Source organism: Eucalyptus grandis, chromosome 4, assembly GCF_016545825.1.
Source record: "Eucalyptus grandis isolate ANBG69807.140 chromosome 4, ASM1654582v1, whole genome shotgun sequence".
Lineage (NCBI taxonomy): Eukaryota > Viridiplantae > Streptophyta > Magnoliopsida > Myrtales > Myrtaceae > Eucalyptus > Eucalyptus grandis.
The window spans coordinates 24013439-24085527 of NC_052615.1; the positions used below are offsets into that span (position 1 = coordinate 24013439).

General features: G+C 38.2%; 1 protein-coding gene, 1 long non-coding RNA gene and 1 other non-coding gene across 3 annotated transcripts; 2 read left to right on the top strand and 1 right to left on the bottom strand.

The window, feature by feature from the left end:
- Positions 1-5506: 5506 nt before the first annotated feature.
- LOC104442849 (very-long-chain aldehyde decarbonylase GL1-4) lies at positions 5507-12543 on the top strand. Its single transcript, XM_010056230.2, is given in 8 exon segments — positions 5507-5566; positions 6400-6623; positions 7450-7682; positions 8532-8751; positions 10156-10534; positions 10643-10750; positions 11428-11628; positions 12358-12543. Coding segments are annotated over 8 exon segments (1611 nt in total).
- A 9263-nt stretch (positions 12544-21806) lies between these two features.
- On the top strand, positions 21807-24191 carry LOC120292784. Its single transcript, XR_005550387.1, has 2 exons — positions 21807-22626; positions 23916-24191. It is a non-coding gene; the product is annotated as an uncharacterized LOC120292784 (long non-coding RNA).
- Positions 24192-28832: 4641 nt separating this feature from the next.
- On the bottom strand, positions 28833-28939 carry LOC120293038. Its single transcript, XR_005550697.1, has one exon. It is a non-coding gene; the product is annotated as a small nucleolar RNA R71 (small nucleolar RNA).
- Between the last annotated feature and the right edge of the window lie 43150 nt (positions 28940-72089).

Consider the following 72089-nt stretch of genomic DNA (forward strand, 5'->3'; position numbering starts at 1 on the left):
AGCATATTTTTCTTGATAAATAAAAGTTCATTCCTTCAATTGTTTTACTTGAAGACCAAGAAAGAATGTTAACTCTCCCATCATACTCATTTCAAACTCATCCTGCATAGACTTAGAAAATTTCTTGCATAGACTTTCATTAGAGAATCCAAAAATAATATCATCCACATATATTTGAACAAGTAAAAAACTTTTGTTTTCCTTTTTGATAAATAAAGTAGTATCTACTTTACCTTTGACAAAACCATTATGTATTAAGAACTTACTTAGTCTGTCGTACCAAGCTCGAGGTGCTTGCTTTAAACCATACAAGGCCTTTTCGGTCGAAAGACGAGTGCGGCTTCTTTGGGTCTTCAAACCACAGTGGTTGTTCCACATAAACTTCCTCATGGATAAATCCATTTAGGAAGGCACTTTTGACGTCCATTTGGAATAACTTGAAATTTTTATAACAAGAAAATGCAAGTAATAGTCGAATAACTTCTAACCTTGCTACTGGTGCGTAAGTCTCATCATAGTCTATTCCTTCTTCTTACGTATATCCCTTGGCCACGAGTCTTGCTTTGTTTCGTACGACTCTTCCTTTCTCATTCATCTTGTTCCTGAACACCCATTTAGCTCCAATAACAGTTTTACCTTTTGGTTTAGATGTCAATTCCCAGACATCATTAATGTTGAACTATCTGAGCTCTTCTTGCATAGCTTCAATCCAGCTTTCATTAGATAAAGCTTCTTCTATCTTTGGTTCAATTTCAAAAATGAGAGCCACAAAGACACTAGACTCTTCACGCCTTTTGGATCTGGTGCGAATTCCTTCATTAATTTCGCCGATAATGAGATCTTTGGGATGGTGGACTTATGCTTCCAGATTCTTGGTTGATTTGTCTGCAGTTGATGATCTCTTTCTTTATTTGAATCTTCACAAACAGCTTGATCTTTGGTCTTCAGTAGTCGAGATGCTTCTTGAGTTGTAAGCTTTGGAGGGTGCAGGTAGGTTCAAACTCTTCATGATGAGTCTGGACTGGATTCATCTTGCGTAGAGTCTTGAAATTTGACATTCATTGACTCCTCCACGGATCGCTCTTCTTGTTATAGACTCGTAGGCTTTGCTTGATGTAGAATATCCAAGGAAGATGCCTTCATCGATCTTTCTTCAAACTTACCAACTCGATCTTTTGCATTTTTCAATATAAAGCATTTGCAACCGAACACATGAAAGTATGAAACAATAGACTTCTTACCTTTGAATAACTCATAAGGGTTTTCTCTAGAATAGGTCTTAAGAAGACTCTATTGATGATATAGCATGCTGTTGAAACAGCTTCAGCCCAAAATTGTGAAGAAATCTTACTTTCAATTAAAAGAGTTTTAGCCATTTCTTGAAGAGATCTATTCTTTCTTTCCACAACTCCATTTTGCTGAGGAGTATATGGAGAGGAGAACACATGCTTAAAGCCAGATTCATCACAAAATTTTGTAAAATCTTGATTTTCAAATTCACCTCCATGATCTGTTCTTATACTTGAGATAACACATCCTTTTTCATTTTGAACCTTTTTAGCAAATTTTTCAAAATACGTGAAGGTTTCGGACTTACTTGCAAGGAAATATACCCAAGTAAAGCGGGAGTAATCGTCCCACAATTACTAGGCAATATTTCTTACCTCCAATGCTACGGGTTACGGTTGGTTCGAAGATATTCATATGCAGCAAGCGTAGTACATGATTAGTAGAGACATGATTTATTGGCTTAAATGAATTTCTTACCTGCTTTCCCGAGAATACATGGAGTGCATGGATCGATCTTTTGGTATGGTAATTTGGGTAGACCTCGAACAAGCTGCTTTGATTAGATTTTGGCTAATTGCTTCATGTTGACATGACCAAGCTTTCTATGCCATAAGCTTGCTTCGTCTTGAATTGAGATTAGGCATTGCGATTCATTTGGTTTCACATCCAGAAGATAGATATTTCCATGTCTTTGACCCATGAAAGACGAGTAGAGTCTTTTTTGGTTCCCGGAACATGTTCCTTCTTGAAAGAAGATCTTAAAACCAGTATCACACAATTGGCTAATGCTGAGAAGATTGTAATTGAGTCATTCCACTAGGGAAACATTACTTATTGTGAGATTTCCAATTTTCACAGTTCCAAATCCCACAATACTTCCTTTGTTGTTTCCTCCAAATGAAACTTTTCCACCATTTACTTGAACAAGCTTTATGAAGCAATTTGAGTCTCCTGTCATGTGTTTTGAGCATCCACTATCAAGATACCACTTTTTCTTGACGGAGACCTGTATTTAAAAGAGAGTCTCAAGCGTTCTTTGGTACCCAAATTTTCTTGGGTCCTTTGGTGTTAGTAAGATAAACAGTATTAGCCCATACTTTCTTAACAGGTTTCCAAACCATAGGACACTCTTTTCAAAGTGATCCGGACTGTTGCACTTTGAACACTGAGGGCATTTCGACCTACAGACTTTACAAAAACTTTCTTGAAATGATTTTTGTAAGCCTCTCTCGAGGGTCTTTCCTTAATTCTTTCTTTTACTTTAGGAAAATCAATCAAGGGAATTGTTTCTGCTGTCATACCTAGACCGGACTTATTGAAGTAAGGTCTTTGAGCTGAAAGAATTTTTTCAAATTTTTCGGACCTATTGAAAATTTCTTTGAAATATTTGATAAGTCAGTTTTAAAAGGGCATTTTCTTTTAAAAGATTATCTTCATTTTCTTTAAGAGTGGAAACATTCAAGTCTAAACTTTTAACTCTTTCTTCTAAAACATTTTCCTTTTTGTTTTAGAGCTGAGTTTTCCTTTTAAGTTCGGAAATTCTTTTGAGAGAAGTCTTAAGACTAAAACACAGTTCATCAATCTATTTAGAAACTTTGACAGGAATTTTAAAATTACTTGCCTCGAATTCACTATCTGAGTCTGATTGTGCCATCAGACATAGGTTGGCATATTCATTGTTACTTTCTTCACACTCTGTATCACTCCGGTGTTTCGGCTTTGAGAGCTTTTCGAAACTTTTCAGCTTTTCTCTCTTCTTCTTCGAAGAGGACAGGTTAGGGTCGATGTGTCCCTTTTTCTTACATTCAAAGCAAACTACACCTTTGTTTGGTTCCTCATCATCAACAAACTTGGTCTGCTGTCTTTGAAAACTTTGTTTCTTTGAGTTGAACCTTCTTCCTTTTCTATTCGGTTTTCTGAATCTTCTTATCATGAGAGCAAGCTCCTCATCATCCATAACATCTTCAGAATCTGTATCATCATAATCATCATTTGATTTTAATGCAATGGATTTCTTACCTTTTGGATCTTCATCTTCATTAATTCGTTCCACTTCATAAGACTGAAGAGTTCCAATCAGCTCGTCGACAGATAGTGGCATAATTCTTTGCGTCTCTCTTATTGAAGTCTTTATGTGATTCCAATCCTTGGAGAGTCCACGCAGTAGCTTGTTTACCTTCATGGGATCAGAAATTGTTTGTCCTTGATTCTCAAGACCATTGACAATATCTGTAAAACGGCTAAACATGTCAGTTATAGATTCTCCTGGTTTCATTTTGAAGGCTTCATATTGACCGAGGAGAATGTTAATTCTGGTTTCCTTCACTCGATCTATTCCTTCATAGGTGATATGTAATCTGTCCCAAACTTCTTTTGCTGTAACACAAGAAGATATTCTGTTATATTCAGTTGGTGACAAAGCACAATATAAAGAGTAAATTGCTTTTGCATCGAGTGCTTGTCTCTTGATTATCTCTTCCTGAGTCATTCCGCTGGTCTCAACAGTTTCTTTCCCTCTTTTAGAGACTGATGCAGCTGTAGGAGTAATTCATTTTTCTACAACGTCCCATTCCAGAGGATCCTTTGATCGTAGGAAAGCTTTCATCTTGTTCTTCCAGATGTTGTAATCCTTTCCATCAAAGTAGGGTGGTCTGGTATTGCTTTGCCCTTCCATCAGCCCTGGTGCTAGCATACTAGCCATGGATCTTTTACTTTGAAGTGAAACACTTCAAATAAAGTGAGTACACGAGCTTTGATACCAATTGATATAGCTAGTATAAGTACCTAGAGGGGGGGTGAATAGGTATATAAATGATTTTTCTCGATAATTGCACAATACTAGACAGTTGATAGATTTGAGACAAACAATAATCAAAGTAAGACGAGAGAAGAGAAAAATTGAACACGCGGTTTATAGTGGTTCGGCTTATTTCAAGCCTACGTCCACTCTTTTTGCACGATAGCCTATTGGCTGGATTCCACTATGAACAAAGAGATGTTACAGCGTTGTTCTCCCTTGATTTCTCAGTGTAGATGATCTACCACACTCTCTCAAGATATCACTAAGTATAGACACTCTTTGTGTATACAATTTCGCTCAAAATGTATCGACTAATAATCAAGGTGCTTCAGACTCTGGAATTTCTCTATCGATCATGCACTAAAGCAACTGGAACGTCTTCCTTTTATACTCCTTTATGCCATCATACCCGTTGGCACTTACCAAAGGAATTCCTCCAATCTACCCGTTGGACGGAATCGATCAAGAAGATCATTTGAGCTACTAAAGGAACCCGATGATAGCCCATCAATCCTGTTTGCCCATACAATCAGGATCTTAGTTTCCAAGAATAGAACCTTCCAAGAATATTTCGTCGACTATCGGATCTTCAAACGATCTTGATTACGAATAAAAGAATCCGTTATATTTATCCAGCCAAGAGATCTTATCCAGAGGATATGACTAAATCCTCAACCAAATACTTTGGCTCTGGATTGCCTTTGTCACTGGATTAGAAAAACTGTCAATGAGAATAGTCTTGAGTCTTGAGTCTTGAGTCTGGTGATCTGAAAGTCTTCAGACTCTAAACAGAAGGTCTGTATTTATCCAGACTAGATTGATAGAAACGTTTTGTTAGCTTCAAAATATTCTGGAAAGATTTATCCAACAACTTTTGCTATAGTTGCTACACAAGATCTCGAACTAAATCAAATGAACTTAAAGATGATGTTTTATCACAGTGAGTTAGAGGAGATAATTTAGATGAGGTAGGCAAAGGGATTTGTTATGAGGAAAAAATCATTTGCTTGTTAAAGAAATCTTAACAAGTTTTCAAATCGTCTCCTAGGCAATAGTACTAGCCTTTTAACGCTTTCGTGGCTAGTCTTTACTACTTGAAGAGTTATTAGGATACTTGTGTTTACTTTAGGAGTTGGAGGATGGGTCCTTGATTTATAACTAGATGTCTGTCTTATATTCATATGACGTAACCCTTCCTCTTCATTTAGAAGCTATGGGTGTCATAAATGTAATTTCGACCCTACCTTACCCCACAGAATAGCAGACGCATTATATAAGGTCTAACGACTAAGAGAGCAATGCCTGTGCTGAAACTCATAGCGAGAGAGAGAGAGAGAGAGAGAGAGAGAGAGAGAGAGAGAGAGAGAGAGAGAGAGAGAGAGAGAGAGAGAGAGCAGTGGTGGTGTCGAAGTGAACATGGCTTCCAAACCAGGACTACTCACTGATTGGCCATGGAAACCTCTCGGAAACTTCAAGGTGTCAACTCTCTCTCTCTCTCTCTCTCTCATATACATGCACCCAGAAGAAAAACTTGCACACTTTGGCAACCCTTTGCATAGTTATATGGGCGTATTGTCAAGGTTTATGCAAACAAAGTGCATCAATATAGATCCAATAATGCATGATCTGATGCTTCGCTGGCTCCTCGTTATCAAGAGGCTAAGGTTCATTATCATAGTATTGATATCAATTTTCTCCAAAATGTTTACTTTTCTTCGCTGGCCAATGCCTAGAAATATGTGTTTACGCTTGTGTCACTTGGAATACTTTGACCTATACCCAAGTTGATAAGAATCAAGTCAATTACAATCATTAATCATGTAAATCCAAGCGAACCATACATAGCTCAATCTCACATATGTCAATGGCTGTGATTGTATCTGGTTCATAGATCCCAACCCGGACAAGGATTTTTCCTCTCCTCATGGCCGAACATAGTACGGTGGCTATCAACAATCATGTACTCAAATCTAATCTTGTCCATGTTCATCCGATGGTTGAGCAGAAAGGCGACGTAGCACACATCTCTAGGATATGCTAGAACAGATAAGCAATGAGCAATGGACCGATATTGCATGCTATGTGCGAGGCACATGCTAAAAAGACGGGAGAACAAAATCTTCTTATAAGGCAACTTCCTAGGATCAATCTTTTTATGTTTTTTGTGTTGCTAAAATCCTAGGATCATTCGTTATTATCCCTTCATTGAACACCAAAGCAGTCGTGTCTCGCATCTAATTTTTTCTAACGAGGCTTAGCAACTGTCATTTGTCCTAAAGACAGCTCTTCCATCATTTATCTGTGTGCAGTACATGGTATTGGCTCCTTGGGTGATCCACAGCACTTACGTTTTTGTCAACAGCGAGGAGAGAGAGAGGGACTTGTTCACGTTCCTGATATTTCCATTTTTGCTATGGAGGATGGTCCACAACCAAATTTGGATAACTCTGTCTCGGTACCGCAACGCCAGAGGGAATGGCAGGATCATTGACAAGGGCATTGAATTTGTGCAGGTCGACCGAGAAAGAAACTGGTCAGTCTCTTCATCCCTCACTACCTTCTTCTTTTTCATCCCCAACAACATCTTTTCCTTTTTCCCTTAGCCGGGATCAGAAAGATCATCAAAGATCATTTTTCCCTTTTTGGAGTTTCTTCAATCATAACAAAAGGAACCATGATAAGAGTTTATCAAGTTGATAATATAAACAAAAAGAGAAAAACGAAAAGGGTCCTGACTATAATACAATACATGGATAGAAAATTTTTTGTGTTTCGCATGTCTCATCGCAAATAAGTTGCTGAAATTTTTAAAATAAGAGCTTCTGGCATTTATTTTTGACTTTATATATTTTTCCATTTCTGGAGGCGTGCCTAAACATTTAATTTTATTTTTATTTTTGAGCACCTAAAACATTCAAGATTTTTAGCTATCAACTCATGGATTCCCGTAGAGTATTTACTTAACCTTTTCTTGATTTAAATAATACTGTAAATTTTGGTGGGACGGTAAAATAACTGATATATTTTACGTTTCATAAACTAATAAATTAAGGGTTGTGGTGGATGTTGAATATAATTAGCCACCCGTCTATAGGATAAACTACAATTTTCTCCCGTCATTTGACATATATATTTAGCAAATCAGCCGTAATATAAGGAGCATTAATATCTCGTGATCATATCATCAAATAGCTAGCATGATATTATAATTAAGGAATGGAGTCGACCAAACACATAAAAAATATTATAGCCTATTCGTGTGTTTTTCTTAAATAAGCCTTTTTATTTTATGGAATTAACTAATAAAGGAACTATTAAACATTTCATTTTTTCGTTTACTTTGTTAAATCATTGTCCAGGGATGACCAAATACTGCTCAATGGATTGATCTTCTAAATCGGAGCGATGACTCTCGCCGGAGCTCCTCGCTTGCCGATGTGGAGATTCGATGGTGTAATAACCACAGCGTTGCTTCATATGGGGCCGGTGGAGTTCCTCTACTATTGGCTTCACAGGGCCCTTCACCATCACTATCTCTACTCCCGCTATCATTCTCACCATCACGCCTCCATCGTCACTGAGCCTATTACCTGTAAGTACTCATCACCTGTATTTGGCTCCTCTCTCTCTCTCTCTCTCTCTCTCTCTCTCTCTTCTCTCTCTCTACCCCCTTCCCTTTTAGTTCAATATGAGCAGCTTAATCTCAAAATGAATAAAATTTACAATATAAAGTAGGAAATGTCCATGTCATACGCGTATTTTGGTATCGGTTTGACTTTTGAGGTGTTTATGATGCTCACATGATATATGTGTGTCTATATATATATGCAGGTGGTTCTTTTCTTGTGAGTATCATGAGCCATGTGGTCAAGCAGTTTACCTAGCTTTATCTTATCACACCTAATTCTACATGCACGAAGATATCAAATTACAAAGAACTCATTCCTTAAGTAAGATCGTCATACTTTAATTGGTTATATATAGAGATTAATCTTTGCTTTTATTCTTATGTTTAGGAAACTCATGAACCAAATCTTTTGTACCCCAATCATAAAAGGAAATATCATCCCTATGTTCTTGTCCAAGTGGTATGAGGATCTCTATCACAAGAGAAAAGTACTACAAAAATCATAAACTTATTGTATTTGTATCAATTTAGTCTATCCAGCCATTTTAGTCATAAGCCTTTTACTAAAATGTGTTCGTTAGATGATGTGTCAAATTTTGATTGGTAATGTAAATGATGGCAATCCATTCACTTAATGATCGACTTGTTCAAACAACCAAAACAAATAACTTCAACACACCCCTTTGCTTAACATGGCTTGGGTAAAAAGTCGTACTATCTCTTGCATCATAATCAAACAGAATGTGCATCATCTTCTTCAAGTTCAATTGCTCAGACCAATTAGTCGCTGAATGAAATTTGGGTTGGTTGCAGCTGTAAATCATCCATTTGCAGAGCACTTGGCGTACTTCACACTGTTCGCAATCCCTCTGTACACAACGGTGTGGATGGGGACGGCATCAATTGTGTCATTGAGTGGCTATGTGACATACATCGACCTGATGAACAACATGGGGCACTGCAATTTTGAGCTCATTCCTAAGTGGATCTTCTCATACTTCCCCCCTCTCAAGTATCTCATGTACACCCCCTCGTAAGTCTCTCTCTCTCTCTCTCTGAACCATGGTAATCGATTATTGATGAGTATATTAAGATTGGTTTACAAACTTAGCATACAAACTTATGTGACAAAAACCATTATTGAATGTCGAACATAACCTCATCAACAGTCGACCACATTATTTAATATACTAATTTTGTATATCAGTCTTAACCTAGATCGTATTGCACAATCTGATATGATAACTTCTTGAAAGTGAATATGTAACTTTAAGTTGCCATTTCTTAAGTGTTCGATATGTTGTCACTCAATCCTTGCAACAAGCGAGTTTCAATGGAAAATTCATCCTATCATTATTGCACGAGCAAAAAAAAATTGTGAACGTGAGTGAAGTGGGTCATAATTGTTGTCGAGTAACTAATTCAAGAAATTTCATAATTTCCAATGCAATAACTGTTGCGTGAAGTGGGTCGTTAATTGTTTGAAAATCGAAACACTCTTTGAGGAGTATGGGGAAAGGGACAAAAGAACCTTGAAGAGGGCCTGCGACAAATTGGGTAATGGTTTACAGTAGTTATCATGGTAGGTTGGCGATTTGTGTCTGGCTAGGGTGTTGCTTTGAAGAACGTATTGATGTTCTTGGGTTGACGTGGTATTTGGATGACTTCTTCTTTTTTGGAGACTTGGAGGGAGATTGCAAAAAGGAAGAAAATGTAGGTGAGGAATTCAATTATCTTGTTGTGGAGGGGCCCAAGAAAAGGCAGCTCCATGGAATCATTTTCTTCAACAATTCTTTTTCACATTACATTTCTCACCTCTATTTTTTTTTTTTTAAATGTGGTGTCAATACGGATCTATAATGAACTTTTCGTATTTATTATAAGACAAACTCTTGTGCGCACGCATTTTGGCAATTTTACAATTCAAATTTCTTGGAACTTTTGTAAAATGCAAAATTTGACATGCAAATTTAAGGATAGCTTTCTTAAAATTAAATACTCTTTAAAATTTTTAGCAGGAGATAATTTTTGCTTTTACTTTCGCTGAATCTTTTGTAAGGTAGGTTAAATATAAACGCCTATTACTAATATAATACGGGTCATATTCCTTCCATCTTAAATTGAATGAAGACATTTAAAGTTACCATCGCTTCAATCCAAATCGTATGGACTATTGGTGAATCTGATTATGCCAAGCTTTTGACCGTCGTGTGACTACTTGTTCGGTCCAAAATACTGGAGAACAACGTCAATCGCATGGACTGGTCCGTACTTCAGCAACACTATCACTATATCTGAAGTATAGAGTCATGTGCAAGGATTGTGAGTCAATTTGTTAGTCAGGGGAATTTTCATATGATATTCTGAAAAAGAACCATACAAATAATCTTTTGGGTTATTGAAAGTATTATTACGTCACATCATTCTAATATTGTAGGTTTCACTCGTTACATCACACACAGTTTCGGACTAACTGCTCCCTGTTCATGCCATTTTATGATTATATTTATGGAACGATGGACAAGTCCTCTGATAAACTTCATGAGACTTCGCTTGAGCGACTGGCGGAAGTGTCCGATGTTGTGCATCTAACCCATCTTCCCACTCCCGGGTCAATCTATCATTTGCGGGTAGGATTCGCCTCTCTCGCTTCTTGGCCAGACCGATCATCGAGGTGGTATCTCTGGTTGATTTGGCCTGTGACTCTATGTTCCATGATGGTTACTTGGATCTACGGGCGCACTTTTGTGGTTGAGCGGCATCGCTTCAATAAACTCAAATTACAAACTTGGGTAATTCCAAAGTATAGCATTCAAGTAAGATTTTATTTTATTTATCCGCTCAATTGTTTTTTATTTTATATTAATGAGTTTTTTGTGCTCTAATTTTGGTCATTTTCTCATTTTCTTTGATCTTCTTTCTAGTACTTCATGCCATGGCAAAAGGAGTCGATCAATGGTCTGATTGAGAAATCCATCTTGGAGGCAGAGGACAAGGGGACAAAGGTTTTGTGCTTGGGTCTATTGAACCAGGCAAGCATCTCATGACAGTACAATTTGCCTCTCATGACATTACAATACGAATCACGATAGGTTCACGATGGACACTTTTGCAAGACAAAGAAAGTTGCTTAGGGTTCAACATATTCAATTGTTAAATGTGTCAGACTTTACTATAATGTAAACGGAATCATTCTCTAACACTTAAAGGAGGGGGGGGGGCATTCGGAAGCTTAACTATACTCTGACATAATCTTAGGCAACGAGTAGTTTCAGAAGGTTGACATTATATTAACATGATGATCTCACGAATTTTTTCAAGAATCCAAAAAAAAGAAAAAAAAAAAGAAAAAAACATTATTGAAAGAAGGGACAACTACAGGCAAGTCCCGCAACTCATCACGGTAACACATTTAAGTCCTAAAAATTTCATTTAGAGCCATCCGTTTTATTCCTTTCGTTGGCTCTATTAGTTTTAGTGGCATCATTTATTAACGGCCCATATTAGACTAAAAGGATAATACAACAATCTTGCTGCATTCCCGTCCACTGAAAATTGATAGAGTTAAACGAAAGGACTCAAATGCAATGAAATTGTGACTTTTAGGATTTAAATGCGTGAATTTAAACTTTTAGGACTTCTGCTGTTATTGTCCTTTAAGATAAAGCAATATGACCATGGTTGGGTACTCAAAACTTGGTATTTGCAGGGAGAGGAGCTGAAGGGATATGGCGGGTTCCATGTGGAGAGACATCCTCAGCTCAAAGTGAGAGTTGTGGATGGGAGTGGATTGGCAGTGGCTGTGGTGGTCAATAGCATTCCCAAAGGAACTGTCCAAGTCCTCTTCAGAGGGAGGCTCACTAAGGTGGCCTATGCCATTGCTCTTGCTTTGTGCCAAAGGGGAATTCAGGTAAATAAATAAGTTGGATGGTAATTCTTATATGCAGCTTCCTAAAAAATGCTCAAAAGTATTTCTCTCATTTTTATAGCAATCGAGACTGCATTTGGTGAGTAGCATTCAAGCGAAATTAGAAAGTATGTCATACATGTTCAATTCCCATATGAAATATAAGATTTAAAAAGATTTATACTCAGAACCTTTTGATAAGATAATTTGTAAAATTTTGTGGAATCAATGTCCATTATTTTAAAATCTTAAACTGTTAGATTATGGCATGGTTTAATAATTAAATATTTTGATATTATCTTCTTTAAAAGATCTTCCTAGAAAATAAAAAAGGGAAGAGAACTCATATCCTCAACTAACTTAGAAGATGACACCAGATTCTCACGGTAGAAAAGTACATAAACTATTGTATTAGTTAAGAAAATTCTCCTTGATTCTCAGCAGCAAAGTGCTTTCTGACTGACAAAAAGTATATACCTTCAATAGCAAAGTAGATATAGCATGGACGAAAGCTACAACACATACGAAAGGTTCTATAAATTTTCTACCGAAACGTGTGACTTTCCTTCTACATGTGAACATTGTCAATTTTCATTATAATGGAGAAAGCTTGAAATTGGCCACCTTATAACGTCTTTGTTAATTCAAGTGCCATAACAAAAAAAAGAAGGATAAGAGGGCTGTTCTTGGCATCATTTACTTATCGTCCTTCTTACTGTCGTGATACTGCAGAACTGGTTGCCACGAAGAGTGATGAGCACATGGCACGTCGCGGGGATACTCCATGCAGCAGAAGGGTGGGAGGAGCACGAGTATGGCTACTCCATCACCAACATCGACAAAGCATGGCAAGCTAGTCTACAGCACGGCTTTCAACCTCTTGGCCTCCCTGCTCATGTTTCACAGAAACTGAGTTAGATTTATCTCGATTTACACAAGCATAAAAATATCTGCGATACCATGCAACGCACTATACATATCCTCTGGGATAACTTATGTAAAATAATACCTCAAACTCTATTAATAAATGTCGTTGTAGTCTAGGCTATCGATCAACTACTGAGTTGTCGATGTCAATCGGTTACTTGGTTGCATTGTGGTGTTATTTTTAAGAAGTATGTTCATATTTCTATGTTCTATCTATTTGCATCTTGAGGTCTCTTGTAAGTTCCTAGGAATCTATCTCTTTGGAGTGCTAGAAATATTTAGTGAGTGTTTAAGTGTAACAGTTATGTATCAAGCCTATAAAAGGCAATTCCTATAATTATTTCCGATAAGGTGAAATAAATGAAAAGGATATCTATCTCCTTCACTTCTTTGTGTTGTGTGGGTTGTAAGTGCTTCACTTTCAAATTATCCCATCAAATTGGTATCGGAGTTGCATCCCCAACGTTCAACAATTTCGTATCAAAGCACACGGTTTCTGATTATGGCCTCAACAAACACTCAGCTTCCTCTGTAGTACCGTTGTCTTACCATAGAAACTTATGGTGACTGAGCCGTTAGAATGAAAGCTCTACTCGGCGCCTACAGTGTATGGGCACTTGTCAACACTGCTTATGATGAACTAGAGAGCGAAGCCATCTCAGATCGAACTCAGAGGAATGCCTTAGAGATGATTCAAACAAAAGATTAGTATGCCCTGTCATTCATCCATCAAGTTTTAAATAATTTCATGTTCGAAAAAGGTTTTGAATGCCACTATTACTAAAGAGGCATGGGATATTCTTCACAACACATATTAAAGAGTACAAAAGGCAACGGGGAAAGTCAAAAGGAAAGTCTCGTTTGGAGAAAATTCCAAAATTCCTGTTGAAAGCATAGCTAATAAATTATGTCCTGATTCTGCTTTCCCTGGAAACCAATATGCAGCACTGGATTGGAACTATTCCTTTCCATATGATTATCTAGAGAGCCTCTGTGAAGCTTCTTTAGGCTTCTCACTTGATCCTTTGTGCCCCAAAAATTCTTGATTTGGAGCACAACCTCGACAACGCAGTTCAAGAAGTTGCGGAAGGTCTTGATATTCAAAATGATTCTGCAAATCAGACTGATATTTGAGGAGATTTGTGCAAGTGAGGCCAAGGATCGTATTTTGTTTCTCCATAATAGTGGCCAAGAAAATGGACACAGTGAAGTGGGTGTTGGTGACAAGAGACGTCCAAAAGATAAAAGAGTGCCAGTGACGACAATGATAGAATGCTGTCGAAGGAGCAAATATCCCTGGACTGTTACATGCCAATAACTCGTGCAGCAAAGGAGCTCGACATCATGACCCTCTTGAAGAAACGGTGTCGAGAGTTTGGTATTCATATCCACAGATGGCCCCACCGAAAGTTAATGAACCTCCAAAATTTTAGAATGTTCAAGAAATGGGAGGACACTCCGAGAAGCAGCTTAGAAAGGTGGTGAATTTGCTCGACCAATAGAAGAAACTAATGGAGGAATTCCCTGCTATATAGCTAGAGGATAAGAAAGAGGTTGAGACAAGATTGTTTCAAAGCAAACTATAAGAAGAGGAAGAGAATTTGGTCTAAGGGGGTGTTAGAAATTAAACCAAATTAACAAATGTCGTCATTGTCGAGGCTATTGATCAACTACTGAGTTGTCGATGTCAATTAGTTACCTCATTGCTGAGATTCCAATATTGATACCGAAGATTGTTCAGTACACACGTTGAAGAAGATTCATTATTATAACATTACTTTTAAGAAGTCTGTTTGCATTTCTATGTTCTGTCTATTTGTGTCTCAAGGTCTTTTGTAAGTTCCCGGAAATCTATCTTCTTGGAATGCTGGAAAAATTTTATGAGCCTTTAAGTGTAAGAGTTATTTATCAAGCCTATAACAGGCTAGTCCTATAATTGTTTCCAATAAGATGAAATAAATAGATTAGTAGCGACTCCAAAATAAAAATTGTTGGCATATTAAAAAACTTTATCCTAATATGCAAATTGATATAGATTAGAGAGAGCCCGAGCTAAGTCTAGACTTAATAATTTATTAGCTAACCCGCTAGATGGTCCACCCACTTCGGGGAGGTCGCGACACCTATTGGGACCATCATCCATCAATCCTCACCTCTATCACCAACCTTCAACACTTATGCGTATACTGCATGATTAATGCAAAAAGATAAGGGGGGCGAGATGAGCAAATTGGTGCTTATGTGTGTAATGGTCAACACTCAGGGCATGGATTTTGCACCACGGCCTCATCAATGAACCCCATTGATGACATGTGAACATAGAGAAAACACCGATTCAAGGAATTTATATATGACTTCATTATGCATCTTGTTAGAATATTTATATAATAAATCATGTAGCCATCTAAAAACTTAACCTTTGGCCCATAAAATGTCACATATTATTAGAGGGCAAAATAATACCTGAAGTGTCAAAACTTGGCACGGAAGAACACTTAAGTGTTAAAAGTTACAAAAGTAATACTAAAGAGCCAAAATTAGAGCAAAATTGATTAGTTAAGTGCTAACGGTGAGAAAATCTTGCCAAAGTACTAACGAGGGAATTTACAAACAAAACAAATGCAAAACGACATTGATTAGCACGCTAACGTAGCTAAACAAGTGCAAAAACAATGCCGTTTAGCACACTAACGTGGCTAGACAAGTGCAAAAATGATGTCGTTTTGCTAACATGGCTAGATAATTAATATAGATATTAATTAAATTAAATGTAAAATTAAATATATATTTATAAATTTAAAGAAAAAGGGAAGAAGATGAACATTGTAGGTGATTGATGGTTAAGCCATTGCCGTCTCCCCCTACCGTTGCTAGAAGGGCCAGTGACAATAGGGGGAGGGTCAGCCAGGATCGCTGAGCCCTGGCCAAGGGCCAACAACCCTAGTCAACTAGCTGCGATGGTCGTTAGCCCTCTTCCGGTCAAGCCAAAGGCCACCGCCCACTAGGAGGTTGCCGCCTTGGCCTTGCCAGGTGAGGGCTAGTTGTCACGCCCCAAACCCCGAGCGCGCGCACATCCCACTACGGTCGATCAAATACGACATTCCCAGGTAGTGTCGCCGACCCCATTGATTTATTATTGCGCAAGCGGAATGTATTATAAAACCCTTGACAATAAAATATGGGATAGAAAAGCAGGAAGCAAAACCACAGCATAACACTTCCATAATTCAACAGAATTACAAACAGAGGTCTACGGCCAAAAGTCTACAAAAGACTGGCTCTTAAAAATGAATTGTCCTACGACCTACAAGTTGGACACGCTCTCCAATCTTATGACTTCACCTCTACAACTCCTTAAGGCCAACCAAAGCTATATGGTCGCTCCGTCCACCAGGGACCTGAAATTTTAATCCCACAACCGGGATGAGACGATGTCTCAGCAAGTTCAACCCCTTAAACCCCTATTAGAAAGAAAATACGCCCGGGTGGCCTAGCCACATCACACGAGGGACTTACCTCGCCTCAGCCTTCATCTGCAGGTTAGCACAATTTATATAATTCAACCACGTACAATTATGATAACCAAACAACCATGGCACAATCACATAATCAAACAATCCAACCACTTGGATGGTCTCAGCGATCAATCGACTCGGCCGATTACATGTCATTCTAGCAAATCAATCATTGCTCTCAATCCCAACCCTATAGGAAGGTTTAACAATCAGTGGCAATCACGGCCTCACTCGGCACGACCTATAATCAGGTGGTAATTCACGGCCTCATCAGGCACGACCTCTAATAGGTGGTTAATCACGGCCTCACTGGGCACGACCTCTCATAGGTGGTTTATCACGGCCTCACTGGGCACAACCTCTCATAGGTGGTTTATCACGGCCTCACTAGGCCCGACCTCTAATAGGTGGTATTTCACGGCCTCACTGGGCACGACCTCTAATAGGTGGTATTTCACGGCCTCATTGGGCACGACCTTTCCTAGGTGGTATTTCACGGCCTCACTAGGCACGACCTCTAATAGGTGGTCAATCACAGCCAATCTCCCATCAATTTCTACACTTAGGATTTCATAAAGAATCCCTATAAATCGCAATCACACTCAATTCATCACAACCAATCATCAATATCAAATTCTAAATGCACAAAGAGCGATCGGCACGAAATTCGAGAGTTTAGGGTCTCGACAAAATTTTCGGAATTTATTAAATGATTAAATTTATTCCGAAAATAATTAAATAATAATATTAATATTTTTCATGATCCACGCTCAATTTATAATATCCAATCATCAATTTCAAAATCCGAATACACAGCAACGATCGGCACAAAATTCTGAACAACCGAGATCAAAAATAATTTTTCCGTTTTTTTTTTAAATAATAATATTTTAATAATTTCGGAATTAATATAATATTATAAATTTCCAGAATTTCAAAGCAATTAACTAATTCAAAATTAAAACCCTATTATGTCCCATCAAGGTTTATTATTAAATAAACTATCTTAACCTTTAATTAAACACCCTTTAAATTAAACAAACCTTTTAACCCAAATCACAATTAAATAAACTCAAATATCCACATAAACTTGCTTAACTTAGACTAAGCACACTTAGGGCATAATTAACCGTCTAATCAAGATTTCGTGAGTTAAACTCACCGGATTAGCGAGCCGAGCGGACCAAAATGTCGGGGACGACGCGAGGATCGACTTTCCTCAAAGCGGGCCGAGCATCCGGGCTCGGGAAGGCGGCCAAAACGAGCCAAACGTCCGCTGCATACCCATTTTCCAACTCTCTGTTCGCTGCTGGTTGGGGCCGAAAATGAGCAGATCCGGGGCTGGTTGGGGTCGGGAATGGGCGAAGGAGCTGAACCGGACCTAGGCGGGGCTTCACGGTGGCGGAGGTGAGCCGGGCGGCTCCGGTGAGCTTCCCAGTCTGGAATGACCCCTCTTTGGACTCGCGGAACAGGTAGGGACAAGCGGCTTGCTGCGCGAGGACGGCGGGGTGTCGCGAGAGGCGGACGGCGGCAAGTGGGCGCGACGGCGGTCCGACTAGACTGCTGGCTGCTCCGGTGTCTTCCCGAGATCTCTTTGACACACGAGCAAAGAATGGAGATGGAGAAGAGAGGGCTTCGACTACGGCTGAAGAGGAGAGGGAGCCGGTTGCGCGCGGTGAGGCGCAGGACTACGACGGCGTGCAGCGGCGGCGATCGGCGACGGGCGGAGCTGCTCTAGTTCGCTGGTCTTCAGCTTCTTCAGCTTGCTGCATTTCTTCGAGCAACAAGAAGAAGATGGAGGGGAGGTCTCGACGGAGGAGAGAGGGAGAAAACCGGTTTCTCTCTCTTTCTCTTTCTCTTTCTTTTTCTCTTTCTCTTTCTCTCTCTCTCTCTCTCTCTTTGGCCCCACCATGACATCACATGATGTCACACTCCACTAACTCAAATCCTCCACAACATCTTCCAATGGGTTCAATTTCATTTTCCGCCGGGGTCCAAGTTATTGCACATCCCCTTACTTAAATTTCCATCAATTCTCCTCCAATTGAGTCCAAATTAAAGTCCATAAAATTAATCCAATATCACCACACTTTAATTTACATCTTCACTTGGCCATAAAACCAACTTAAGTCCCAAAAGTTCGACCAAAAGCGGGCCTACTAATTTCTCGAGCCAAATTAGCCATTTTCTGATTTAATTTGCCAAAGAACTCTGATTGCATGAAAAATCTTCCAAGATGAATTAATGATCCTAAAACGATTTGTGACACACCCAGACTTCCAATTTCTGAATTTGATCTCAATTCCACGGTTAATTTCGCTTTGGCACGATACTAGCGCGGCCCAACCTACCGGGTAGCCTTTAGAAATTTTCATGCATTTGACCTGTGGTTGATCATCTCAAGCCACAATGTACATCTTTGAAACATTGGCGACTTTCGGTTGTCGGGGAAATCTCAAGGTTTCAAATACGAACACAGGGTACCCAATCAATAGAAAAGTCGGTTTAGTATCGATTGACAAGAATTGTGCGATATGGTGGAATCACCCACACCTAATCACATGCCTCTGTCGAGTCGACCTATCTCCGATCTCTAATCAATTTTAATTGTGCCGTAATGACCCTTACAGATTAACTCGGTCGAAAGATCGCTTCTTGGTCAAATTCTCGAGTCTGATGTATTAGAAACTCTTAACAGCTTCACCCGATAGACTAGTTTCCACATGAGTGGCCAACTCAAGGAAAAGAACTATATGCGTGCCAACGAAATGCGCGTCTCACTTTATTGAAAATAGAATTGGAAAATCGGGATGTCACACTAGTGACCCTCACCAGATCTAGGGGAGGGTTGCGGCCCTCACCCTAGATCTGGCAAGGGCTCGTAAACCATGGCATCGATCAGCCTAGGTCATCAGCCCCTGGCCAAAGCCCAACGACCCTGGTCGAGCCTTCCCTCATTGTTGCTAGGCCTTTCGGGTGATGGTAGGGAGGTGGTTGCGAGGGCTCGAGCCTCACCTTTTGCCTCCTCCTCTCTTCCTCCTTTTTTAAAAAAAAAAAAAAAAATTTTAAAGTATAAATATTTAAATTTAATTACTATTAAAATTTAAATTTTAAAAAAATGATAAAAGAACGTGGTTTTGGTTCTTCATCATTAACTTAGCTCTTCGGCATGCCACATAGGCGAGTTATATTATTAAAAAAATTGCCATGTAGGATTTCCAACCACTTTTGCTGAATTTAGCACTAAAGTGTCCAATTTTTCAAAAAAAGCGGCACTTAAGTTGTACTTTCGTAACTTTTGACAGTTAAGTATCCCTCCACACTCTAGGCGAGGTCCTGAGTTTAAATCTTCAAATCCCCTATTTGCCTTTCAAGTCTGAACTATGTATAAGGAGGAGTGTGCCATCCTGATTTTTAGGTCCTAATTTCGATCAGATAAGTTGGGCTTTTCATCGACACAATTATAGTGTTTTTTGGAGTTGGCCACTCACGAGATAACTAGACCATCTATGGAAGCCGTTAAGAGATTTTAAGGCAAATATACTTGAGAATTCGATCAAGAATCGACTTCTTGACCGTGCTTATCTTTAGAAACCATTACTACACAGTATAAAACCGATTTGAGATCAGAAATAGGTCGGTTTGACTGAGATGTGTGGCCGATCGTGGGTGACTTCACTAAATTGGAAAATTCTCGTCGACCGGCACTAATTTGATTTTATTGTCGTTTTGGTACCTTGTGTCCGTATTTGGATGCTCGAGATTTTCACGACAATCGAGAGTCGCCATTGTGTTGAATGGGTTCTGTGGCTCGAAGAAAGTCAACCACAGGTCATTTGCATTAAAAAGTTCTGAAAACTACCTAGTATTCTAGATCACGTTAAAAATGTGTCGGAGTGAAAATAACCGCGAGTTTGAATTCGATTTCAGAAATTGAAAGTCTTATCGTGTCATAAGTCATTCTAGGAATGTCGACTCACCTTTTGAGGAATTTCTAGCGAGTTCGGGATTTTTACGGAAAATCGTTGCGGACGATGTGGAAAATGAGCGGAAATTTAGATTGGTCGATTTGAAAAGATATTTGGCATTTGGTGTAAGAGAATTGGTGAATGGAAGTTGTTTGGGCTTTTTCTGAATTGAATTTGGACCTCAACCAGATGTGTTTGTTCAGAAAAGCGGATATTAAGAAAAATGAAATAAAAGTCGGTTTCGAAGGCAATTCGTGAGATTTAAAGACCGTTTTATTCTGATTTTCAGCGGGACTTCAATTTGGACAAGTGGATATAGAATTTGGCCTAGCTTGACCAATTGTCATAGTTATTTTGAGGCAAAAGAACGCTTCAAGTGCCATAACTTTGCACAAAGGGACACTTAAGTACCATAACTTACGAAAGGTACACTTAAGTGCCACATTCAAAGAAAAACGGATCACTTAAGTGCCATTCCAGCCAAAGCCCGGCCAAAACACCAACGTGGCATTTTTCCGGCGAAATGAGCCCAAAACGACGCCATTTTGCACGCTGATGTGGCCTAATAATGCAAAAACGGCGTCGTTTTGGACTGATATGGTAAAAAAAATATAAAAATTAATTAAGTTAAAATATTAAAAAATAACAATTTTAAATTTTTAAAAATTAAAAAAAAAAAAAGGACAGGGTGGGGAGGCGGCGGGGATTGGCCCTCGGCCGCCGCCACCATCCCGGGAAGGGCTAGGGCCCGGCGACCCCCGGCCGACCGGCGGCTCATAAGCCCTCGCCCCAAATCGGCTCATCCGGCAAGGGGTCATGGGCCCTCGCCGACCGAGCGAGGGCCACCGACCCTCGCCGAATCTAGGCAAGGGTGACCCTCCCAAGATCTGTGGCCAATGGTGAGGGCTCGCGGCCCTCGCCCTCGAGCAATGGCCCTTGGCCCGGCTGGGCGAGGCTTGCGACCCTCGTCGGATTTGGGCGGGTTGCGACCCTCGCCCGATCTAGAGCGAGGCTCGCGAGCCCTCACCGACCTTCCCGGCGGCGGCGGGCGGCGGGCGGGCGATCCCTCGGCCGCCTCCCCCTTTCCTTTTTAATTTTTTTAAAAATATTTTAACTAAATTTAATTTTAAAATTATTATTTTTTAATATTTTAACTAAATTTAATTTAATTAATTTTTTATTATTGTTTTACCACGTCAGCCAAAACGACGCTGTTTTTTGCCACACCAGCGTGCAAAACGACGTTGTTTTGGGCTCCGTTCGCTAGAAAAATGCCACCTCGGCGTTTTGGTCGGATTGGCACTTAAGTGATCCATTTTACTCAGATTTTGACACTTAAGTATATCTTTCGTAAGTTATGGCACTTAAGTATCCATTTGTGCAAAGTTAAGGCACTTCAGGGGTCCGCATGTCGTTATTTTGAAGTTAAGTTGAAATTAGGATTTATAGAACTCTATTTGAAACTTTCTTTTTAATTTCAAAATCCTCTCCTTGGTCCCACCTTTCGCGCACGTTCCTCTCTATTCTTTTCTCTGGCTTTTGCGCATGTCACCCACAGCCGACAATTCCCAAATTTAGTCTTCCTTTGCTTTGAAATTTTGACCGATGGGCCCACTTTCCCTCCTTATCCATATATGCGAACTCCTCTTTCTCTTTTCCTCATGAGTTTTTCACGTGTGTCTTGCCTCAGCCGACGTCCCCTACGAAGTTGGTCTCTCTTTTGCCTTCTTTCATTGACTCTTCCTTTTTATTTGTTCTTATCTCTCTCTCCCTTTCTCTCTAATTGCACGTTTCCTTTCCCTATTGTGGCCGACACACCTCTGCTCCTCCTTATCCCTTCGCACACAACTCTCACTCTCTCTTTCCTTTCTCTCTTGGTCCCATGTGGCCAGCTGCCCCGACCGGATCTGCTTCTCCTTTACTTTCAGTTCTCCCTGCGTTTTCTCGACCCCTTTTTCCCTCGAAGCTGCCCGTGTCTCTCCTTCTCTCTTTCCTGTTTGTTTCGCGCCAGAGCACCGAACAGCCCTTGCAACTCTTGGCCACACGTCCGCTGCCCAGCCATCTTCAGTCAAACTAGTGAAATCGGAGTTGCTTCTTCAGTGAATTCGTTGAACCAGCAACGAAGCCGCGCATCCGCGACACCTCCATCGAAGGCCACCCCTCCACTTTGTCAGCCCACGAGCAGCCCGCATCTTCGTCCCGCATCAGCGACCAAAGCTGCTTCTCTCTCTCCGCTCGGTTCGCTCCATGAAGCAGCGTTCCCTCTGCTAGCAACGAAGACAGCAGCTCCTTTGGGTCACCGAATCCGCAAGTGCCGCAACCTATCGGATTCAGCAGAAGTTCGGGCCCAGCAAAGCCTGGTTCAGCAGCGCAAGTCTTGGCCCAGCAGCAAGCCCACGCCTTTTAGAAGCCCAGCAGAATCAGAAGCCCGCGAAGTCAGGCCCACCAAATCAGTGGACTCAGCCCAGCTCGAGCAGCGAGCTTGTAGGCTGATTTCAGCCCCGGTTTGACCCCGGTTGGCGGACCCACTTTGGAGAGGATTGACCCTTGTCACGTGCTCGTCGATTTGGTCCGATCGGCTCGTTCATCAAGTGAGTTTTACTCACTAATACTTTCACAGTTTGCTAATGACACTTAAGGGTTGATAAGTGATTATTAGTTAATTGCATTGCATATTAGTTAGGTAATTAGTGTACTTAGCTAGAGAATTGCATATAGTATTTACTAAATGCATCTTTGGATTTTTCCCGACCCTTATCGGGCTTCAATTAGGTAATAAGAGCCTAAATTGGATTTTTGGTATTTATTTATTAATTTTCGAAATTAATTAATTAATTACTTATTTTTCGGAAATTAGGTAGGGTTAGTCGATGATCGAAATTTTGTGCTGATTGTCGTGGTGCAGTCCGTTTATTTATTTGAGTTCTATGTTGTGTGGAATTGAATTAATTGTGGAATTTTAGGAATTGTTCTAAATTGTTTGATATTGAATAATTGATTGGTAGATGGCCGAGTATGGGTATATAGCGTCAGTTACGTTGATGGGCTATATAGTAGAGGGAATGGTAAGAGCTAACTGAGAACATTATTGGCTGAGACCAATCAGGTACGATGTTATTGGACATACATGGTTCAGTGATTGAAAGTATCACTGGTGAAAACGGTGCCTTAAAGAACGCATGTGAATGACTTATAGACAAAGCGTGGTTCGGTGATTAAGGAAATGTCACTGGTGAAAACGACGCCTTAAAGACCCACAATGTTGTCTATTGCCGATGTCACCTTGGCGAAAACGGCGCCCTAGAAAGGACACATGATTCGGTGATTGAGGAAATCACTGGTGAAAACGACGCCTTAAAAACGCACGATGTCGGTGATCAGTATGTGATTGGCGAAAACGACGCCACAAAAATGGTACGTGATTCGGTGATTGGGATATCATTGGCGAAAACGACGCCTTAAAGAATGCACGTGATCAGTGATGGTATAGTAGTTGGCAAAAAAGACGCCCGAGAGAGTACATGTGATTGATGTTTGGGAATGACCTAGAGTTGGTCCGGCTAGCATGAAATTGACTAGGTTGATTGATTATTGTTTTGATTTGACGTTGTGAATAAATTGATTGAATTGATATGACCGTGAGTGGTCTTGTTGGCGTGTAATCGACTAAGTCGATTTGATCGAGATATCGATCTATAATGTGATTGTTTAGGTGCCTATTGAACTGTACTAATATGCAAGTGGAATCTGAGGTTAAGGTAAGTCCTCTGACCCGTGAGTGCATAGGCAACCTGGACGGTGTATTGGTTTACTAATCGGGTCTTAGGGGAGTAGAACTTGCTGAGACGTTGTCTCATTGGTTATTGAATAACAATTTCAGGTCCTTGGATGCAGTAAACTTTTATTTTGAAGATCTTGAAAGTCCAGTGCAGTCTATTGAAGGCTCCAATTGAAGTGTAGAGGATGATGGAGAAGAGGATAGGGACCCGTAGTTTGTAGAACCCCACTCTTGTTTGTAGACCTTATTTTTACGCTGGCTTAAGTTGATTTTGACTTAATAGTTCACCTTGTAATAATAGGTGCATTGGTTTGCAATGTATATATGAGTGAACGTTTTAAAGGTTTGAAATTTAATCCTACTATGTTATCCCAATATTTTATCATCTGGGGATAATTTATATGCTTCCGCATGTGCATATGAGGGTCGGCGATGCATTCTGGGATGTCGCTATTAATCGATCAAGGTAAGGGATGTGTGCGTGCCTAAGGATCGGAGCGTGACAAAGAGTGTTAAAATATTTATTTAAACAAGTTATATCGTGCAAACCAGCATCTCAGTTTTAGCAATTCCATAAATTATTTTATGACTTCCTCTTAGAGGGGTAGTTCATGGGCACCGCAAATGTTGGACCTAACTACGAAACCGAAGAAAAATTTCTCCACCAATATCACTCTAGAACGAAAATATCATTACAAACCATCCGGGAAAGACTCAGATTCCTAGTCATTTAACTAAGTTGCGTTAACACAACTCAACGTCATGTCACGCTCAAAGTAGGGAAGACAATGGGAGAAGTGTTACCTGGTCAATAAGCTAAGGTAAAGTCGCGATGGATGACTAAATCAGTGAGTGAAACATCTGTTATCATGGAGGATTGAAACCGCAAACGCCGAGCAAGCTTCAAGCAAACATCTCATTACTTTGATATTTCTAAACACAAAACAGAGCCGTCTCCACAGAAAAAGGCCAAAAGAGGGACTCCAAGGTCTGCTTGACAAGAGTCATTTTAGGCAAAACCGAGGCTTCTATTGTCGTTGTTGAGGCACGGTACGAGCTTGCTTCAGGAATGTATGTACAAAGGTTCGAACGAGAAAGGTGAGCTCTTGGACGAAGGAGAACAAGACGACAAAAAATGGGGCCTCTCGGTTTGGGGCTGTGGCGATGGTTCCCCTATGGTGGGGAAGTTGGGGTGACTGGCGGTGAAGGTGGTCGAGGGAGAGGGACTCGGGAGATGAAACCCCGTGTCTTCGGGACCAAGACAGAGAGTTCGGCCAAGATGGGACCTTTTCTTTAATGGAATCCCACTTTCCCAAATAAAAGAACCATGCTTTTTTTTTTACTTTTAGTTCAGCCACTTTCTTTGCTTTTTTGTTTCACCCACGGAAGAGATGAGAGGAAAAAGGTGAGGGTTTTTGTATGATCGCAACTTTGGGTGTGAGCTGAAATTTTAATCCTGCGGTGCCAAGTATTGTGCTTTAAATAGTTGACCGATTTGATAAGTTGAAATTTCTTTAATTAAATTCGACATTTTTAAATTCACCATCCCTAAATCAAATGTTAAGAGAAAAAAGAGATTAGAAACTAATGCAATTTTAATTTTTCTAGTCAAATGTCAAATTCTTCCGTCAGACTAAAAAGTCAACATTTGCCCATTTTTATGAAAATTTGAAATCCAGATGCCTAACTCTACATACCTAATGCTAGATTGACATATATATATATATATATATATATTCAATTTTATATGTTTTTTGTGATCTTTATTTAGAGTTTGCTTTTTCTTTCTTTAGTTTTGACCAAAAAATTAAGGGATATGTGCACTAAAAATCATAAAACTTATCATGAATGTATAATTGAGTCTTACAATTTGCAAAAATTGCAATCAAATCTAAAACTTGTTAAATTGTGCAATTAAGTCCTTTTGTCAGCTTCATCCAACTTGGCTAATGAAAAATGCTAACATGACTTTTTAAATATTTTCTCAAAACGTGGTCTTGCTCCAAATATGCTTTTGATACTAATTTATTTAAATTAGATAAGAAAAAAAACTAAAACTGTGTAGCTCTTGTGTCGTTTCCTACTCTCCTTTTTTTATTGTCTTTTATTTAATTTATGTAAAATTTGGATAAAAATTAAATTTGAACCAAAACGACTTCATTTTAGCTTTATTTTTCATGTTTTAGCCACATCATCACCACGTAAGAGAAAGAAAATGTCAAAAGAAATAATGTCAGCATTCTTCATTGGCCAAGTTGGACGGAGTTGTTGAAAGGACTTGAATGCATCAATTTGAAAATTTTTGGAACTTGATTGTATTTTTTTGCAAGTTTTAAGACTCAACTGCACTTTTGTGACAAATTACTAGACTTCCAACACACTTATCTAAAAAATTAACCAAGTCAGGTCAACTTTAGTTTTATTGAAAGGATGATGCATAATTACTAATGAAATGCAATGCTCTTAAATCCTAATTACTGTATGCAGTTGGGATATTAGGAGACTTAGCTAATTTTTTCATCAAGAAGTGAGACTTGCCATGATCTGGGGTCTTGATTCTTGACTTCTCTAACTTTAACCTTGGGAAAATTCAAGTGCTAACGATATATAAACACATATAGATAAACATGAAAAACATATTTAGAGGTGTATAAACGTGTCCAAATATATCTAAACATTTCTTGCTAACGCAAGTAGCATGTTAATCTATAAAACTTAATATGTTTAACCACGTCATATACATTGATATATTATGGTTAGAAAATGAAGGTATATCGAATCGCCAGTACGTTACAAGTATACCTATAATGCTTAGGCATTGGTTTGAGATGATAAGGTGGAGACATGGGCCTTGGACTTATTTAGAGTTGATGGCTAGTGTTGAGTTGTCATGGGGGTTAGCGGCTATGTTTAAAGAGATGAAATCATTCAAGTTTAAATTAGTGGGAGCTGGCCAAGGTATCTCAAAGCTAGAAGATTGTCAGGTGCAAATGAGTTTATAAACAAAATGAGGGGAATTCCACTATTGAGGTAGTGAGGTATAAGGTAAGGCTTCTTGTTAAAAGTATACTCAATGTGACAGTGTTGACTACAATTAGGTGCTCTCCCCTGCAATAAGACATACTTTGATTCAAGTGTTATTTGCCTTAGTGTTTCCATAAATCACTATTACTTTCAACAAATCAGTTTACAAATTCAAAGAAGAGTTAAGCAGCATTCACTTGGGATTGCAAAACTAAACAAGGATTGCTATGTGATAACTCTAAAAAAATAAAGTTATTTGACCTATTTTAGGCAACACATAATGCAATATCTATGAGTAAATATTTGGATTTCCTTTTGATTATTTGAATTTTCCTTTTGTATACAACACAATGAGATATGGAGAAGATAAGAAAAATAATGGCAAAAATTAGAAATTCCTTGATTTTGTTCCATAATTTTATTTGCAAGCATTCAAAGAAGGATATCAAATCAAAGATTCTTTGATTTACTCCCTAATTTTATGCAAAAAATAAGCAATTGCCTGGGGATAAGGGTCTTGGGTGTATCCTATGAATTGAGAGATTGGGACACATCTAGTTTTTATTTTTAGATCATTTTTCATTAGTGTAAGTGTTTTTCAAGCATTTTGAAGAAAGGACAAAGTGGTAATAGAATTCTTGTTCTTTGATTCAAATTGTTGGATTTGATTCAAATTGTTTTTTCTTCTTTTACTATATTTTGATTTTCTATTATTAGGGCTACAATGTAACTTAACCATGATAATATAAATTTTATGAATTTTATGCATGCAAGTAATTTCATTTACATGAGTTATATATTATTGTGCTTAATGCTTTTAAGTGACTAGTCACCACTTGAATGATTTGATATGCATGTTTGAGATTGAGAAGTGATAATATGCAATTGCTTCTTATAATATATAAACATGAATTAAACGTGGATAGAGATATAGCGTGTTATTTGTATAGCTTTTGGTGATAAGATGATTCAAAAGACTCATTGTAAGCTAAGAATATTCTTAGATTTTAATGCACTTATATTTATTTAAATTCACATAGAAATATATTAGATTAATTAACTAAGTAGGTTTGTTATACCTGAAAACAGGATAATAAATAGATTAGAAAATTTTGCTATCACTTGTTTGATATTGTTATTGTACATGTAACAATTTGAAATTTATATCTAGTGATTATGGTGAAATCAGATGTTCTAACATTTTTATTTGATTGATTTACTACATATTCTCAATTCTATTTTGATCAGTTAAATAAATTTTAGAATAAATCTATTTTTAATATTTAATGAGCTTGTTATTCATTAATCTCTATAGGACAATGTTCTTTTCTTATCATTATATTACTTGTTCAACACGTTCGCTTATGTTTAGAATTTTACAAACAAGTTTTTGGTGCCATTGTCGGGGATTGTTTGTTTAATACTAATTAATATTGACAACGGATAATTCTAAGTTTAATCTAGCTTTCATTTTATTTTATTTCAAGTTATATATCAGTTTATGACACGTAGCCAACAAGCAAAACTTGCTGAGTTTGATTTAGAAATGGAACATACATTAAAAGGGCAGCTAAGGGAATAGAGAAATTATGTTAAGAAGATGGCATGTGATGAGAATGAAAATTCGTGTAGACTCTTGAGAGATTATGCTGTGCCGACAGTTCAGGCAACCACATCAAGTATTAGGAGACTTGCAGTTCAAGTAAACAACTTTGAGATCAAGCCATCACTCATTTAAATGCTTCAACAATCAATGCAATTTGGTGGCTACCAAGTGATGATCCAAGCGCTCATATTGATACTTTTCTTGAAATCTGTGACACCATTAAATATAAGGAAGTTACATATGATACTATTAAATTGAGTTTATTTTCATTCTCTATCGGAGACAAAGCTAAGGTTCGGTTCTTTTCTCTTCCTATATGATCGATCACTACATGAAATGATATGGCTTAGAAATTTCTAGGTAAGTTCTTTCCACCTACAAAGTGTGCAAATATGCGTAACAATATTACTAATTTTATGTAGATGGGTAATAAATCTTTGTATGAAGCATGAAAAAGATTGGAGAAATTTCTTAGGAGATGCACACATCATGGATTACCCATATAGGTGCAAATAAATACTTTTTATAATGGGTCTAATACAAATATCTGTTCTATGATTAATGCAGCTACAGGGGAAACTCTAAATAATAAAACACAAGAAAACCTACAATCAATTAGAGATGGAATCCAATAGTGATCGGTGGCCTACTGAGAGGCAACCAATGTGCAAAGCTAGTGGAGTTCATGAAGTAGATGCTTTCGCTATAATTGCTGCACAATTTGAAGCACTCAACAAAAAGCTAAATAACATGAGTGTTTCGTCCATGAAAATTTAGAATTTGACATATGATTCTTGTGGTGGAGGACATGTTAGCATAGAATGTCAGGTAGGTAACCCTTTTTCACAACCTATCGCAAATGTAACTTTGGTGGGAATCTTAACAAGACACGGAATAATCTCTACTCCAACACATACAATCCGAGATGACGCAATCATCCAAATCTTTCATGGATTGATCGGAATGTGACGAGACCCCTAGGATTCAAACAATAAAAAAAGACAGTCAAATCTGGAAGATATAGTCACCAAATTTCATCAAGAGCACATATGTGAGATTTCAAAATCAAGAAGCTTCAATTAGAAATTGAGAAATGCAAGTAGGTCAGTCATCAAATATGATGTCAAAGAGACAACATGGTTCTTTACCTAGCAACATAAAGAAAAATCCAATTGAAAACATAAAGGCTATAATCATGAAAAGTGGTAAAATAGTGGGAGAAGAAGATGCCAAATAAGAGATTTTCAGAGACAATGAAGAGAACATCAATAAACAACCAAAGGTGGTTAGCAAGAGCAAACATTTTCCAGATAATCTCAAGCCATATGTACTACCAATTTCATTCCCTCAATGACTCTGGCAGCACAAAATAGATAAGCAATCTTCTCTTGATGTATTTAAAAAAAAAAATTGCACACTTACATTTCTTTTGCAAATGCCTTAGTGCGGATACCTAGTTCTGCAAAAATTTTAAAGAGTGTTCAACCATCCTACAAAACAAATTACCTCAGAAGTTAAAAGATCCATGGAGTTTTACTTCTTTTTTTTTGGTAAATGTAAGAATTAGGAATCTTCACTTTGAAAAGGCATCGTGTAATTTAGGTGCAAGCATTAGTTTGATGACTTTTTAGTTTTCAAGAAATTAAGATTGGGCAAGGTAAAAGTAACCATGGTCTCACTTCAACTGGCTGATCGATCAATAAAATATTATAGAGGTGTTGTGAAAGATGTATTGGCAAAGGTTGACAACTTCATCTTTCCCGTAGATTTCATAGTTCTTGATATGGAGGAAGATTTTGAGATATCATTTATCTTAGGTCGACCTTTTTGTTGACACCTGATTTTTAGTTGATGCGTCATCAAAATTTCATAATTAGGTGTAGTTCCTTCTTTGACTTTTGGTTTACGGACTATTTTAAATCCATCTATGCATTTAATTTCACGAATTGCCGAGTTTTAACGTGAATTGTCATTTTAAGCCTTAATTAGGGGACTAAGATTGATCATTCATAACTTGCAAACGGACGATTGTTTCTCACTCATTTCCTTATGAGAAGTCCAAATTCGAAATCGATTTTGAGAAATTCACACTAGAACTTATCAATTTGAATTGAACCAATTCACACAAGAACTTATCAAGCAATTAAGCTTCAATTGACAAAATTCAAATTGACCCATTCATGGTTGTAATTTAATTTCTTGAATCTAGGTCTAATTTGGATATTAAGCCTAGACTCATGTTTAACATAAGCCCGGATATTCAGCCTAGACTCATTTTTGACATAAGCCCAAGCACTTCAATTTAAGGTCAATTTGAAGGTGATGAGTGATCTTGCACATGAGTAGTTTATTAGATAGGGCAATTGTGACATTAATTGAACTCAATTTTGGTTAATTTACAATTTTGCCTATTAAATTGCAAATTTGACCATTTAAGCCCTTTAAGCACAATTTAAAGCACCTATGGTTTTGGCCCGTTGTTTTTCATGACAATCATTCAATTAGGCCAATAAAAGACCCGATCATGGTTATAAGATTTGATTAGCTTAATTGTATCTTAATTGGCCAATTTTTTTTCTTAAAAAAGATAAAAATCTTTTTCAATTTGGTCATTTAGGGACCAAATTATATAAATTTTGGACCCACAAGGGTTCTAAGTAGGCAAAATGGCAAGAACCAACCCAAACCAATTAAGAACCAATCAAAAATTGGTTGAACTAGATCGAATTGATCTGGCTGGTCTAACTAGCTACCGGTGGGCCTGGTTGGTTCCTGATCTTTGTCGATTAGTTCTGGAATCCTTTTAATGTCAATTTCACTTCTACACCTTTAATTTTTTGAAATTTTATAGATTGATTCTCAAATTTCATCAAATTGCAAATTAACCCCTAATTGGACATTTTGACGCAATTCTTGATTTTGGCTTGGGTATTTGCAAATCAAAACCACTAGATCAATTACCTGACACCTTGAGATCATGATGGAATCTTTGAAATTGAAAGTTCGACCGTTGGATCGAATCGGTGGCTCACCAGGCATTGCCAGCCCCTGCGGTGAGCCTCATCCTTCCTCCCTTTTGATGGAAGTTCTAGCAGCAGATGGTTGTGGATTTCCCATCGGTCCAGCAACTCGATTTCCCTTGGAAACTTCAAAATCAATCCAAGAGGGACCGGTTCTATTTTTGACCAAACCAGCGGCTGACGGTGCTCCCAAGTGTCCCTAACCGCTGGCGATCGATTGCTTCTTTGACCTTACCATGGTCAATGATTTCTCTCACTAATGCACAAAGGCCGGTTTGATCGGACCGGTTTTGGTTTGATCTTGAACTAGCAGTTTAACCACATCTCAAAGCTATTTCTTGCTATCTTGATCTGATCCTTGGAGGTTCGTGAAGATTTGATCAAAGTTCTGACGAAAAATCTACTCGATCGCGATCAAAATCGAGAAAAACTGCATCAAAGGGTCATTTCTCGGTCTCGAATGTCGTGAAGCGAGGTCGAATTAGCCAATTGAGGCTAGGGTTCAATATTGGGGATACATATGATGAGTTGCTAAAGCTTGAATGGGGATAATGAACTTGAGGACTAATCTATTATTTTAGTCAAAATGAGGTCTGAAACGGTCTCATTTCAACTTGAGTCCTATTAGGCCTAGATAATACACGCCTCGAGCTTTGAATCGATAGGTTGCACATCCCAATCGAGTGTCGTTTGATTATGCAGTAATTTAAGTAGATTTTCAATTCCATTGTTATTCCAAAATGAGATTTTACTATATTTGTGTAGCCTCCTTTGATGATTTTTTTGACAATATTGCCTTATAAGTTTTGTTCCAAATCGTCTTGTTGCATGTTCTATAGTTCTTTTGTGATTTTTAGATGTATTTAACTAGGTCAAATCTACTCAGATCCAAGCCTGGGTCAGTATATTTTGATCTCTAATATTGTCTTTTTTGTACTGATTTCTATGTGTAGTTTTGGAGGAACTTTCCTCCATAAATATTGCTAATAAGTATGTGGAGAATATTCTATATTTTCTTTTTTGGAATTTTTGGATATGCTTAACTAGGTCAAAATAACTTATATTTGAACATAGGGCAATATGTTCTACATTGATCCGAATTTTGTTTTGATGAAATTGAGTCTACTAATGAACATATTTGGTCTCAAATATTCTATGAAAGTTGAAATATATGACACATATATTCAATTGATGTATTTTTTGCAAAATCTTGACACTAGCAAGTGAGTCGATTGCATAAATTAATGTTAAAATGTGTTGCAATAGTACATAATCTAATTATGCATATATGTCTTGTCATTTTTATTTTTTTTTGTGATTTATGTGATTACATTTAGGTTTTGAACCCTTAACAAGAAATGTTCATCATTGCATGTTCTATATGTAGGATTTTGCATAAGATTTTTGCACGTCTTGCAATGGCTGAAATCATGCACGTTTTCTGAAGTCAATGCTAGAATGAAATCTTGCCATATATGCATCTTACGATGCTTGTTCGAGACATTTAGAGACTAAATTTTGTGGTAATGTCTTCTTGACACTCAAAATACATGTTATAAGGTTTGCATACATGTTCACATCATTGTATTTGAATGTCATTTTGCATGATTAATGTGTGCCATAAGAGCACATGTTTATCTAGAAACTCTCAAGCATTTAATCATGAATCTTGAATTATCTCATATTGTCATCGAATTTTATGATATTTTCTCATGCCGATTTAGGGTTAGATGATCACCCTAATTGTTTGTTGCATCTAATTCTATATGACATGTGATTTTTTCATGCCATTTGTGCATTACTTGAATGGTTTTGAGATTTATTAATGTGTGTTTGCATTATGGTTTTTAGTTACCTACATGCACTCTTTTAGAGATCTTGATCTTAAAGTACCAATTTGACCTAGTTTGGACTCGAGCCTTTGTAGGAAGGCGAAAGGCACATTTAGAGGTTTTCAATACCACCAATTTCATATAGATCACTTATTGTTTGGACCACTTTCCATTTTTTCAAACCTAGATCAGAGTCTGGAAATGGGATCCAATTTGGACCCCTATTTGGATAGACATTTGATATTTAAGTTCCATTTTTCTATTAGGATTATGTACTTGACCTCTTAAAAAAACTTGTTTTTCATCATGTTGGCTATGTTGTGTATAAATTTGCTGATTTTTAGACTTGTTTTAATAGGAAAAATCCTTGTGAAATTGGTTGGGTATCCTATTTTGACAATTTTATAACATACCATTGCTTGTTGTTTGATTTTTATAAAATCATTTGTAGCTCCATCGGGAAATTTTTCTTCACAAAAGTTGTTTGTTATCTTGTTGTGAATATTAAGGAATTTTGTCATCGCCAAATTGTCATTAAGTATTACCCAATTTTGCTATTTTTACATGCTTGTTCTAAAATTTTCTTATGTGAACATGATTGCGATTGTTTAGATAAACTTTCTAGGTTAGTTTGTACATGAACCAAGGTCATTCTATCTTCATAAAAGTCACTCTAAATACCTCGATATTCATTGTTAAATGATTTTCGATAAATTTTCTTTTCAAATAAATTTTAATATATATATATATATATATATTGGTATATGTGATGTTTCCTAAAAACAATTTCTAAGAAATTCTTTTTCAAAGCTTGATTTGGCTTAAGGAAAAATCGTGGTGTAGACCATATTCAAAATGCCTGTAATACTTGTAAGTGCATTTATGCGAGCCCTAGGCTAGCCTTGGCAATTGAATATATTCCATAGCCTAGATATTCCTTAATCCTATATATTTTAAAATCTTTTTAAAATCGTTATTTGACATCGCGTAAGTTACAATTTGAATTGTATTCAAAATACCTACGACGCTTGTGAATGCATTTATGCAAATCCTGAGCTAGCCTTGACAATTGAATGTCTTTCATAGCCGAAACGTCACTTTATTTCAAAACTTTTCTTACATGATTTCAAAAGATGTCTTTGAAACATCACATGTACCCTCCATGCATACAATCACATCATTCATTTAAAAGTGCATGCGCTTGCAATTGGCGCATGCTTTTGGTAATAATGGTGTGCATGGTAACGCTTATTGGCTGGGAAACAGTTTCTTTTTAGAAATACTTCTTTTTTATTTCTACTCCGGGGAATCATTTCTGAGTAAAATAAGGTGTTTAGTAACTACACAAAATTTCTACTCTTGAAATAGAAAAAAAAATGTGTTTGGTACAAAACAGTTTCTTCTTTGTATTTTTTTTTTTATTCTTGCTCACGAATCGCCAATCACCACCCATCGTCGCCCGCCGCCGCCATTGCACGACTGTTGGCCATCAACCATCACCGCTAACCGCCACCGCATAGCCCATCGGCCGCCGCCGACCGCTAGCCACCGGCGAAGAAACTATTCTAGAAATTGGCTTATTTCTAGAAATTGTTCCTGAGAACAAGAAGTAACTTTTTTTTGTTTCTCGTTTCTACTCCAAATCTATTTCCGGGAACAAAAGTTTACTAAACAGATTTTTGTTCTTTTTTTGTTCCGTGGAAGAAAAGAATAGAAATCCTAAGGAATAGAAATGTTACCATGCAAAGCCTAAGTGACCCGTCAACAGTTCACTTTCTTGCTTGATTAGTTAGGAAACAAGGTCCAAAAGACCTATAAATGTTAGAATTGATGCATGATATCGAGGAAAAACCCTAGGATCACATAGAATGCTTGGTTATGAGACCTATAAATGTTATTGACCATGTGAGAACACAATTGGTCGATAATGGTTATAAGTCACAAAAATGGATTAGGTAGGTGTCTTAGTGGGACCCACACATGAAAGACAAATGTTACGCCCTGAACCTCGAGTGCGTGACCATCCCTCTCTGGTCGATAATATTTTCTGACTTCCCAGGACGAGTCGCTGACCCTTTTAGTTTTATTGCACATGCAAAAGCGAAAATAAATCCCTTGACTGTAATAATCTCGAGATAGAAAAGCAGGACAATCGATTCACAAACAAACACGCTTTTATATTCACATAGAGTCATGTACAAGATCTATGACCAAAAGACTACAAAAATTGGCTTTCCAAAAAAAGCGGTCCTAACCGACCTACACTTCAGATCATCTCCTCTCGGCTCCAGGTCCTCCACTCAACGACCCTGAAAATTTAAGCGCACGATGGGGTGAGATATAAATCTCAGCGTGTTCACACTCTAAACCTCGGTTAGGAGGCTAATACGCCTCAAGGGCCACCTAAACACAAACACGAGTCAGAAGGTTTACCTTCACCTCAGATCCTTCCTACACGTTTGTATAATTCAAATACTCGATTAAACAATTCAATGAATTCAATTCAAATCAATCATCAATCAATCGACTCATTCAACTCCATGTCATTGGTGCCATCTATAAATTCTGTAGATTCGAACACTACTCACCTAAGCTGAAATAGATATATTCATATATAATTGCTCCCCAAAGCTGATGTCTAAAATTTGCTCACCGAAGCTGCTAGGTAACTATAATGCTCGCCGAAGCTGATATCAAAAGTGCTCACCGAAATTGCTAAAGATCTATAATGGTATTAATGTTCCCCCGAAGTTGCACCAGGATACATTACTCTTGGCCAAGGATCTTATGCTTTGTACATCAATTCCTCAATTAAATACCCAACTTGGCCTAATTCCACTGTATTAAAATGTACCTGATAAAAATAATCATGTGTGAGTACACGGTCAACCTAAGCCAAAAATATCATATCTTTACTTTAAAAAATCTCACTATTTATACAGAGTATGAAAACATTTTCGGCGTTGTAAATCGACGCCCGGTAATTTTTAATTAATTAAAGAAATTATACAATTTTGGGATAAATTCCCAAAATTACAACTTTAATTCAAATTACACAATATAGCACTCAATTAAATAAATCAATCACACCATTGCAATCAGCATGAAATTATGGTCATTGACTATCTTGGTCTAATTTCCGAAAAATAATTAATAATTAAATAATGATCAAAATTAATTAAATAATCACAATTAATTACCATTAACACTAACCTAGGCCAAAATTGCTAAAGTAAATACTGATATAGGCCCGGAAATTTCCCAAACCCTTCTAAATAAATAGCATAATTTATCTAAGTCTCACTGAATCTACTCTAACCACCTAACATGCATAATTGAATAATTACATCACTAATTTAATCTAACTAACCACCTAATTCATAATTAATTAAATCTAAACACCCCTTAAACGTCATTAATATACTAAGAAGAGTTTAGTGCATAAACTCACCGGTTTATTGCGGAAACCGATTTACCGCGACAACGGTGCAACGACGGCTGAACTTGGGCTCGCGATGATACCCACGGGCTTGGACCGGGCCTGAAATTGGCCCAACAAATCTTAGCCAATATGAGATTTTTTTTGAGTTGGGTTGGGCCAAAATTAGGCTGAAGCGAACTTTGAATGGGCTGGACCCAAGGCTGAAAAATTGAACTGGGCTTACTGCAGCTGGGCTTCAATTGCGAGCTGTTGGGCCAATGAACAATTATGTGGGCTACTTGCTCACGGGTTGGACTTGGCCAAACATATTGCGTGGATTGAACTACAGTATAATGTGTGGATTGTTGCTGGGATTTGTGTGGGCTGGAGGTGGAGGAGAACCGGTGGATGAAGGGCACGAAGATGCTGGGGAAATCTGCTGAGTTGACTGGGACGAGCAGCTTCGAACACGGTTGATGGAGTGGAGGAAACGTGAGTCTTCGGTGGAGAGCTGCATGGGTGTTGACAATGTGCGGACATGGCCGAAGCTATTTGTGCCTTCGGTGGAATTCTTCAGTGGGAAGCTGCTCGGTCTTTGTTGAAGATGGTTGACTAAATAAAGAAGCAGCAAGGAGTTGCTAGCAAGACATGGACAAAGATGCTAGACTGCTCAGTGGAATGAAACAAATGATGGTGGGCTTCGCTAGCAGGGCTTCGGGCAGATGGCTAGCGTTCAGTGGAGGGGAAACAAAATGGAGGAGGTTGATAGTCTTCGAGGCAACAAATTGAGAAGAAAAATAGAAGTAGCTCGTCCAAGGGAAATGAACAAAATGGCTGGTGGAGAGAGAGAGAGAGAGAGAGAGAGAGAGAGACAAAGGGAAAGGCAGTTGGATTTCTTGCTCAAGAGGATTGGAACAAGGCTTAAAGTCAATAATTATCCCGTGTATTGAATGCCTTGTCCCCTTCTAATTATTTCTTGAGTAGGTTTTCCAAAATTAAACCAAATTGAAGTCCCAATTTTCAGCCTTATGCTTAATTTTGAATTCCACTATGTAAGCTTTAATTTCCTCTCCAATTGTCCAAATCGAGGTCCAATTTCGTTGAAGAAAATCTCGAACAAGTTTCTGCAAGTCCCCAATACCCAAAGGCTCAACTTGGAAGTCCAAATTCCCTTCAATTGAGCTCATTTGAATTTCTGCTAATTTTCTGCAACGTCCGAAACGGTTTTCCGTAAAAATCCCGGAATCTCTAAAAATTCTTCTGAGGATGAGTCGACGTTCCTAAAATAGCTCGTGACACGATAGAACTTTCAATTTCTAAAATCGGGTTCAAATTTGCGGTTAATTTTAATTCGGCGCGCTTTTAGCGTAACTTAGTCTACTGGGTAACTTTTAGAATTTTTGGTGCAATTGACCCGTGATCAATTTATCTCGAGTCACAATGTACATTTTTGACATATTGATGACTCTCGGTTGTCGTGAAAATCTCGAGATTTCAATTACAGGCACTAGGTACCAAAACGATAAAAAAAATCGATCTAGTGTCGATCGACAAGTATTATGCAATTAGGTGAAATCACCCACACTCTGATCACATATCTCAGTCAAATCGACATATCTTCGATCTCTGATCGATTTCTGACAGTGTCATAATGACCTTTGCAAACCAACACGGTCGAGCAGTTGATTCTTGATCGAATTCTTAAGTCCATTTCATTTAGATTCTTTAATTGCTTCCCTAGATAAACCAGTTATCTCGTGAGTGATTAGCTCAGAGTATAGCACTATCGGCGTGTCGACGAAATGCCCAATTTATTTAATTGAAAATAAATTCTGAAAATTCAGGCTGTCATAACAAAGGCTGACCCCAAGGCTCTAAAATCTAATTTTCACATTGAACTTTCTTTAAGTGATTTTTTGTCTATTTTGATGTGTATGTTTGTCTCTTTCTATCGTATGCACTTAGTTATAGATTTCTTAGACTAGGTTTAGATTAGAACCCCAAAGGTGGAGAAAGCGCAAAGACGGTGGAGGTTGATGTCCATTCCGACCATTACCATGTACTATTCATTTCCCGATATATGTCTCGGGTTTTTTTTTTGTATAAAGCCCGATGAGTTGTGGGTTCTCTTTTCTCCTTATCTTTTTAAATTGTTTTTCATTTTTGTATTTTCTAGGATTGCATGGTAGATTACAGCTTTCCTTAATTGTTTACTTACCGTTTCATAATTTCAATTTCGTTGATTGCTTTCTTTTCTCATTTTCCTTAGAAATAGATTAGTATGAAAACGATCAACCACACATGATCATTTAGTTTAGGACCAACAATCTCGAAAATGTAAGAAGAAATGCATGGACACGTTAAGTAAACACAACATACTGTTTAGGTATTGAAAGGGCACTAATAGAAATATTGGCGTAACTCAAGTCCCTGGACCTACATATCTAGTTGGATAGGAATCAAGGGAACACTCTTGACCCTCGATTGGGTTTCTAGCCAACCACCAAAAACGAGGCTAGTGGTAACTCCCATCTTATTTTTAGGTTGTTATAAACAACTAGACCATATAAATGAACCCGTTGTGCGAGATATGAGTTTAAGTGAAACTCATTGTAGTTTAGTATACTTGATGCGGGAGTACCCCAAACAATGAAGTGATGCCATCTTTATGGGCGAAGCGTATTCGAGAGGGCTACCATGGTAAAGGTACCTTTAAATTCAATATCCACACCCAATCTCTTCTCCTGAGCTGTGTCGCACGTGTGGATATGTATCGCGACACTCCGTTGTCACGTAGGCTACGAGCTTGGGAGAGCTTACAATTTTGTGGAGGGAACTCACGAGAGGCTTGACTCGAAAGGCGAGGTGATGACGTCTTTTGGAACGCAAGCCGTGAGGGAACTCTCATGATTGAGTATCCCTAAACCCAACATTTTCCCCCATTTTCTTTTCCTCGTGAGAGGGATCGAGGGTGATGAGATCGAGTTGCGACAGGCTTGGCAACTCTACTGAGGACTGGTTACTAGGTTAAGAGGACTTGAAGCCATTTAAAAATGGTTGTTGTTTTTTAACTAAACGTATCTTGTGTAGGATCGCTTGCATGTCAAAGTCGCATGGAAAATCATATTAGTCGCTAACCTCGTGTTAAATGGTCTTATAGGTGGAAGTTATAAGAGAAGGCGTGCTTGTAAACCTTTTGTTTTGTAGGTGGAGTAAGGATGTATGAATGTATGAGAGTTTATATTAAAGTGCTGAATATTTATGTTTAAACGTATGTTTACAAGCTTTAGCATGACACCGCACATACAACCGTGGTCTAAAAACCTGATTGCCCAATTTGAAACCTTAGGAGGGTTTATGGGTGGAATCTGCAAGTGAATACTTGTGGTAATCCATTACCTATATAAACCCACTCACCAATCGATAAAAATAACATTAATCGACGATAGTATAGGTGGGTAAACTATTTTTATCCTTTGGGATGGGGACCTTGAGTCTTTAGCACCCTCACCCTAGATGTCAAAACCTCACAGTTTCATGCGACATGTGATTTGTGCTTGCCATGTGTTTGGTGAATAATATATCATTCATTTCTTATCATTCTTATCTTCTTACTTTCCGTATTTCAATTATGCATTTTATATTTCAACAATGATACGTTTTAATCACGAATGCCCCTTTAGGTTTAGGATTAGATGGGTAAACCCAAATTGGAGATTGTTCACGTGCTGAGGAATCTCAAGACTTTATGGGAGAAGCTCGACCCAAGATATCAAGATTACGTAGAAAAATGCATAGGTTTCTTCCCAACTTTAATCAAACCACATATTGCAATGGCGAAAGCATTGGCTCATTTTTGGAATCCCATGACTTCCTCCTTCGTGTTTAATTGATATGAATTGACCCCTATAATTAATGAGTTATGGAAAGCCATCAGGTTAGGTAAAGCCTCTTTAAATTTTGTCACTCCTCTTATTGGTCAAGATCCAACACCTATCTTAAGGCAATTCCCAAATATCCCTAATGAAAAAAATTAGGGCTATTCTTAGAGGAAATTCGAATTACATGCCTTATACCTCCTTGAACAACATTTCCTTAGCCTTAAGCCTAAATCTGGGAATCAAATTCCTTGTGTCTTCCTACTCATGTTCTTTGGCTTTGTGGTATTTTCACATACTCGAAAAATAATGGATCCTTTAGTCACTCACATTGTCAATCAAGTGTATGCCTTTAATTGTTTTACACACATGATCATTGCTGAAACTTTCGTGTTTCTTAATCGGTTCAAAGCAAATGGCCAAGGAACTCTTAGAGCCCCATTAAGACTTCTCCAAATTTGGCTCTTTTTGCATGTCAAAGAATTTAACCTTCACATGAAGATTGTCGATGTCACGAAATGAAGTATTTCCATCATGGTCTTTTTCTATATGATTTCACTTCCTCAAAAACATCACGCCTATCTTAAACCAATGGTATGTCTGGTGGCTTGGGAATCCTGAGGTGCGCCTTGTTAATGGAGTTGATGACTCACTCCCCCTCGTGGGATTGATGGGTTTAACGTCGTATTACCCTTTAAAGGTGCTTTGCCAATAACGTGCACTTCAAATGATCCCACCAATCCTCAAGCTGGGGTTATATCGTATTGATTATCACAATGAGATCTTCAAGGAAAACCAAATTGGCCATGTCAAGGTCATAATTCATGCTATTGTTGAGATATGGTATTCCTTTTCCTCACATTATGTGGTCACCATGGAAGAAGCCGACTTGGAAGGAGAGATAAGGACTCATCATGCTACCATCGATTACATCTACCGTCAAGTAGAACCTGATCTTGAGGTTTAACTGCTTGATATTCCTGAGCCTCAAGGTTTTCAGCGACCTCATATTGAGAAGCAAGAAGATGAAGCCTTGATCGATGAGGAATGCTTGGCCCATGATAACAAGCGTCTTCACACAATCCTGCTTAGTCCTTAGGCTTTTTGTCTAAAGATTTTCATTTCTCGTGTAATTTTTAGAAAAAAAAGGGCATTCTAGTTAAATATTTTTCGTCATCCTTTTCAATTGTATAATTTATTTTGAAGAAATTTTGATGAGAGGATACTAGGGTCATATATGCTTCTTATCACTATTGCATCTCAAGAAAATATAAAATTGACAAGGTTTTGCATTTTCTTGATTTCTCTGGACTCATGTACTGATTTGAGCTCTTATCTCAGCAAAGGTATTAAAAATTGGCTAAAAGGCACTCCATCATAGAAATTTGCTCTCAAATGAGGATGGAGAACAAAGACACTCAAGTTCGAGTAACTAATTTAGAAATTCAACTTTACGAAATGATAGCCAGATTTGCAAATTTTGAAGTGTTTGTAACTCCATTACTTCTTATGGATCATGAAATGTGTGGGATAATGATGCGTCTTATGGATCGTGTAAATCAGATGGCTATAGAATTATCATCTTTTTCTTTGCCAGAGACGATTGGCTTTTATTCAAAGGATAAAGGAAAACGGGCTTACAGAGAACAAGTATTTGAACTTGAATTATCTTCTAGAACTAGAGAATGTAATCAAAGTCGCCTTGATATGATGGACGCGGTTCATGTTCAATTGCATCATGATCTCAATAAGAAGTCATGTAAGCATACCTCGACTCGTCAATTTACACCTTTACCAAGACCACTCTCTCAATTATTGCTTAAGCTTTTGGAAGAGAGATTGGTGGCTAAGGAAGTTCCAAGAGAAAAAGCCCTCAAAGTTTACCAGATTCGATATGTCCAAAGCATGCGTATATCACATGGGAGAAAAAGGACATGATGTTGATAACTGCTTGGTCCTTAAGATCAAAGTTCAAAATCTGCTTGATAAGGGGATTTTGGATTTTTGGGGATGTTGTGCCAAAAATATGAAAGAGTTTATTATCCTAGAGCTATGGATGTGATCATAATTGACATTTCTAAACCAATTGGAAGCACGCCCACTTCTCCTTTAATGTACAAAAAATTGCTTTAATAGTTTCTTATTCCATTAATTCTCCCCTACAAGGGAATCTCCATCTGTTCAATTCATTTGTTTAAGTTTGTTCTTTCATTTGTCCTCTTTGTAGTTGCTTGGATTTTGAGTCGTTGATCCAAGATAGTACACATTGTAATACGGCCTTATCATTTTAGATTCAATTAAGCGTGCGCACATTTTAATAATAGATGTGTAAGGTATCCCAAACAAGACCTATGATGATGCGTTAAGGTCTAGGCCTCCACACGATCTATAGTTTCAAAAGGTTGTAATGGAACAAGGACGTATGATGACATGAAGGCTAGTTTTCAATAAAACTTTTGAAAACTTGAATTCGAAAACAAGTTTTTTGCATGCATTGCATTCCTTTATATTTATATACTAACCAGTTTTTACTGCATCTCAAGCATGACATTTCACATCATAATGGTCATTTGCATGGCTCGGATTCACGTTCAAGAGACTTTGGTGAACCCGATTATTCCGAATTAGAGAATGAGGATGATCTTTGAGCTATTGAAAGGGAATGACTTAGACGTGAAGAGTCCAAACCTCCTACCACCAAGCAACCAATCACGGTGAACTTAGTAAATTTGGATAACCCAAAAGAAACCAAGATTAGGGCAAGTCTCTCTCAAGCGAATGCCAATAGATTAATTGAACTTTTGAAAGAATACCAAGATGTCTTTGCTTGGTCATATGCTGACACGTCTGGTTTAGATCTCGAGATAGTGGAACATGCGTTACCACTCGATCCTAATACTCCAACCAAGAAGTAGAAGCTCGGAAGAACGAAACCTGAGTTATCAAAAAAGATTGAAGAAGAAGTCATGAAGCTATTAAATGTTGGTTTCATCAAAGTCACTCATTATGTTGATTGGATTGCTAGTATAGTCTCAGTTATGAAGAAGGACAGATGGGTCCGAGTCTACATTGATTACCGTGACCTGAATAAGGCAAGCCTTAATGATGATTTTCCTTTGCCACACATTGATGTCTTAATTGACAAGGCTGCTGGCTTCGAACTATTTTCCTTCATGGATGGATTTTTTGGTTATAATCAAATCCGGATGAAAGAAGAATATAAGATTAAAATGTCTTTCATCACTCCATGGGGAATATTTTGTTACAAAGCTATGCTCTTTAACTTGAAGAACGTAAGGGCAACGTATCAAAGAGCCATGGTGGCACTATTCCATGACATGATACATAAGGAGATTGAAGTCTATGTCGATGACATGATTGCAAAGTCAAGATAAGGTGAAGACCATGTTGAAGTCTTAAGAAAATTATTTGACATATTAAAGAAATTCAAGTTGAGGCTTAGCCTCGCAAAATGCATATTTGGGGCAAAGTCCAAGAAGCTTTTTTGGATTTATGGTTAGTAACAAGGGTATTGAGATAGATCCCTCTAAGGTAAAGGCCATATGTGATCTAAAATGTTCTTCTACTATTAATTAAGTCAAAAGCAAACTAGGAAGATTGAATTATGTTGTGAGATTTATTTCCCAATTGTCAGAAACTGCTAAGTTGTTCTTCAAGTTGTTAATGTCAAGGTCAACTAGGATGAAGAATGTCAGAAATCATTTGAAGTGCTTAAGCGATCTCTTTCACAATCTCTTGTACCGGTACTACCTATTCAAGATGTGCCTCTAATTTTGTATCTCACCATTCATGAAGAGTCTTTAGGAGTCATGTTGGCACAAAAAAGACCTAAGGATGAAATAGAACATTTCATATACTACCTCAGTAAGAAGTTTATTACCTTTGAGATCCGATATCTTGAAATGGAAAAGGCCCGTGTAGCCTTGATTTGGATTTTACACCAACTGAGGCAATATACTCCTCACCACCACGTCTTGCTGGTGATAGAGAATGATCCGATTAAATACTTTTTGGAGAAGCCTGCATTGGTCGGGAGGCTTACTAAATGGCAAATATTACTTTCTAGGTTTGATATCCAAAGCATGGCACATAAGTCCGTCAAAGGGCGAGCCATAGTTGATATGTCAGCTGAAAATCCTGCGACGTCTAATGATTGGGATGAAATTGATGAACAGATTTTTCTAGTCTTGCATGACAAGTAGACCATGTACATTGATGGTGCTGTTAACCTTTCTAGTTCTAGCATTGGGGTAGTTTTAATATCCCCAGAAGGTCAACATTACCAAGTAGTTGCAAAGTTAGTATTCCCTTTTACCAACAATATTTCTGAATATGAAGCTTGCATCATTGGTCTGCAATTAGCCATCGATATGAAAGTTACAAGACTTCAAGATTATGTTGATTCTGCACTCATCATCTTCCAAATGGGAGGCGAATGGCAAATGCGGGATGTAAAGTTGATTCCTTACTGTGAATATCTTGGAGACTTGGTCAAGGAATTTGATGAAATCTCTTTTGATTATCTACCAAGATCACAAAATCAATTTGTTGATGCTATAGTGGCTTTATCTTCAATATTACAAATAACTGACAGTTTGAGCATTGATCCTTTGCAAATTGACATCTTGAAGAAGCCCATTTATTGCTTGATGATTGAAGAGGAACCTGATGGTCAACTTTGGTATTATGACATCATGAATTACCCTCAAGAAGGAAAATTTCTCCAAGGGAGTCAAGCCAATGATTGAAAATACTTGATGAGGTTAGCATCCAAATTCTTCCTCAATGGAAGAGCCCTTTATAAAAGCTCTTTTGATTCGGTTTTACTGAAGTGCGTGCATGCATAAGAAGCTAAACTCCTGATGAGAGAGATACATGATGGAGAGTGTGGCCTTCATATGAATGGTCATCTTTTAGCAAGAAAAATCATGAGGCTTGGTTACTATTGGTTGACCATGGAAGTCGATTGTATTCAACATGTGAGGTGCCGTCACCAATGTCAAGTCTATGGAGACAAAATCAACACTCCTCCTAATGAACCTCATCAAATGTCCGAGTCTTGACCTTTCTCAATATGGGGCATCGATATCATCAAACCAGTTAATCCTAAAGCATCAAATGGACACCATTTTATTTTTGTGGCTATTGATTACTTCACCAAATGGATTGAAGCAAGTTCTTATGCCCACATCACTGCAAAAAGCATGGCAAAGTTTATCTATCGTGATATCATCGTCAGATATGGAGTTCCTAAGGTGATTATCACAAACAATGGATCAAACTAGAACAACAAGATAATGGATGAATTACTTGGAGAGTTCCACATTCGCCACTTGAATTCATCTTTTTATCGCCCACAAATGAATGGAGCTGTGGAAGCGGCAAATAAGAACATCAAAAATATTTTAGCCAAAATGGCTGAAAATTACCTTGATTGGTATGATAGGTTGCCATATGCTTTGCTTGCTTACCAAACTTCAATTCACACTTTAACTGGGGTAGCACCATTCTCATTGGTCTATGGAATGTAGGTTGTGCTACCCATGGAAGTGGAAATCCCTTCACTGAGGGTACTTTCTCAACTCAAGCTCTCTGAAACTAATGAGTTCAATAAAGGTTTGAACAACTCAATATGATTGATGAAAAGAGGGTAAATGCCCTATGCCATGGACAAAGCTATCCAAAGAGGGTAGCTAGGTCGTTCAATTGCAAGGTCAGGCCAAGATATTTTGATATCAATGATCTCATCTTGAGAAAAGTCCTACCTATCATTCCAGATCCCTGCGAGAAGTTTACTCCGAACTACGAAGGTCCATATATTGTAAGGAAAGTGCTACTTGGCGGAGCATTAATTCCTATAGAAATGGATGGCCAAGAATTGCTAAGGCCTGTAAATGTTGATGTTGTCAAGAAGTATTATCCATGAATAAAGTGAAAGGCCATTGAGCCACTTTTGAATTGAATCTGAGCCACTTTAGGATATTTGCATCATGCATACATGTCGCACCTACATGTTTTTTTCATTTTGCAAGATCTCTGGAGAAAATTCCATCTATTCAGGGGAGATCAATTTCAGAAATGTAAAACTTTCAAAAAGCGACCATCTTCTTTAGAACGTAGAAGTGACCCTATCCCTTAGAATGCCGAAAGAGTCAATTAGAACTATATAAATGAATCCTTGTGCTGAACAAAGCCTATTTTGTCCACAATTCTCTTTCAATCTTGTTTCCAAAAGTCTCCCAGTGGGGTCAATGGAACGTCTTTTAAAAAAAAAATTTGGTACATTTTCATTCCCTAGGAAGTTGAATTTAACCAAAGTGTGTTTTGGGAAACCTAAAAGGATTGTTAAATATGCCAAATGGTAGTGCCTAAAACGATGAGAGCAACCTCCTTGCCAAACATGTCCTTATACATTCTCTACGAGAATTGAGAAAAAAGAACTATGTCTTGAGACATAGGGTTCATTCACAGTGAATACATGGTTTGAGATGATAAAGTATTTTCTTTCTCAATCTCAAACACTATTGATATCCTTGCAAGCCACTTTGAGCCAAATAGGGAGCAATTCTAAAATATCCCTGTCAAGAACAACCTACATTGGGGCAAAATAGGGGGTCTTGGTTGAAAATTATGGAGCAATAGATCAAGGAAGATTTAATTGCTTTCACTTGCATCAATCTTCTTATGCTAGCTTCAAGTGATTTCTTATCAAAGCTTGAAGCATCCCAAAGTGATGAAGAGCATTTTGCTCACTACCCCAAACACAACCCTTTGCTTAGCCAATTTGAGCCTCATGCAATTCCTTCATAACCTCAGGTGATGATTATTTTCCTATACTAGGGCAAGGCTTGTGATTTACCAACAAGATTGAGAATGTTGGTCGTGTTTGTAAATAACAATTGAGAGTCCTAAATGCTCAAAAGAGAGTGAAAACTAGGGGGCATGAAAAAGTAGTGTGTTTGGTAAAAGCAAGGCTAATGCGCATGAAAAACAAAAAATGCAAAGAAAAGCAAGAGTGCAGAAAAAAAAAAAAAAAAAAAAGCAGAATCAATGGTCATGCAAAAGATCATTTAGAAAAATAAAAGAAAAGCTTTGCAAAACATGTATTGCAAGCAATGTCATTAGAAAAGAGAGTGAACCTCTCATGTCTCAAGACAAATAGTCAAATGGACTCTCGAGATTGGTTAAATATTAAGAGTAAAATTTTTGAAAAGTTGTGCGATGGTAATGATGGCAAGATAATCTTTCACTTTTAACCCCATGATATCCAAAAAAATTTCAAGCCTTTTTAAGCCTCACCCAAACCAACATTACAACCCTTATCTGAAGTCTCTTTCAATTAGGGTGGTTCGAGTTGAAATAAGAATATCACACAAGAGCTACCACTAAAAGGAGTGTAAGCAATCATATCTTATCTTATCTTCAAGGTTCTTGACTTGTAAACCATACAAAGATTTTGATTGAATATTCATTTCTTAGCCTAAAAGTACATACCCTTTGGGTAAGCCCATGACCAAGCCATCATTACGGTCCTTTCAAAAGATCTTTTGATCAATGAATTGTATTCATTGTGAATATTTCCGAAAGCCATAGACATAGGTTGAGTGAAACCTCTCCAGTGAGATTTAAACAGTTTTCTCATATCAATGATTGGGAATAAAAGCCTTTTTGAGAGCTAGTGTGAAAGACCTCATTTGATCAGGAAATCTCCACTTAGGCATATTTGATTTAGCCCTTAGGCGGTTAATCAAATCTCATTTTGTTAAAATCCTCTCCGAAGGGATTTGACAATCGGTTTTGTTTACCAAGATTGCTTAAATTGTTTCACAAGATTGGCTCTCAAGCAATCTTGAAAACCCCTTTTCAAAATATGTGTTCCTTAGTGAACTGGTTTTTGATAATCCTAAACCATACCATTATTTTAGGTTTTTTGTCAACTTAAACCATATCCTTTGTTTCAGGTTTTTGTTATCCTAAAACATACCTCTTGTTTTAGGTTTCAGATCAACCTTAAACTTCATCCCTTAGGTTTTTGGTTATCCTAAACCATACCTCTCGTTCTAGGTTATCCTTAGACATCATCTTTAGATTCCTATTTATCCATTAACCTTGTCTTTTAGGTTCTAAATTATCTTAAAACTTTGTCTTTTAAGTTCTAAATTAACCTTAAACCTTCTTTTTAAAGTTCTAGGTTATCATTCAACCTTGTCTTTAGGTTTTAGGTTATCCTTAAACCTTATCTTTAGGTTATAGATTATCCTTAAATCTTGTCTTTAGGTTCTAGGTTATCTTCAAACCTTGTCCTTAGGTTCTAGGTAATCCTCAAACCTTGTCCTTAGGGTTCTAGGTGATCCTTAAACCTTGTCATTAGGTTAGTGGTTATCCTTAAAACACTCATTTTTTCCTTAATAACCTCATTTCCTTCATTCCATTCCTTGAGAGAGAGAGAGAGAGAGAGAGTGAAGAAACTCCAACAAAAGTTCAGATACCCCAATGAGTGAAGGTAAGTGTCAGGTACGTCCCTAACTAAATATTGTATCTTTTTTCATTTCTATTCCCAAAATGGAGTCGACTAAAAATTACAGGTATTAATTTTATCTTTGAGTGAAACCTCTTCAAACTTCCACATAACGATGTGCAGCTATTGACACATAATTTTTAGGCGACATGTCATTAATGCATAAAAAGTCGAGATTTAGGTTTTTGATCATGACGGAGCCCCATTTTCTCAGCCAAAATGTGGTGTCTTTCATTTCTTTCTTTTGCATTGTTCTTTTTAAGCAATTTCTAGTTCATTTTTTGTGACATCCGGATTTTTCCGGATCTCAAATATGTAACTCTCCGAGACGGGTCGATGAATTTGTCGTCGGACAACGTCATTAGCACCAATTACGACCCCGTTTCATCACCACACTCGCTGTAACGAAACGTCACATTCTCGTGATAGCTCCTCATCTAATTTTCTCGCTTAACATGGTCGGCTATGAAGACACGTTAATCCCAAGCGGCCTCACAAATCAACCGAACCGAAGACCCGTAGCATGCAGCGGCCATGCATACGTCCGCAGCGCTTTCTTCATGCAGAAATGAAGACGTGCAAGTCGGTGTTGTCCTCTCTAATTGCTGCCAGCGTGATTTCATTTAGTTGACTCAAGAGTCAACTAAACAAAGCCACGTCCATCTATTCTCCTGCATGAAGACACGAAGACCATCGACTTAAATAGCCGTGCAGCCACGTCCATTTGATGGTCAATTAAAGAGGAACGATTGACCAAGAAGTGGCCGTGCCACAGCCACGTCTTCCTTCCCTTCAACCGGTCAACCAAGAGAAAAATACTCGACCAGGCAGCCACGTCTTCTCAATTGTCAACAAAAGAGGAAGTGACCGAAGGAGCAGCCACATCCTGCATGCATGCCAGGTTGACCCTGCTGCCACGTTCACTGCTTGGAGAGGAGCTGACCAGCGGAAGCCACGCGTCAGCCTTCGTGCGCTGGCGGAGGAGAATCCGCATGATGGCCACGACACTCCCACTTGTCCCTTGCTTGAGCAGCTGCGGAATTCCAAGAAATGTTGACTGGTTTTGTCAACAAAACGGCAACGAGAGAGAGAGAGAGAGAGAGAGAGAGAGAGAGAGAGAGAGAAACCGCAACTTTCTCTCGATCATTGTCGCTGGTTCCCCGCCCTTCTCTCGCGTGTGTCTCGCTGCCTTCAACCGCTGCATCACCGGCTTACTCGCCGCGCCCCGAGCTTTCCTCGTCACTGTTGGGTCGCCCACAGCCGACCACAGCCAACCACCAACGTCACCAGCTTCCTCACCACTGTTCCTCAACTGCGTCCACAGCCGAAGTTCACGGGTTGTCTCGCCATCAACACCACCAAATCGAAAGCAAGTTAATATCTACTAACCTATACGACGTGAATCACATCATCGTTTGGTGAAGTGTGTTCTGTAAACTAATGTTGTTTTGAATACTCACACTACAGTGTGAACTCAGAAGTTGCCGAATTGATTTTGAGCTATTTGATAATGGATTTCATATCTATTATGGTTGAGTGTGAATTCAGCACCTATGTATGTACTAATTTTTAATGTTTTCAAAGCTCTAAGATCTTACATGCAAACTACTTTGAAAATCTTAAGGTCAGGACCGAGTTTGATGACTCACCAATGCATCGATTTTAGTATTTCAAGAAAGGCTTATGGTTTGGTATTTCAAAGTTTTTAGTTTCAAAAATCTTCACGTCAAGACCGATATTATTGACCCGACGAACTGTGGTTTTCAATACTTCAAGAAATGCTTATGGTTTTGGTGAAAATCATCACTCATACATTCCAAGTTTTGAAACGCGAAAATGTTTTTAGTCCACACCTATAAATTTCCAATTTTGATCAGGGTGGAACGATAGAAAATTTCTTTGACTTATTTTGGTATTCGAACTCTGGACTTTATGAAAGATTTTACCAACAGGGATTTGATACACCATTAAGATTTCATTGGATTTTGAAATCAAAGCAATTTTCACATATTGTTGATACAATAACGTTTTGGCATTTAAAATGGTTTGACTGCTACACCATGGTTGATGTGTTATTGATGCAGGTCGGACCCTCAGGACAACGATGCCTCGAGCGTCGGGTTGCCTGGAGGATCATAGTGGCAATGCCTTTGGACACCTTGGGACTGGTGAGCCCTAGAGGTTCCCCGGGTGTCGGGATGCCCGGATGTATGATGATACACGTTCTGGAGGGTAGGGGACATCATTGTCAAGGTGAGCCCTGGAGGTTCCTCATGATGCTAGGTGGGGTGCGAGATGCCTAGAGGTGTAACGTAACATGCTTCGAGTGCCCGGTGATTGAAATATGGAACCGGAGGACTTCGTGATGCTAGGTTGGGTGCGATATGCCTGGAGGGACGCAAACATTGGTACGGAAGATGGTGGTATGAGTCATGATAAATTGAGTTTTAAACATCTACATGTTTCATTGTACTGTGCTGTTTGAGATTCTTTTAAACTTATGCATACTCATTGCTTTGGTCGTGTGCCCTGTTTTGGATTGCATGGAATCAGATGATGATAGTTTTATGTAATATAGTTTAGTAGATCTTTGACTGCTGAGTAGTCATACTCACCCCTCGTGGGGGCTAACATATTACAAAATGATAAAGATGCCACCACCACCAAAGGACAATGATGGAGGCTCGAGCAGAGTAGAGTGACCAAGGACATGAGGTGAGCAGTGAATTTTTGGACATCGGCACTTGCTGATGGACGACATGTGAATAGCTAATGGAAAATGTCGATCTAGTTATTTTTGGATATAGCCAATATAGAGAACTTTGGATTTTGATGTACTGAGTAACGATGTCCATCCAACATATGTAAATAAAAGTGCCTGGTTATCTAGTGTGCATCAATTCAGTGTTTAGGAAGGGAGTTGTTGGATCCACTTCTACCATGATATAGCACAAGGACCAATGAAAAATGTGATAGACCCCCAGACTCACGGATTCACCAAAATCCAATAGTATCAAAATAAAGGACATCTAGGATAAGGAAATACCGTGGCGACCCTAACGGATTGGGGGCTGCCAGGGGGCATCACAAGTAATGGTATCAAAGCTATGGTTTTATTTGGAGTGATAAAGTGTATTAGTAGAAAAGCAGAATATAATGATGCACAAGATAAGGCACTTTTTAGGGATAGTTGACTAACTGCGAATAACAGGTGATTGATTTTCACTAGTAGACTACTAGTAACAATTGCGAGTTACTTGTGTGTGCAAGTAACATGTTTATGTTACTTATGTGATCTCAGTAACGTGTGAACGTTACTTTTCTATCTTAGCTAATTAGTGACACTAAGTCACTAATTGTTCCTGAAATAAGTGCTAAATGACCTAAAGGAAAGTCATGGTACGAACTGGGGGTTCTCCATCCATCAAGGATAGAAGCTACGGCTTTAAGGGCAGAACCCCAAATGGAGGACATTCTACAGGCATTAACTAATATAGGAATTTTGATGGAAAGACAAGCTCAACAACAACAGCAACAACCCGAACCAAAACACCATACTCAAGGACTAGTGGAACAATTTTTGAAATTGAAACCACCTAAGTTTATTGAAATGGGAAGTCCCGAGGAGGCGGAATAATGGATCGATGGGATAGAAAAGATTTTCCGGTTGTTGAACTGCAATGACACTGAAAAGATAACTTTGGCAGAGTACCAATTAGAGGGAAATGCTAAGCATTGGTGGAGAGCTTCTAAGGACACAATTTTTCCACTTGGTACTGCTGAAATCTAGGATGAGTTTGTTAGAGCTTTCAATAGAAAGCATTTTTCTGATTGTGCTAGATATAAGAAAATTACTGAATTTGTTCAATTAGAACAAAAGGAGTTGACGGTAGACCAGTAAGAAGTGAAATTTTCTGAGCTGTCCAGATATACCCCTAGATTGATAGAGGATTGAGAGGAAAAGGCTAAGAGATTTCTGAAAGGCCTGAGGACGGATATTAGGAGGCAACTAATGCCCCTAAATATGAGAGATTATAGAGAAATTTATGAACGGGCACAACTTGTAGAACAAGAAGGGATAAGGGAGCAAATGGAATCAAGAAGGCAACTGACATTGAGTGATACCTGACAAGGTAAGAGATCCTATCTAACTTGAGAAACGCCTTGGGATTCTAAGAAAAAGCGAAATTTTAGAACTTTCGAAAAGACCAAGAGTGGTCAGGCTCTAGGAAAAGTGTCGTATCAAGACAACTTTTGCCAAAGATGTGGTAGACAGTATGGACCAAGACCTCGTAATGATCAATTGAAATGTTTTGGTTGTGGGCAGAGAGGTCACTTTAGGAGAGATTGTCCACGAGAAGGATCACAACCGAATGCTAACTCGGTGCGACAAGTGCAACAACGTGTAGGTGGACCACCTTCACAAGGAAAATCACAGAGACCACTGGCACAAGAAAGGGTGTACACAATCACCTAGGAGGAAGCGGAAGCGTCCAAAAACATTAACCCAGGTACAATTTCTATAAATGATAAGAAGGCATATGCGTTATTTGACACAAGTGCCATGCATTCATTTGTGTCTGAGAGATATAGATGATTGGGAGAAATAGGAACCAAATCTTTAGATATGCCTTTTCATATTTCTACACTGCTGAAGAACATGGTGTTGTCCACATTAGTATGCGAGAAGTGTAAGATAACTATAGGGGGACGAAATCTGTGAATGGACTTGGTAGTGATAGTTAGGTATGACTTTGATGTCATTGTAGGAATGGACTGGCTCCATAAGCAACGAACTAGGATGGATGATCTATTGGGATAGTACTTACCCATGCGCCAAAGGATAAAACCATGAGGCTTAGTATGGGATAGGCCAATCAAATAATATCTCTGTGAGTTAGTCCCTATTGAAACAAGACCCCTTTAGTAGATGTGTAGTTCGAGTTCAAACCAAGCGAAAGCTGGTTAACCTGTAATGACCCGATCCGATGAGGGTGGGGAGTGGACGCCAAGGCTAGAGCGCCTAAGTAAGGAGTGGCTCCTAGCAGGCTTCTAGGATGGCAAAAGGGGGCAGAATTGAACCGAACTATGTATTGAACTGGAAGGGCAGTGTTTCTAGGATAATTTATCAGAGTGACGCAACAGAAGCGTGGTTAAGCTTGTAGAATTCTTGCTTGTTGGAATGAACTAGGTGAAAGAAAAGCTACGTGGATAAGCGTAGAAGACCCTTAGAATTTGGCATAGGAGATCACATATTCCTAAAGGTATCCTCGATGAAGGGAATATCACGATTCGGGACAAAGGGTAGGTTAAGCCCTAGATTTGTTGGACTTTTTGAGATCCTCAAAAAGGTAGGGGATGTAGCTTGTCGGCTGGCATTGCCTCCTAAATTGACAAATCCGCTTGATGTTTTCCATGTGTCAATGCCGAGGAAGTATCAGCCCGACCCTGCTCACATACTCAATCATGAAGCCATCAAAGTGGATAAGCAAGTGAGGTACATGGAAGAGCCGATCCAAGTACTAGATTCGAAGGAGCAAATTCTCTGAATGAAGAAAATTCCGCTAGTTAAGGTCTTAGGGTGATGCCACAACGTGGAAAAGGATGTGGGAAAGCAAAAAGGAAATGAGGCAAAGGTGCCCTCATCTTTTCAAAGAGATGTAAGAGACGTACAATTTCGAGGATGAAATTCTCTAAGGAGGGGAGATTTGTGACTTCTGGATTTCGCCGGACCTCAAATATGTAATTGTCCGAGATGGGTTGACAAATTTGTCATCGGACTATGTCGTTAGCACCAATTATGACCCTGCTTCATCACCACACTCGCCGTAACAAAACGTCACGTTTCATCACATTCTCGTGATAGCTCCTCGTCCAATTTTCCCGCTTAATGCGGTCGGCTATGAAGACACGTTAATCCTGAGCGGCCTCGCAAATCAACCACCGAAGACCCGTAGCATGCAGCGGCCATGCGTACGTCCGCAGCGCTTTCTTCATGCAGAGATGAAGACGTGCAAGTCGGTGTTGCCCTCTCTAATTGCTGCCAGCGTGATTTCATTTAGTTGACTCAAGAGTCAACTAAACAAAGCCACGTCCATCTATTCTCTTGCTTGAAGACACAAAGACCATCGGACTTAAATGACCATGCAGCCACGTCCATTTGATGGTCAATTAAAGAGGAACAATTGACCAAGAAGTGGCCGTGCCACAACCACGTCTTCCTTCCCTTCAACGGGTCAACCAAGAGAAAAATACTCGACCAAGCAGCCACGTCTTCTCAATTGTCAACAAAAGAGGAAGTGTTGACTGAAGGAGCAGCCACGTCCTGCATGCATGCAAGGTTGACCCTACTGCCACGTTCAATGCATGAAGAGGAGCTGACCAGCGGAAGCCACGCATCAGCCCTCGTGCGCTGGCGGAGGAGAATCCGGATGACGACCACGACACTCCCACTTGTCCCTTGCTCGAGCAGCTGTGGAATCCCAAGAAATGTTGACCGGTTTTGTCAACAACGGCGAAGAGAGAGAGAGAGAGAGAGAGAGAGAGAGAGAGAGGGGAGAGAAACCGCAACTCTCTCCATCATTGCCGCTGGTTCCCCGCCCTTCTCTCGCGTGTATCTCGCTGCCTTCGACCGCCGCATCACCGGCTTACTCGCCGCGCCCCGAGCTTTCCTCATCACTGTTGGGTCGCCCAGAGCTGACCACAGCCAACCACCAACGTCACCAGCTTCCTCACCACTGTTACCCAACCACATCCGCAGCCGAAGTTCACGGGTTGTCTCTCCGTGGACGCCACCAAATCGAAGACAAGTTAATATCTACTAACCTATACGACGTGAATTACGTCGTCATTTGGTGAAGTGTGTTCCGTAAACTAACGTTGTTTTGAATACTCGTGCTAAAGTGTGAACTTGGAAGTTGCCGAATTGATTTTGAGCTATTTGATAATGGATTTCATATCCATTATGGTTGAGCGTGAATTCGGCACCTATGTATGTACTGATTTTTAATGTTTTCAAAGCTCTTACGTGCAAACTACTTTGAAAATCTTAAGGTTGGGACCAAGTTTGATGACTCGCCGATGTGTCGATTTCAGTATTTCAAGAAAGCCTTATAGTTTTGGTATTTCAAAGTTTTTAGATTAAAAAATCTTCACGTTGGAACCGATATTATCAACCCACCGAACTGTGGTTTTCAATACTTCAAGAAATGCTTATGGTTTTGCTGAAAATCATCACTTGTACATTCCAAGTTTTGAAACATGAAAATGTTTTAAGTCCACGCCTGTAAATTTCGGATTTTGATCAGGGTGGAACAATAGAAAACTTCTTCGATTTATTCTGGTATTCGAACTTTGCACTTTATAAAAGATTTTACCGATAGGGATTTGATACGCCATTAAGATTTCATTGGATTTTGAAATCAAAGCAATTTTCACATATTGTCGGTACAAGAACGTTTTGGCATTTAAAATGGTTTGACTACTACACCATGGTTGATGTGTTATTGATGCCGTCGAACCCTCAGGACGATGATGCCCCAGGCGTCAAGTTGCCTAAAGGATCATAGTGGCGATGCCTTTGGATGCCTTGGAACTAGTGAGCCCTAGAGGTTCCCCAGGTGTCAGGATGCCCGAATGTATGATGATACACCTTTCGAAGGGTAGGGGACATCATGACATCATGGTGAGTGCTGAAGGTTCCTCATGATGCCAGGTGGGGTGCAAGATGCCTAGAGGTGTAACATAACACACTCCGAATGCTTGGGGACTGAAATATGGAACCGGAGGACTTCATGATACCAGGTTGGGTGCGATATGCCTGGAGGGACGTAAACATTGGTACGGAAGATGGTGGTAGTGAGTCATGATAAAATGAGTTTTAAACATCTACACATTTCATTGTACTGTGTTGTTTGAGATTCTTTTAAACTTATGCATAATCATTGTTTTGGTCGTGTGCCCTGTTTTGGATTGCATGGAATCAAATGATGATAGTTTTGCGTAATATAGTTTAGTAGAACTTTGACTGCTGAGTAGTTGTACTCACCCCTCGTGGGGGCTAACATATTATAGAGTGATAACGATGCCACCGCCACCAGAGGACGATGATGGAGTAGAGTGACCGAGGACGTGAAGTCGGCGGTGAATTTTTGGACACAAGCACTTGTTGATGGACGACGTGTGAATAGCTAATGGAAAATGTCGATCTAGTTATTTTTGGATATAGCCAATATAGAGAACTTTGGCTTTTGATGTACCAACGAACAATGTCCATTCAGTATATATAAATAAAAAGTGCCTGGTTAATATCTATGTGCATCTAGTGTGCATTATTTCAGTGTTTAGGAAGGGAGTTGTCAGATCCACTTCCGCTATTGAAGATTCAATCAAAATTCTGGCAAAAACTCTATTCAATCGCGACCAAAATCGGGAAAACCGCATCAAAAAGTAATTTTTCGATCTCGAACCCCATAAAGTGAGGCCAAATTAGCCGGTTGGGGCTAGGGTTCAATTTTGAGGATATATATCAAGAGTTGCTGAAGCTTGAATGTGGATGATGAACTTGAATGATTTTGCTTGAATTTGCAATTTCATAGCCATACAATTGATCTATAGTTTTGGCCAAAACGAGGTTTGAAATGACCTCATTTCAACTTGAGTCCTCTTAGGCTTAGATAATACACATCTCAAGCTTCGAATCAATAGGTTGCATACCCCAATCAAGTGTCGTTTGACCCTCAAAAACTACTTCTGAAGATGAATAATTCTGCAGTAGTTTAAGTGGATTTTCGGTTTTGTTCTTATTCCAAAATGAGATTTTACTATATTTGTATAGCCTCTTGTGATGATTTCTAGACAATCTTTCCTTCACATTTTTTGTTCCAAATCATTTTATGCACATTATATATATATATATATATATATATATATATTTGTGATTTTGGATGTGCTTAACTCGGTCAAATTTACTCAGATCCAAGCCTAGGTTAGTTTGTTCCATATTGATATCTGATTTTGTCATTTTTGTAATAATTTATATGTTGAATTTTGGATGAACCATTTTTCATGAAAGTTGTTCATAATTATGTGGAAAAATTTTTGTAATTTTTTCAGAATTTTTTGGATATGTTTAACTAGGTCAAAATTGCTTAGATTCGTACATAGGACAGAATGCCTTGCATTGATCTGAATTTTGTTTTGATAAAATCGAGTCCCCTAATGCGCTTATTTGGTCTCAAATCCTTCATAAAATTTTAAATATATGATACATATGTTCAATTGATGTATTTTTTGCAAAGTCTTGACGTCGGCAAGTGAGTCAATTGCATGAGTTAAGGTTAAAATGTGTTGTAGTGGTACATAGTCTAAATGTGCATATATTTTTCTTTCTTTTTTTCATTTTTTTGCGATTTAGGCAATGACATTTAGGTTTCAAACCCCTAACAAGAAACATTCATCATTGCATGCTTTATATGTAGGATTTTTCGTAAGATTTTTGCATGTCTTGAGATAGTTGTAATCATGCACATTCTGTGAAGTTAATGCTGAAATAAAATCTTATCATATATGCATCTTACCATGCTTGTTTGAGACAATTAGAGACTAAATTTTGCGATAATGTCTTCTTGACACTTAAACTACATGTTATAAGGTTTGAGTACATGTTCACTTCATTGCATTTGATTGTCATTTTGCATGATTAATGTGTACCTTAAGAGCACATGTTTACCTAGAAACCTTCAAGTATTTCATCATGAATTTTGAATCATATCCTATTGTGATCGAATTGTATGACATTTTCCCATGTCTATTTAGGGTTAGATGATCACCTCAATTATTTGTCGTATCTAATTTATATCATATGTGGATTTTTCATGCCATTTGTGCATTACATGCATGGTTTTGAGATTTATTAATGCATGTTTGTGTTCTGGCTTTTAGTTACCAATATGCGCACCTTTAGAAATCTTGATCTTAGAGTACTAGTTTGACCTAGTTTAGACTCGAGCCCTTCTAGGAAGTCAAAAGACATACTTAGAGGTTTCCAATGCCACTAATTTTATGCAGATCGCTCATCATTTGGACTACTTTCTATTTTTTTTCAAAATTAGATTAGAGTTTGGACATAGGATCATATTCAGACCCCTATTTGGACAGAAATTTGATATTTTTGTTCCATTTTTCTATTAGGATTATGTACTTGACCTCCTAATAAAACTTGTTTTTTTTCATCATGTTGGCTATCTTGTGAATAAATTTTGTGATTTTTAGACTTTTTTTAATAGGATAAATCATTGTTATATTGGTTAAGTGTCCTACTGTTTTGACAATGTTCTGACAAGCTGTTGCTTGTCGTTTGATTTTTGTAAAATCATGTAGAGCTCCATTAGGAAAATTTTCTTCACAAAATTGTTTGTTATCCTGTTGTGCATGTTAGGAAATTTTGTCATCGCCAAATTGTCTTTAAGTATTGCCCAATTTTTCTGTCTTTACATGCTTGTTCTGAAATTTTCTGATATGAACATGATTACAATTGTTTAAATAAACTTTCTAGGTTAGTTTGTGCATGAACCTAGGTCATCCCATCTTCATAAAAGTTACTCTAAATACCTAGATATTAATTGTTAAATGATTTTCGATGAATTGTCTTTCCAAATCATTTTTTTTTAAATACTTTGGTACATGTGATGTTTCCCAAAAACAATTTCTAAGAAATTCTTTTCCAAAGCTCAATTTGGCTTAAGGAAAAATCGTGGTTTAGATCATATTCAAAATACCTACAATGCTTGTGAGTGCATTTATGTGAGCCCCGGGTTAGCCTTGGCAATTGAATGTGCTTCATAATCTAGATATTCCTTAATTCTAAATATTTTTAAACCTTTTTAAAATCCTGATTTGATATCGTGAATGTTACAGTTTGAATTGTATTCAAAATACTTGTGATGCTTGTGAGTGCATTTATGCAAGCCCCGAGCTAGTTTTGGCAATTGAATGCGTTTTATAGCCGAGACATCACTTTGTGTCAAAAAATTTCGTATATGATTTCAAAATATGTCTTTGACACATCACACATACCCTTTATGCATTCAATCACGTCATTCATTTAGAAGTGCTTGTGTTTGCGATTGGTGCATGCTTTTGGTAATAGATGACCCGTTGACAGTTCACTTTCTCACTTGATTGGTTGGGAAACAAGGTCTAAAAGACCTGCATGCATATTTAATTTTTGCAATGCATGTGACTTTTAGATAAATGATAGGGTCAATGCATGATATCAAGGAAAAACCCCGGAATCACATAGATTGCTTGGTTAGGAGACTTATAAATGTTATTGGCCATGCGAGAACACAATTAGTTGATAATGGTTATAAGTCAAAAAATGGATTGGGTAGTTGTCTTAGTGGGACCCATGTATGAAAGACAAAGGCTGACCCTAAGACCCCAACATCTGATTTTCACATTGAAATTTCTTCAAGTGATTGTTCTTGACATGAAGTATGTTTTTGTCTGTTTTTATGTGTATGTTTATCTTTTTCTATTATATGCACCTAGTTATAGATTTCTTAGACTAGCTTTAGATTAGAACTTCAAAGGTGGAGAAAACGCAAAGACCATGGATGTCAATATCCATTCCGACCATTATCATGTACTATATATTTTTCCGATATATGACTCAGGTTCTTTTTGTTGTATAAAGCCCAACGAGTTGCAAGTTCTCTCTTCGTCTTATCTTATTTTAAATTGTGTTTCTCTTTTATATATTTTAGGATTGCGTGGTAGATTTAGAGCTTTCCTTGATAGTTTACTTACTGTTTGATAATTTTAATTCCATTGATTGCTTTTTTTTTCTCTCTCATTTTCCTTAGAAATAGATTAGTATGAAAATGACCAACCATGCATGATCACTTAGTTTAGGACCAACAATCTAAAAAATGTAAGAAGAAATACATGGACACGTTAGGTAAACACAATATACTGTTTAGGTACCGAAAGGATGCTAATAGAAATATTGGCATAACTCAAGTCCCAGACCTCGATATCTGGTTGCGTAAGAATCAAGGGAACACTCCCCACCCTCAATGGGTTTCGAGCCAACCCCCAAAAATGAGGCTAGTGGCAACTCTCGTCTTATTTTTATGTTGTTATAAATAACTAGACCATAAAAATGAACCCATCGTGCAGGGTACGAGTTTCGATAAAACTCACCATGGTTTAGCATACTTGATGTAGGAGTATTCCAAAGGATGAAGTGATGTCATCCTTATGGGCAAAGCATACTACCGAGAGGGCTACCATGGTAAAGGTACCCTAAAATTCAATATCCACACCCAACCTTTTCTCTCGAGGTGTGTAACCTATGTGGATATGGATTGCGATACTCTGCTATCATGCAGGATACGAGCTTCGGAGAGCTCACATTCTTGTGGAGGGAACTCACAAAAGGCTTGACCCAAAAGAAGACATGACGGCGTCTTTTTGGAACGCAAACCATGAAGGAACTCTCGTGATCGAGTACTCTTAAACCAAACCTTTTCCCCCATTTCCTTTTCTTGGCGAGAGGGTTCAAGGGCAGCAAGATCAAGTCGCGACACTTTTCTAGCAACAAGAAGAGCCCTTATTAATGTACACCAAGGGAAGTTGATTTTTAGAGTTCAGGATGATCTTGTTTCCTTTAATTTTTTAAGGCAATGATATATCCCTATGATGATGATTCTTGTTTTAGAATTGAGACAATTGACAATTAGTGAACTAGGTTTTTCAACAAAATATTTTTGAAGATCCACTTGAAGTATGTCTAGTTCGACCAAGGGACAAAGAAATTGAGAATGAGGAGATAAAAGACTACGCAAATTTTATGGAGACAATTCCACCATATTCAAGGCGAAAGACAATTAAGTTTGAGGAGTTGGGATAACACATAATAAAGCCTAAACCATCAATTGAAGAGCTTCCAATTCTTGAACTCAAACCCTTATCTTCTCATTTGAAATATGCTCATTTAAATGGAGTTTCTTCTTTACTAGTAATTATATCTTCTTCTTTGACATATTTAATGGAGGTGAAACTGCTCAGAGTGTTGAGAGAGCATAAGGGTGCAATTGGATGGAAAATAGTTGATAATAAGAGAATTAACCATTCACTTTGCGTGCACAAAATTTTGATGGAAGAACAATACAAGTCCACTATCCAACCTCAAAGGTGTTTGAACTTGAAGATGCAAGAAGTAGTGAAAGCTAACGTAATTAAGCTACTTGATGCAGGGATCATCTATCCTATCTCTAATAGTTCCTGGGCAAGTCCTATGCAAGTTGTGCCGAAGAAAGAAGGCATGACTGTTCAGAAAAACAACAATAATGAATTGATTCCAATTAGAACATTTATTGGGTGGGGTGTGTGTGTATGGGTTACAAAAAATTGAATGATGCCACTAGAAAAATTCACTTTCCTTAACCATTTATTGATCAAATGTTGAAAAGACTTCTAGGACATGAGTTTTATTACTTTCTTGATGGATTTTTCAGGTATAATCAAATTCTTATTACACCAGAAGATCAAGAGAAAAAGACTTTCACTTGCCTCTATGGTACCTTTACTTTTAGAATAATGCATCTTGGTCTTTGTAATATACCAGCTACTTTTCAAATATGCATGATAGCTATTATGGTTGAAAAACATATTGAGATTTTCATGGATGATTTTCCATTTTTGTCTTATCATTTGATTCATGCTTAAATAATTTTTCTTTGGTCTTATAAAGATGTGAGGAGACTAACCTTGTTTTGAATTGGAAAAAGTGTCACTTTTTGGTGCAAAAATGAATAGTACTTAGGCATAAAATATCCGGAAATGGAATCAAAGCTGATTAAGCCTTTAAACAAAATTATTGTGAGTAAATTATTTGATATTTGGGGTATTGATTTAATGGGACCCTTTACACCTTCTTATGGGAATTTATACATTTTAGTGGTTGTGGCTGTGGAGTATATGCCTAAGATAGTAGAAATCGTAACATTGCATTGCCAATAAATAATGTTAAGGTTGTAGTCAAATTCTTGAAAAAGATATCTTTACTCGATTCGGCACTCCTAAGGCAATCATAAGTGATAGGAAACACATTTTTACAACAAACAGTTTGAAGCACTTTTGAATAAGAATGGAGTCACCCATAAGGTCACAACCCCATATCATCCTTAAATTAGTGGTCAAATAGAGATTTCAAATAGGGAAATTAAGAGCATTTTAGAAATAACAGTGAATGCCACTAGGAAAGATTTGTCAATGAAACTTCATGATGCCTTTTGGGTTTATAGGACAGTGTTCAAAAACCCAATTGGGTGTCTCCTTTTAGGCTTGTGTTTAGGAAGGCTTATCACTTACTAATGGAATAAAGCATATTGGGCATTAAAATTTTTGAATTTTGATATGCAATCTGCGGGTGAAGAAAAATTGTTACAACTGAAGGAATTGGATGAATTTTGCAATGAGGCCAATGAAAATTCTAAGTTATAAAAAAAAAAAATGGCATGACAAGAAAATATTCAAAAGAGAGTTCAAAATTGGTCAAAAAAATTTACTTTATAACTCTCTTCTTAAACTTTTTCTATGAAAGTTACGGTCTCGATGGTCTGGTCCTTTTATAATCACACAAGTATTCTCATACGGAATAATTAAAATTGCGCATGATACCGGGGGCACATTCAAGGTGAATGGTTAATGTTTGAAGTCGTACTTCGAAGGTGATTACAACAAGTAGAAGACCACCATTGAACTTCATCCTCTAAGATAGTTTGGCTGAAAACTATAAAACAAGTGCTTCTTAGAGGCAACCTAATCATTTTCATTATGTTTCTTCATTTATACTTAAGTTTATTTTTCACAAAAAAAAAAAAGACAAAAAAGATTAATTTTTCTTTATTTTATCTAGGTTAATTTTCTTTCTAGAGGAACTACATTCCAGGAGTTTAGTCATCAAGGCCATCATTAGACACAACTTACAACAAGGGAAGTCTTCTTGTTCCTATTTTTCCTTTTCATATTGAGGCAATCCTTTATTCAAGCTTGGGGGAGATAAAAAAATTTCCTAAATCTTTTTTTTTTTTTTACTATGATTGTATTTGTTGTTGTGAATTTTTGCAATTCTTAGGAAAATGTAAATTTTGTTCGAACTTGCAACTAAGGCTAATTAGGGATTTGGTGGTTAGTTAGATTAGATTAGTGATTTAATTATTCAATTATGCATATTAGGTGGTTAGATTAGATAAATTAAGGGCTAGATAAGTTATACTATTTATCTAGATAGGTTCGGAAATTTTTTAGGCTCGTTTAGGCGATTAGATTAGCGTTTCCGGCCTAAGTTACTATTTATTGCATTTAAATTGAATTATTTAATTAATTTTGGAATTTATTTAATTAGTTAATATTTTTCGGAAATTATATCGGGATAATCGGTGATCGGAATTTCGTGCTGATTGCAATGATATGCTTAGTTTCTACAATTGAGTGTTAAATTGTGCAAATTAAGTGGTGATTGTAATTTTGAGTATTTAATTCAAAATTTGGAAATTTTGGTAATTATTTAGAAAATACCAAGTGTCAGGTTTGGACACCGAAAATGGTTTTAAATATTATATCTAATAGTGGGATTTGAAAAGGAAATATTGGTTTTTCTTGTTCAAATTGATTGTGTACCCACACACAATTATTTTTACCGTGTGTTTTTAATACAAAGAAAATGAACCAAGTATGTTATTTTAATTAGGACATTTGGATGCAAAGCATGATGTCTTGGTCGAGAATTAGATGGGTGCATGAATGGTTATGAGAACCTGATCCAAGCTGTTGAGCTGGACATGCCCTTATACGGGATGCCTTACCAATGGATGTTGGTCATAGTAGAGATTGGACCAATGCTCCTTTATGGAAATCCGTCGACGTAGTGATGTTGCCATGCTCGGTGAGGCGAGACGATGCATGGCTATGCCAGAAGACTGCCGAACTTCGAGTAAGCCGTGCCCATGTGTAGATGTGATTAACAATTGGGACGCATGCGAAGTGAAATTGACGCGCCGGATTATGGAACAAAATTGTGTGGCATGAAATGGAACGTTCATAACGATTTAGTCTTATAATCGGGACCCCTTGTGTTTATTGAGATGAAAGTGATGTCATTCCAATTGTTTGAGTTTGATTATCACATATGGTTGGGTATATAAACTGTGCTAACATGCAGGAAGAATCTGAGACATGACAAGTCTCTGTGATTGTGTGGCTACATGGTTAGGACGCCCTTAGGCGTATTTCCTTCCTAGTTGGAGTTTAGGGGGTAGACTTATTGAGACATTGTCTTACCCCGTCGTGGGCTTAATATTTTCAAGTCCTTATATGGCAATTCCTTCAGAACGTTTCGAATAGCCGTGGGCTATTACTGAGCGGGGGATAGATGTTCGAATCCCCGATAGTCACTGGGTCTATGAATTGATCATGACTACCGTCTAGGTCGACAAGGGCCTACCTAAGAGAGTATCTCATCAATTCAGGGCATGGTTCTGCCATGGACTCAATGAATACAAGGTGGGTCCCCTCTAGGGTTTTGAGATTCCCGCAGTGGTTGTCAATGCCACTTTTAGCGAGGGTGCAGCTAACCCTCTTGATGGATCTGTAGAGGACCCGGTGCCCTCGGAGCCGGTGGAATCGAAGGATCGGTGAACATGTCCGACTAGTAAGTCGTGGGACAGTTCCTTTTTGAAAGTCAATCTTTTGTAGACCTTTGTTTATAATCTCAGTTTGTTTATAAAGATGTTTGGTTTGATGTGATTGTCCTGCTTTCCTATCCCATGATGTTTGTTGTCAGGGGTGTTTAATTCGCTTCCGCATGTGCAATAAAAAGAATGGGTTGGTGATGCGTCCTAGGATGTCGTATTTTTTATCAACCACCGAGGGATGGGCACATGCTCGAGGATCAGGGCATTACATCATCTATGTATTTTCCTCGGTTATAGCTCAACGCAAAGTGTTTACAAATGTTTCAACTTGTTTAGCAAACTTCTCTTTATCTCTTGTCATGTTGTGTTTGAAGAACATATTTTCCCTTACGCCACCCTCAGTTAGTCCGTTTCGCATCCCCTGGCTCCACCTTCAGCCTTCTGTCTAGTTTCCCATACATTTCTCAGATATTGTCCTACATGGTTTTCGAGTCTTCAGTTGGTGGGAGCCTGGCGACGATCTCAGGACTCAAGCAATTTCTGATCCAAGTCCACACGAGCTGATTTCATTTGCACTAGTACAGCTACAATCGTTCAGTGGTCAAAAGTCCTACGGTTCCATCAAGGAACCCATCTTTATCCTTCGTCACCAATGCTTGCCAAAAGTCTTGAGCCCATGCTGTATAGTTGTTCGGTCCAGTGAATTTTTTTTTTTGTTCAAACAATCTAGTGAGTTGTAAGGTGATGATCTGCAGTTCTAGACCGTTGGCCGGTGAAATGTACTAAGGTCCAAACGGCCACTGCCAGCTGAAAGAACGTAGGGCATGATCCTAAGTTGGAAACCGAGTTGATACCATAGGTAGGGATTTGTTCCCAGACCCACTAGATTCGGCTCTGGTCTCTGGCTCAATGACATCCAGCTTGGCCCATCTCTATTGGGCTGGGCTCCTAGACCTGGTGCTCCTCCTTCTCCTAGTGGACCATGTTGGGCCCATGATTGTTTGGCCCAGCGGCCCATTGACCTTGAACAAGAAACCAGTGGACCGGTGGCCACTGGACCGGGCCATGATACTGAATCGGAACAGGAGTGGAAACGACGGGATGTTGAGCAGAAAATATCTCCCATGCAGTCGGGTCTGCTTGATCCGACGTTTGATTTCGAGGTGAGTGAGATTCCTCCGTCACAGATTTTTAGTGTTTAAGTTTCATGGGATGATATCAGTTGCACGTGGATTCCTACTCGGTGGACTAATTTTTGTTTTGCAGATTGTATTTCGCAACAACAAAAAACTTAGAGGGAAAGAATAACAGGAGGCAATCCTGAAGACTTTGCACAATGAGAGTCGCAAATGAATTCCTACCATGGGCTGATTTGTTTTGCAGGAAAAGAGTCGCAACAACAAATTCAGGGACAGGGCAGAGGCAAATCCAGAGACACGGAAGCTTGGCCAGGAAGAAACGATGCTCCGATTCCATGACAGAAGATGAAAATATTGGAGAAGGATTGTTATCATATTTCTCTATATCAATGTACATGTATTACAAATCCTTTATAATGGAAGAACAAAAAAATAGGAAAAAAATATACAAGATAGCATTTTCCTAATCAATAGTCTGTATATTTGATTTTACGGATTGATTGAATCAAATCATTTACAATTAGAACAATTAATATAAAAGCGTATCTCCAAGAGTACCTCCAACAACAATCATTGATCACATAGATCCCGTGAATTATACATAGCTTGATCTCATGTATGATGGACTACTATAATTGTGTCCAATTCATAGATCCCGTCCTGGGAGGAATATTTCCTCGCCTTATGGCCAAACATAGTGCTACATTGGACTCTGTTTGAAAATGTGAGAACGTGGGTGGTGGCTATCAACAACCATGTACTCAAATCTATCTCGCCCATGCTTGTCCGGCGGTTGAGCAGAATAGGCGACGTGGCAAGTGTCTCTAGGATGCCAGAATAGATGAGCAATGAGCAGGTAGTTGAGCAGATGGGCGACGTAGCACGCGTCTCTAGGATGCTAGAATAGATGAGCAATGAGCAATTGGTCGATATTGCAAGCTTTGTAGGGGCACGTGCTCAAAAGGTAGGGCAACAAAATATTCTTATAAAGCAACTTTCTTGAAAGCATCAAGGCAACTTCTTAGGACCATTCGTTCTTTCTTTATTTATTTTTTTTGTTACTAAAATCCTGGGATCATTCGTTGTCACCCCTGTGTCTCGCATTTAATTTTCAATTGATAAGACTGATCATCTGTCATAAAGACAGCTCTTCTGTCCCCTCTCCGTGTGCCGTACCCGGTGTTGGCTCCTTGGGTGGTCCACAGCACTTACGTCTTCGTCAATAGAAATGGAAGAGAGAGGAACTTGCCCAAGTTCCTGATATTTCCGTTTTTGCTACGGAGGATAGACCCCAACCAAATTTGGATAACTGTGTCTCGGTACCGCAACGCCGGAGGGAATGGCAGGATCGTTGACAAGGGCATTGATTTTGAGCAGGTCGACCGAGAACCGGACTGGTCAGTCTCTTCATCCCACATAACCATCTTCTTTTCCATCCCCCAACAACATTTATTCCTTTTTTGCGCAACAGGGATCAGAAAGATCATTAAAGATCGTTTACTTTTGTGTGCAACCCCTTTTTTTTGGAGTTTCTTCAACCATAACAAGGGGGACCACAACAAGAATTTATCGAGTTGATAATATTAACAAAAAGAGAAAAATGAAAAGGGCCCTTACTTTAGTACATGGATATATAAGTTTTTGTGCTCGCATGTCTCATCACGCAAACTGATGAATTCACTTAAAATCATTGATTTGGAATACCAACTTTTGTTTTTGGGCAAAAAGAACTCAGTTCACTAACCCCTATTCTTTCAATTCCTGGCTACTCATTTCTTTCCTCTTTCTCATTGGAACATATGAGTTTTTGATTGAAAAAATTGAAAGCATCGACCATGTTCTGCCTTGTCGACATGTCTTGTCTATGCATTAGCATCGTTAATCACATTCTGTTACCAAGTTGCATGTATGAAAATTTTAATGGCGAGTCTACTCTTCTCTTTTAAGTAAAAATTTCTTTGAGATCCTTTGAAAAGTTGGGATATCCACCTTCCAATGACTTATTTTGTCTTTTTTTTTTTTTTGGTTATTTTGTAATTTATTTTTTGGCCCAGCTATGTTCTCTTTTCATTTGTTCTTTGCCTCTTGGAAAGTTTTATCAAATGGAATAGTTTAACAACAACACTATAGTATTTAATTTAAGTACGTTTTCGCTGCAAAATTGGATGCACCGCTTAACCGGTTTTTAGGGAAAAACTTATGGTGGAGCGTGCTCCATCTCAATTGGGAGAGTGACAGAGCCGTTTTCTTCTCATTTCCCTTTCTTATTTGTCAAAGCCAAAGAAAAGAATATCTTCTCGTCATTTCTTCTTTGCCACATCACCAATCTTGCTCGCCTCTTAAACATGCCACATCAAAGACTTCTCTCCTATTTAGCCGTGATTTATGAGTAAAATTGATAATATGTTTCTATTTGTGATTATTAATTTTTTTCGCAAATTTAACTTTGTCAACAATAAGCGAAATAATAGTCATTTTTAAAATTTAATAAATGTCTTCAATGATATCAATGATTTCTTTTGAGATAGTGATAATATTCTTTTATTTTTAATTATCTATGTTGTGGTATTCAATTTGCTATAGAATTATTTATTTCCTTATGTTGATTTTCTTTCTTCATATTTATAAAATCTAACCAAGCAAGGGTTTCCAATTTTATTTTCTCAAGAAAACCGGTTGAACAGGTCAGGTGGTTTTCTTGAGAAAATTAGTGGTGGACAAGCCACCGTTATCTTTAATGTGTCACAGTGACCGTGAGCTTCTCATTCCCAAAAAATTATTATAGCCTATCCGTGTGTTTTTCTTCAAATAAGTCTTGCTATTTCATGGAATGAACTAATATAGTAATTGTCAGGCATTTCATTTTATTTTTTTTCGTTTAATTTGTTTAAACATTGTATACGGACGACCAAATACTGTTCAATGGATTAATCTTCTACATCGGGGCGATGACTCTCGCCGGAGGTTCTCGCTTGCCGATGTGAAGATCCGACGGTGTAATAACCACAGCTTTGCTTCATATGGGGCCGGTGGGGTTCCTCTACTACAGGCTTCACAAGGCAATTCACCATCACTATACTTCCGCTATCATTCTCACCATCTCCTCCATCGTCACTGAGTCTATTACCTGTAAGAAGTCATCACCTGTATTTTGCTCCTCTCTCTCTCTCTCTCTCTCTCTCCCGCCCGCTTAGTTACATGTGAGGATCTTAATCTCAAATGCACGAAGTTTACAATTGAAAGTAGGATATGTTAAATGCTATACACGTATCCTAGTGTCCATCCAACTCCTCAGGTGTTCATGATGCTCATGTGATATGTATGCAAGTGTTCCTTTTCTTGTGAGTATATTGAGCCATGTGATCCAACAGTTCACCTAGCTTTGTCTTATTACACAGAATTCGTTTCTAAAGCGAGACCATCATACTTTTATTGGTTATATATAGAGATTAATCTTTGCTTCTATTATTATGTTTAGGTAACTTAAACATTCTGACCTTTGTTCATTTGTACCTATTCATTTCCTGACATATGTCTCGGATCTTCAATTAGTATTGCATAAATACCCGACGAGTTACAGGTTTACTTTTCTAGACCTTAGATTAATTGTCTACATGCTTTGTTGGGTGCTTATTTCTTCATACTGCAATTTCATTTACCTGTATGTTTTCTTTTATGCTTCAATTAGCTATTTTAGAAATGGCACGAATGAGCCATCCATAAGTGATCACTTAGCATTAGGATTCATGTTGCACGAAAATGTAAAATATTGTTTGATCACCTTTGATAACAACCCAACTCATAGGTATCGAAGGGCGCTAACAAACATCTTTAGCATAACCCAAGTCCCTAAACTCAATAAATCTCTGGTTCCATGGAAATCAAGGGAGGTGACCTAATCCTTGATTGGGTTTCTAGATGCCCCCAACAAAGAGGCTACGAACGGCTCATAGATAATGTTTTTAGGTTGTCTAAAAACTTAAAATGAACCCCTATCATGGTAGGTATAAGTTTGGGACCCACGTTCATAATTAATTAACCGAGCATGGCCCACCAACTAGACGTCACTTTTGAAGCCGTCTCTTTTGAGGACGCTTGCTTGGACTATTTTATGAGCAAATACTCCAATATCTACCCGTTAAAGGAATATTTTCTCACTTCGAATGGCAGGTCGTGACGCATCCCAATAAATGTTATTCTTGTTATAGGAGTATAAATATCAAAGTAGTTTAATCCTTTCTTTGTGTAACTTTTTGGTAATAAGACTTGCTTTATAATTATCAATGAAACCATTAGCTTTACACTTCTTTTTCAAGATCCATTTACATTCAATTGGTTTATTTCTCGATAAAAGATTAACCAATTCCCAATTGTTATTACTTAGGATAGAATTAATGATTTTTCTAGAGCTAGTCAGTATGCACTTGCCTATCATAAACAAAAGAGAAATGCTTATAGGACTATTCTTAATCTACTATGTAAGATTAATAGCCTGTTCTAAAAAAAATAATAATAAATAATTATTATGGGGTCCACTCTTTCAAAAGTTTATGGCTCACAACATGCCAGTGATTCCATTACTCTCATAGTGGCAAAAAAAAAAAAAAAAAAAAATTCTAACAAAGCCCTTAACAAAGTTAAATGAATGATTCAAGTTGCATTATTCCTCATCGAGCGTTATGTACTGCCATGTAAACACAATCCCAAAATTTCTCCTCCATAACTCACAAAAATTTGAAAATCATATTGTCCACACCAACTTTTATTCCCTCTTTTTTCCTTTGTTTCCTTAGTGTCCTAGCACACTCTGTCACGCCCTGAACCTCGAGCTCGCCAACATCCCACCATGGTCATGCAAATGCGACATTTCCAAGTAGTGTCGCCGACCCCATACATTTATTAATGCGTAAGCGGAACGTATTATAAAACCCCTGACAATAAAATACGGGATAGAAAAGCAGGAAGCAAAACCACAACATAACACTTACATAATTCAACAGAATTACAAACAGAGGTCTACGGCCAAAAGTCTACAAAAGACCGGCTCTTAAAAATGAATTGTCCTACGACCTACAAGTCGGACACGTTCTCCAATCTTATGACTTCACTTCTAC